Genomic DNA, 72,089 nt, shown 5'->3' on the forward strand with positions numbered 1-72,089 from the left:
AAATTGAGACACCGTAAAATTTTTTTTTGTATGACTAGGACATACAAAACATTAGATAACCGAAGCAACCTAGAATGCATAGGTAAAACACGCTGACCAATTGATGAAATCATAGCAGGCGTTCCATTACCCATTAAAAGAGAAAATGTACCTGAATACGGGACAACATCTCGCAATGCTGAAGAATCCTGATAGACATGATTACTAGCACCAGATTCAGGGTACCAAGATGTAGTGCCAACCGGCCCAGGAACAGGTGAGTCTGTGCCATCACCACTGGTCTCATGATGATGAGTAGTGCTAATAGAAGGGTCAGAGTAATCAGACGCATGGATATCACCAAGTCGAGGAAGCCCAATAAATACACGAGCCCACGGTTTAGTACACCGCGAAACTGCTACACCACCCGACGGTTGACCATGTGGCCTGAAAGTAATAGATGGATCAATCTGCAAATTATTAGAAACAAGCTCAGTGGCCATTGGAGGGGTAGACGACCTATTACCATGAGTAGGCCCAAAGCCACCATCTAGCCCACTATTAAGCACAAAACCAGACAGCCCATGATGAAGACCAAACGAGGGTGGTCCAGAACGTTGAGGCCTAGTCTTATGTGTTATCAAGGGCCCAGTTGGCCCAAGTGATGCATGCGGCCCACACCAATTGGACAACCCAACATGTGGCTGACAATACCAACCCCACTGTTGACCATCACAAAAATTTGTACCATCAGCATAACAATTTTGACTAGCCCCATAAGCATTTTGACCAGCCTCATAAGCACTTTGACCAAGATTAGAAAACCTAGGTCGTGTGTTTTGCTAGGAAGGCCAACCATGAGGGCCAGAATCATCAACAGTTGACATCAGAAATCTTGCCGGAGAAGCTTAATCACGATGGTACCGGTAGTAGCAACGCTGGGCGACATGACCGAATCTGGAACAGATCTGGCATTGGAGATGAGGCCGGAAGCTTCTACCACGACCGTGCGAACTTGAACGGCCACCATGTGTAGAGCCATCTACGGCCGACGGCGAAGAATCTTTCACCAGATTTGCGGCATACACGACCTCCCGATTTGCTTGTACCTAACGATTCTCATATTCAACCAGAGCATCCACTAGACGTTGAAAAGGTAAAGTAGTCGGAGATAACGAAGTAGCACCGCAAGCAGAGGGAAGGCTCGCAAACAGCTCCGCCGTTCGCTCCACCGTCGAGATGGAAGATCTAGATACTTCCAAGAGTGCACACATCCCTTTCAACTTCGCAACATAATCTCGGATCGACAGACTCTCTTTCTTGAGGGAATGAAATTCATGATGCAAACGTGATTGTTTCATATCTGTATCGGCTGCAAATAGTGCCAACGCCGTTGTCCACACATTAGAGGCCGATTGTACATCCGTGAAAGAAGATAAAATCGACGAGCTAATTGTAGATAAGAGCCACGATGTGAGCAGATTATCCTGCTGTTGAAATGCCGAAGCTACTAGATTAAGCATAAGAGCACCTTCAAGTGACTGCAAAAACCTCGGCGGAGCAGAAAGAGAACCGTCAACAAAGCCAAACAAATCATAACCATTGAAAATAAAACGAACCTGTTGTTTCCATTGAACAAAGGTTCCCTCATCGAGCTTTACAACATCATGTCGAGGAAAGGAATTGACGATGTGATCCGCAGCAAAAACCAATCCATGCGGTTCAACAGAGTCAGAGGCAACAGAATCCGTAGTAGCCATGATCAAGGATCACCGAGCGATTGATACCATGAAGAAATACAGGTATGAAGAATTACAGATGAAATTGAGAATCTAAGAATGAAAGTAATCTGGAACTAAAAATGAAACTTCACTTTTATTAATTATGAATTTAGACTACTTAACTCCCAGATGCACTACCAAGACTGTATATATATATATAGACTTTGAGATAACTACTCTTCTTAACATCTAGCTAACAATTTTAGCTAACTCTAACTACCTCCCTAACCGACTCATTATATCTTTAACACTCAGAATGTCACATGTCAAGTCCAAGTGAAGGTATGACGTTAACCTTTTAAAATTCAATGATCAAAATGTAATTTAATATATCGATAATAGAATATGTGAAGATTATGATCATCCATTGTAGCTCCCATAGCCTCTCTCAAAATGAATTGGAACTTAATTTGCCAATCATGGAATCTCATCTTGGCCACTGCCTGCGCCCAAGAAAAGGTTATGGACGTTGCATCCGAGCTAACCACAATCCAATTATCACTTCCACCATAATTCGCCTTAAAATCCTAAAGCCATATGCAATTTTGAGACCTTCCAATACTGCCCACAGCTTCGCCTGGATGACTATAGAGTACCCAACCTACCAGTCACCTCCCCAAGGAGCCACGGGTAACACCACCAACACTCCTAATGCCCAGAGTAAACAATCCCTATCCCTTGGCTTTTCCCATTGAATATGAGCAACCCTCCTCTACCAATTTATCGGAACAACCTTATTGCACCCTCCATATATCGCATCTCATGCCCACGCTAATATTATCTAATTTAAAATTTGTAGGATAAATATAAATAAGTTAGGTTTTTAAAATTTAAAACACATGTAAAAACTAAAAAAAAAAGTAGTCAAACTTTTTTGTAAATATTTTAAATAAATAAGAGTCAAACTAAAAGAAAATAAATTTCAAACTTTTAAAATATTTTGGTTTCAAATAAAATCAAAATAACAAATTTTTGAGATTTTGAAATATAACATTTTTTTTTTGAGATTTTACAATATTGTATTTTGATAATTGATAATTGTTATAAAATAAAAAAGGAAGAAAAGTAAAAAAGGGATATCTACAATATAAGTCTATATTTATAGATATAAGAAGTATAAATAATATAAAATTTTATTTCTAATCGACATTAGTGTTTTAAAGTACATCAAACTTTCTATTCTAATAGACATTCATTTTTATAATAATAAAATATTTATAACAATAATATATATTTTTAATTAAGCATTTATTGTATTTGCAATTTGCTATCAAGTTCATCTAATATAAGTAGAAATCTAATATTTTATGACAATAAAAAATGATAATTACAATTTCTATAAATTAAAATAAATTAATAATTTATGTTATGAGTATTATTATTATTGTTGTTGTTTTTAAAATTATATTTAATTTAAGTTTGGATCACTTTAGATTACTTGTTCGAGTCATTTTTAATTTGAGTCTATTTCATATATGGGTTAATTTTTTATTTAACCTATTTTTCATGATTAAATCAAAGTAAATTGAATAGAAATATGAGTTAATGGGAAAGGACTCAAGGAGGAGCGTTGAAGGTTCCCAATTTTTGAAGGACAACAAAAATCAGGTGGTCCTCACTATTTAACACTTGACGTCTCCATGACTGCTCCATTGCTTTCATTACTTTCTTCTTTGTAAAGCCTTTCCCTCTGCTATTTATAGTACCTACCTGCCTTCTTTTACTTTTGTTTCTTTACTGCTTTTTTATTTCAATCTTTATTTGTTTCTACATAGCTTTACAGAGGGTTGTGAGGGAGGATTTAGACAATGGGCTCATCTAAGTTTAGGGTTTATTTATCAACCACTTAAACAATCATATAATTCTATTCCAAAGATATATCAATATTTTAAGTAAAATAATTAAATAAAATATTTTTATATTTCAATGGGTTTGTTTCGATTCGAATTAAAATTTTAATATTAAAATTAATATTTGATTTTTACTTAAGGGTAAATTATACTAACAGTCACTCAACTTTGGAGTAATTGACAAAATAGTCATATAGGTTTCATTTTAGTCATTCAACTTTAAAAAAATTACAAAACAATCCTTTTAACCATTTTTCGTTACAGACGTAACGGCAAAGTGACATGACAGATGACAGATTGCTTGGTGTCATTAACCGTCTAGTTGGCCGGTTAGCACCAATTTAAACAACCCCTTTAGCACCAATTTAGGGTTTAAGCAATAGAAGAAGAGAAGAAGAAGAAGGAGAAGAGAAAAATAGAGATGTTGGTTGTGATTCCGGTGTACTATTGTGGAAACCCAGTCAAATTAAACATGTCTTGGTCCAATGACAACCCAAGTAGGAGGTTTTTTTGGATGTAAGAAGTTTGGGAGTGGGTTTCAAAAACCATGTCGTTTTTTTCACTTGGTTTGATGCACCATTGACGCCTCGTTCACAAATTGTGTTGTTAGGTCTTTTAAAAAAAGTGAGGACATTGGAGAATGCAAGGAGGAGGGAGAGAAAAACATGGTTTTTGGTGCTTGTATTTGTAATATTATTGCTATTTTTTAAACCCTAAACCAGCTTATGTTGTTGTTAACACCGAAAACCAGCTTATGTGGCTGTTGGTATACTGTTTTGTTATTCATTCATGGTGAGTTGGGTCCTAAATGTAATGGCATATAAAGGGTAGAAGTTTGCTAATTTTAATGGGAGAATATTTGGTTATTGTAATGGTATGGTATTCTTATACATTTGTATTTCATTTCATTTGAATTTCTGAATGTTTAATCTTCTTTTAAAATTTGAAAGAGTATTTGATTTTTGTTTTTTATTTTCTTACATTGCATGGTTCAATGCTCATATGTTAGAAGAAATAAAATAGATGAAAAACAAAAATAGAAACATATTGTAAGGGCAAACTATTGCCAAATTTCATGGATTAATGCTCATATATTAAGACCAATCTGTTTACAAAAGGAAGGGCAAACTATTGCCAAATGTGCCTACAACTCAATACAATTGAACAAATATGAATTATATGCAAATTTACAAAAAATAATCTACCTAAGTTAATAAATCAGTAGCAGGTATAGGCAAATATACACAAGTTCAAAAAGTTAACAAAATAAAGTCTTGTTTACAATGTCATCATTGGTCTGTCACAAATGACTTTTGAGTAGAAGACATTCATCTAACAATGGTTGGTTTCCTCTTGAATGGAAGCTTTTCTCTTGGGCAGCATCTTGTTGGTGATTTGGGGCTAATTGTTGAGGAGTTAGGGAAGTTTGTAATTGAGTTGGGTAGTCTTTTGCTGATTTGAGGTAGATTGTTGCTGAGTTAGGGCAACCACTTGGTTGTGAACGCCAACTTTGTGTCTTTTGACCTATAGGAACAAGTGAAATCCATGAAACAAATTCATAACTTAAGTAATATAATTAAGCAAAGGCAGATGACTTACTGGAATATTTTTGCCAACTTCCCTTTTGCAACTCTTCTTATTGTGGCCTATTTTGTTGCATTTACTGCACCTCATTTCCTCCCCTCTCTTGCTCAACATTTCTGTTGTTTGTGGTTTATTAGGTTCTTTCCTTCTCACTTTAGTAGGTCTGCCAGGTGGCCTTCTTAGTGTAGGAGGCAGTATTGACAGCATGTTTGGCACAGACAACCATTCCTAAGGACCTCTTACTAGCCTTATGAAGTTGGAGTAAATGGCAAGCTAGGTTTACTTGGTGTACCAGGTTTGTACATAAGTTTCTAGAAACTCATCTTTTAGATGAACGACAGCCACTGCATGTATTCAAGGGATGGCAGTGAGATCCTAATTCCTGCAGGAGCAGGAATTCTCAACTAGGTCCACCACATGCTGACTGCCTGGACCACATTCAACCTGATAGTTGTCCTCATTAGTATATGATGGAACACACCTAAAAAGCAGACACTAAAGCAATATTAAAAATAACATGTGATCAGCCCCACCAATAATTATACATAAGGTATAAGTATATTTAAAAAATGGCAGAATGAAGACATACATGTATTGGTCCAACAACATGTGATCAGCCCCATTAGCAATTATATACAAGGCAGAATAAATGCATCAATATACTAAAAAGGGTAAATTTACCTCAGTGAATCTTTGATATTGACATCTAGCTTTTTCTTGATCTTTGGACATAAGATTCTTTTAATTTTCTCAGCTTCTTCCTTCTTCTTAACAATCAGCAACATTATATTGGTCCTAATTGTTTCCATCATTGTCAGAATAGGTTTCCCTCTTTCTTCCAATGTCACCTACTAGTAAGCAACATAAAGGATTAGTGAACTGCATGTACTTAATGATTAGTAAGTAACATAAAAAAATAGGGGTTTACCTTGTTAAAGCATTCAAAAAAATTATTCACCAACATGTCAAATTGACTCCTAATTGAGAAGTGGGACCTTGACTAGTGAGCAGGGTTATTTTCCTTCAATCAATCATAAGCATGCTAATTGGTATTTTTCAGTTTAGCCATGACATCCTCAAAATCCCTTTGAGTGCTTGCTCTGGCAGTTTTCCAAAGCAAATATTTCAATTCTTTTATTCGGAAACCAACTTTCTTGAAATTGGCATGTAGGTGTCTAACACAGTATCTTGTTTCTACATTAGGAAACAATATATATTGCTTTCAGAAGTCCCTGCAAATAGAACAAATATAGTTTAATTCTTTGACATGCCATAAACCCTAAACAAAAGCAACATAAAACAAAGTAGACAAATGGAGTTTTACCTTTTGTTTGTCAGACATGAAAAATATTTGGTATGAGCTCACAATTTTCCAAGTCTAGTACGACCAAATCCAAGAACTAGAGCCATGATGCTTGGTTTTCACTTTCAACAGCAGCATATGCAATAGGATAGATGTCATTATTTGCATCTATCCTAATAACTGCCAATAGGTAGCCACCAAAGTATCCTTTCAAGAAACATTTATTTAAACCTATTATCCTCCTACAACCAACCCTACAGTCATTTTTGCATGCCTACAGACAGACATATCCTTTGAAACAACATATTATCCAGATAACAGATTGTTGTTGTCCCCTCATTTTGGGTCCTAACCTCCAACAAATACTCATAAATCTTATCATATTGAACCTTATGAGCTCCTTCAATTAATTTCAATGCCCTAAGTTTAGCCTTCCTGCATTTGGTTAGTGAGATAAGGCAAAAGAAATCAATTTATCATCTTGTTACAATGATGTCAAAGAATAGTCAAGATCAATAATGAGGTTTTCTTTATAATGTTGACCTATCCAAGATGAGGTTACATTCTTATTTCTATAGACTTTAGAGCAAGAATGGTTAGAGTTTGAACTCCTAATTTTCCAAGTTTGGTCAGTAGGGTCATTAGGGTTTAGTCTAGAGGCCCATATGAACCAAGAACATTTTTCATTGCAGACTGCCTTTAACCTCTTTAGATCATTTTTGGAGAACTTAATAAAATAACTATTCAACCTACCATACTGATTGGGAGCTTCTTTTAGATTGTCTTTGGACTTAAAGAACATTCCAATATGAAGTTTAGGATTACTCATGTCATTGTCTAGGTTGCACTCAGGCCAATTTTGGCCATTTGAGTCAGATTCATGTGCACTATCTAACCTCTCAGAATCATCACTATCACACAGTTCACCTATTTCTATATCATCCATGTTTAAACCATCTAGATTAACCGTTATCATATTAAACACATCACTATCAGATATATCATTAACAAACCCATCACTATCAGACACATCAAAATCAACCATTTCTTCTTCACTCTCATTAAAATTATCATTAATTAAACCTGCCAAATAAATTTACAGTCAATAAAGGCAGACAACAACCAAACAATTTAATACAACATAAGCAATGACCAAACAATTTAATACAACATAAGCAATGACCAAACAATTTAATACAACATGACAGACAATAACCAATACAAAAATAATTTAACACAAACACAACCATTTTTTTCATGCACATGGCAGGCAATAACCAAACACTTTAACCCTAAACCTAAGCAATGGCAGACAATAACCAATACAATATAGAAGCTAAAGAAAAAATTTAATCCAATTGATATTTGAAACTAGGAGCAGATTTGTCTTTTAATAACAAAACAATAACCAAACTTGATATTGTTTGATACAAACTGTAATACCCAATTTGCCCGGCCCACAATAAAAACCAAATAAATAAAAAAATTAAAACCAAATAGTTCACAGTCCATGTCCAGTTACAGTAGCCCAATTACAATAAAAAACTAAGCCCAATAAAACCCAAATGTCATTAGCCCAAATAACCTAAACCCTAACCCAATAAGCAACCCAATACACTCAACATTTTCAACAAAAAAAACCCTAGGCAGGACCTAACTGTCGCTGCTGTCGCCGCCTCTTGCGCGCCGCACCTCCACGTGTGCTGCCACGTCTATACCTGCAAAACGAACTAGAAGAGTCCTAAAGTAAAAAACAGTGTAAAAAATAGAAAAAATAGAAAAATAAGTGGTATTTTCGGGCTATAAAAAGGGCTCCAATTTTGTATTTTTTTAACTTAAGAATGAATCAAAGACAGGGAAAAAATCAACACAAAAGAAAAATTCAAAGGTAGTTCTACTGTTTTTTATTTTCTTTATTTTCTTTATTCGCTTGTTTTCTTAAAAAAGGAAAATAAAATAAAAAAGGAGAGGAAAACGTACCATTTGAGGTCGGGAAGTCGAAAAGCACCAAAAAATGGGCTCTATTTCGGTTTTTCAACCACCGCGGACGGCGACGCCGTCGCCGGTGACTGATGGCTGCCGCAGTGGTTCGGCACCGGAGTTCCACCGAATTTTGGAAAGAGAGGAAGAACTTTGAGAGGTTTTTGAAGGGTTTTTTTTTTGAAGAAAGGAATAAAATGAATTTTTGATAAAAAGTTGATTTATAAAGCTTTTCAAAATGGAGTCATTTTGGTTTAAAACACCAGGCGCAAAACGGTGCTGTTTTAGGCCCTTGACCCGCGCGGTGACCCGAACCAGGGGAAGGATCCGCGTGTTTTTGCTTTAGCGGGATATTTGTGCAAATGGTCCCTCCACTTTTTATACTTGCTTTAATTAGATACTTTTTGTTTATTTTTATTTCTTTTAATTAAGCCTGTTAATTTTGTTTCATCGCATTTTAATCCCAAATGAAGTGACGCGTTTTGGAGGAAGGGAAAATTACCCTTTTAGTCCCTCATTGTTATTCGCGCGTTCAGAAGGGTCATCCCTTTTTCATTTACTTTTGATTTGCCTTAGATTTTTTTAAAAGCTCAATTTAGTCCTTTTTTGTTATTTTTGCTATTTTATTATTAATTTAATTAATTTAATATTATTATGTTATTATTTTACCTTTATTATTCATATATTTATTTTTATCATAACTATATCATTAAATCAATTTGTTTTTACGTTATTATTTCCATTATATTTCTTATTTACTTATTTAAACACTTTAAGTGCACTTTTTTTATGTAATTTCAAAACTTTAAACTATTTATTAATATTATTATTTTTATAACCCTAATTTCACCTTTTTTTAATAATCATTTTAATATTTCCTAGATTAAGTTCCTCAACGCTATTTTGTGTATTTATTTATTAATTTCTTTTAATTTTAATATTGTTTTGTTATATTTTTTATACTATTTCTTATACCTTCATTATTCATTATTATTGTTGATTTTATTGTTTTTAATATTAAAGTGATGTATATTATGTGATCATTGTTATTTTACATTCGTATTCTCGTTATTCATTTTTTTAATATTTTATTCGTGTAACATTTCAAGTATCGCATCAATTTCGACCCAAATGCATATTTAAAAATAAAAATAAAAATACTTCGTATTTTGGAATTCGAAAAGATCGTATCCTAACTTACGGAGTCTCGATTTTTTTGATAATTCTAAATATACGACCCCTTTTAAAAAAACATGTTTTAAAAAAATTGTCTTGGGAATGAGAAAAGGAACGTGTTCCAACTTACGAGATATGATTTCTTCTCCAAAGCCGAGATGATCAAAATTTCTAAAAATAAATAAATTTTTGGTGTTTATTCTCGTGTTGGGATTAGAGATATTGTGTCCTAACTCACGGGATACAATTTTTTTCTCGATTAATGTGAAATACACCCTTCTTTTTTAATAAGAGGATCATATTTTTAAATTTCTTTGCGAATTTTTAATTTTCCAACATTAGGACATTAATTAATCAATTAGGTACCAATTTTTTGGGCGTTACGAGGGTGCTAATCCTTCCTCGTGCGTAACCGACTTCCGAGCCCGTTTTCTCGAATTTTTTAGACCAAAATCATTATTTTAATAAATCAAAATGTTTTATTAAAATGATTAATTTCAAGGTGACCCGATCACACCTCGAAAAAGATTGGTGGCGACTCCTGTTTTCTCATTTTTATTTTCAAAATAAAAGTCGACCCCTTATTGTTTTAAAAAATGGTTTCGAAACAAACAATAAACATGATATACACAACATCATGCACTTGCAAATGACATACACAACATTAGTTTGATACAAACAATAAACTTGACATACACAACATCAGTTTGATACAAACAATAAACATGACATACACAATTTCATGCACATGGCATACCATACATAGTATCTACCATTCACTTTAATAAGCAGACCCTAAACCCCATATGAATAACAAATAAAACCAAAATCAAAATAACCCTAAATCTAAAAAATCAAAAACTAAATATAGAAACTTACCCGTTACAGTGGATGTAACAACATTGGTAGCTTCTCTTCTATTGACCATTGTTGTTAAGAATCAAAAACATTGATAGGTTTCTCGTTTTGTCTTCTTTTCTCCCCAAACAAAAAATATAAATCGGTTTCTAAACCTAGACCCTGTTAATCGATTACCAAATTAATTTTCTAACCCTAAACCAACCTTGTTAATCGATTCCTGAATCATTTTCTAACCCAAAGTTGTGGACTCAAATTCGGATAATTAAAAAAAATGTTGATATCCAACCCAAAACTTCTCGATCGAGCCTATTGGTCTATTTGTGTGAAATAATGGGCGAAGTTTAGGAGAGAAAGTAGAGGTGTTCATGAGTCGGGTCGAGTTTAGGTTGGGCCTAGACATGTTATTAACATACAACTTTATGTTTGTCCAAGCCCAATCCGACCCAAAATATGGGTCTAAATTTTTTCTCAAACCTGTAAATAACTAACCCAAGCCTATTTTAGGCCTATCTATATTACTTTTTTTTTTTTAAAAATATGTTATTTTATTTTAATATTTAATAAATTTATATTTTTAATTATTAAAATTTTATTTATAGTCATATTATTAATTTTTGTAATGTTCACATTATAGTGGTTGTTAACTAATAAGGTGAACAAGGAAAGAAGATAAATGTAGAATAAAGGAGAGAAGGATGAAAGTCAGGAAGAGATTTATGTTTTCCTAGGAGAGAGTTTGGAGATTTAGGATAAGAAAAAGTCCCACGTGAGCTATTTGTATGACCATTTTATAGTGGGGGTGCAAACTTAGTTACGTGTTCTAAGATTATTGATGTGAAAGTCTGATTTGATACCCTTAACAGTGACGGTAACGATAACGTGATGTCTCAGGATAAGACATATTAGAGCGACTAGCAATCAATTACTCTAAGTCTCCACGTGACCCTCACATAGTCTTAGCGGAGCTATCCCTTTCCAAAGTTTGTCAAGTTAGGGTTCACGAACTAGCCTAGATTCTCAATGTGATTGGTTTCATTGGGAGGCATGTGTTCAGCTCTCTATAGATACATGGTCAGGTTCGCGAGGTATGTTATAAGGTTCACGAAGCCCATTACATAAGGTATAACAAGAATATTATATACTACTTTAATTTTTGTATTATAAATTACATAATATATAAAAATAACATATATATAACATTACAAACTTAAAGAAAACATGTCGGATTGGGTTGGACTCGTGCCATGAATATTCAAACCCGATCTCATCTATATTTTAAACGAATCTAATTATTTTGCCAAGCCCATGTTTCAGGTCTAACATTTTTACTTAGATCCTTTTAATTTTAGGCAGACACTCCGACTTGGATATGTAAACTTTCCATGAAGTAGCTGGGAAACGGATTTAAATTGAGGCAAAGGTCGCATCAAACGCGGTGTTTATTACTTAAGCTGATAATCCTCTATGTTATACCAAATGGAGATTATAAACATTCAAAGATACTTCCAATATATTTTTAAAAGATGAAATATATTGGACTGAATACATACTGCTACCTAACCTTTACATATTGAATTCGAATGACACATAGTTTACATGTGAAACCCAAAAGTAAGATCCTTTAACCATTCAAAGCGTTCAATGACGTGAAAACGCTTGCTTTACTTTTCTCTCTCTTTCTCTTTCATCTTTTTCATCTTCAATTCATGCTGCAGTTTCTTCTCTTCCATGGCAGAAACCAATATTGCGTTCTTTTTCTCACCCTTTTTGTTACGTTTGATGAAAACTACGTTGTTCAACGGAACTGTTTCAACTACATTAGCTGAGCATTTACATCCACTATACATCCCCATTATTCTCTTCTCTATGAAACCCTTGTTTAAATCTTGTAGCTTCTTTGAAACTTGGCCAACTTTCTTGTTTTTAACAACCTTACTGTTTCGGCTCACTGTATTTCTACGAACTTTCAAGTCTTGCAATTCTAGTACGGGTGCTCGAACCACACCTATCCTGAAAAACCCCCACATTGACCATGTCTGGTTTCGAATTCCGACATTGACTGGTCGAGTTTTCGACAGGCTTACCTGCGGTTTGGGACTTGGATCTGTGCTGAGTTTGTTTCTGAAATTTATAGACTTGGAGTTGGAATTTGAAACTGCGATGGAATCAGTAGTATTATTACTGCTGCTAACACTTGTGAAGCCACTTAATGAACCATGGTCCATGGACTCTGACCACCGGCACCCACTGTCAGACCAAACCAAGTCCCACAGGGGCAATATCTGGCCTTTAAAGAAGACCTGATCAGCTGAACACATTTGTGGGTCTGTTAATGAGCCAAAGTTGAAATCTTCATCAGATTTAAATGCTTGGGGTTCACCATTTTCTTCATTCCTTGGTTGAACTTGGTTCTCCAATGGCAGATCAGATAGTGACAGTGCGTCTTCTTCATCACTGCTAATTGCAGTGCTTTCCATGGCTTCCAAAGTTGAAACAAACTGATACTTGTTGTAATTCAAGCAAGAAATGGTGCAGAAAGTGGGATTTTATAGGCAAATTTTGAATTGCAGAGAGAATCATAGGGTGGGGATTGAAATAGGAAGATAAATAGAATATGAAGAAACAAGGGGAAAATGCAGAATTGCAGTGCATTAGCCTAGCTAGTATTCATGCTTTGATTCTCTGCAATATTCAAAGATGGATACTGAGCATATGATTTCCAAATAATTGAATATATATAAATATATATATATACCTACATCAATTTATGCACTCACATTCATTTTCTTCAATATTATTGTCGACTGTGGAGGAAAGTGTGGGGGCGGTTAGATTTTATACTCTTGTGGGGCTAAAAGCTTAAACACAAAACGTATGTTATGAAAAACCCAATGAGGTGTTGGTTGTGCTGGTAAAAAGCGAGACACTGTAATTTGTGAACATTAAGTGCAGGTTACATAGGTGAGTTTAGTAAGTAAATTATTTCGTTCAGATTAGTTAATTATAACTTTTTTAAAAGGTAATACCAAAATAATGAAATCTGGGAAGGAAAAAGTAAACAATGGAATGGGAAGTTTATGTTAAGTCACTGGGTCGTCGTCTGACAGCAGAAACAAGTTCAGGGATTCCATCTTATGAAAGGAATATATAATTGGGTATTTTAACCCGTCGGCAATGGCATATACATCGTTGAGTGGAAATTTAAGTTGAAGTTTTCCAAGAATAGAAGACTTTTAACCCATATTCAAATATATAAATAAATACTTTTTTTTAAATATTTATAGATCGAATCATAGATGACTTGTTTTCAAGTCTTCAATTAAATTTCCACGATTTCTATTTCTTACCCTTCAATACAAATTTTAATCATATAAATAGACTAATCAAGATTAAAGAAGGGTGGGTGGTTGGTGTTGTTTTTATTATGTAATTAATAAAAGAAAATTCGGGTGTTAAATTTTATAGGGTCGGTGGCCTTGGCATTGGTTAAAGGGAAGTTTTATGTGGTGCAAAACAGGAGCTTTAAATTTTTTGAATGATTATGGCGAAGGAGAGACCTTTCAATTTAATAGATTGAATGCGACACTTTATTCTTTTACTCTGCTCTAGAGGCCCATCTACCAGGATAGAATTGACTTGTATTACATTATGGTTTTTTCTTTACCGGCTTTAGGAAAAAAAGATTCAAGATCATGGATCATTTAAATTTTCATTTACTTTGAAAATTCGAATGAACTGATGATAAGAATTCTTAACCTCGTAATATTGTCCAGGTACCTATGTTGTTGATTGAAAGATCCTAACTCCATGAAGTATTTTATATATAAAAAGTGAGTATATACATATTAGCTACATACCTATGTTAGGCAGTCCTATACCATGCAGGTCCATCTCTGGTTTATGTTTTTCCTATGCATACAATTTGTAGAATAGCCATTAAATTTCTTACTCGTATAAACACTGTAGTTATCAACTATGGGTTATGATACTTGAATATAAAGAAAATTGCATGAAAAAAACTGTAAGGTCTGTATTCTTAGATAAAAAGTTACTCCGGGCAAATGGCTAATAATGATGGTAAATCACCTTTCCTAAAACTGACGATGGCAGTCATTAGAATTATGTAGCTTTTATGTAACATTTAAACACAACATATCTGTCCAAAAGTCTGGATTGATTTACAAAGGAACCCAGAGTGTACCCGGTTACTGAGTTCGCATCCTGCTGCTTTCTGCTGCCCTGACTTGAGAGAAGTAAGGATGGGCCTGCAACAGCAAAAACAAATATATCATGCCAATATATGGGGATTCATTATTATGTTACACAAACTTGGGTTTTGAGTTCAACATGCGTATGTATCTGGCACAGACATGATCAGATTTTATTTCTATGTATTTGGAGAATATTTGAAAATCATCTCTCTATCCAAATGTCAGACGTGGGTATATGCTGGATGATAAATGATTTAAGAAAAATGAAGTGGCCAGATGATATGACTACCCAAGATCCACTTCATATTTTTATTGAGGACAATAACATGTTTCCAAGGAGCATGAAGAAAATGCTCATTAATAGGTTGCTCTGACTCTACATTTTTCTTGAAATACACATATCACAAACATACCATTACACCTGAATCCAATTAACTTAGGTTCATTTCATATTTTACAAGTCATACATTAAGATTTAATAAAAGAAAAGAGCATAGAGAAATGGTAGTAGCATTCATAAAGTTTATTGTAGACCTACCATGGCTTCTCTTGCAGTTAGCCTGTCTTGATGATCGTACCGCAGCAACTTATCAAGAAAATCAATTGCCTGAAAGCCGAAGAGCTCAAAGAATGAATATTATTTATTAAGACATTTAGTGCACTGTAACTGAGCTTATAGTATTCAACTTCCTAGATGTTTGCCTCAAGAAGAAAAATGACCTCTGGAGAAACAAGATGCTGATTATCCGCATTAATGAATTTGGACCAAGGTTTACGGCTGTGCCTGAAAAATAATATAGCAAATGCGTAATGGAGAACAAGTTAACCATTCCCCTATTAACATGTCTACCCATCAGTGTGTCAGCACCACAAGGTGCTTTGTGATGGTTTAATGTTAACTAGTGCTTTTGTTTACAATTAAGTTCAAAAGCATGCACTATGCTGTGCTTCAGCTCTTCATTTAAAAAAAAATGACAAATTCCACACTATTAACATGTCTACCCATCAGTGTGTCAGCACCACAAGGTGCTTTGTGATGGTTTAATGTTAACTAGTGCTTTTGTTTACAATTAAGTTCAAAAGCATGCACTATGCTGTGCTTCAGGTCTTCATTTAAAAAAAAAAAGACCAATATCCAGCACACATTTGGACATGGAACAGGGATAGTGCCCCTCCAGGGACTCTCCAAATATATATATGTATGGAGAGAGAGAAAGAGAGAGAGTTTAAAAAAACCTTAAAAACAATTAAACATGCCATGTCAGGGACATACCCATATCCAACACTCACATTGGAGTCTAAGTAACATGGACCCAACATATTGGATATATATTAATTCTTCACATACCTTCCAACAAGTGCATCAAGTTGAGGATCCAACTCTAAATGGTACTTGTTTAAATATGCATTTAACTCATCAGTCCCTAGTACCTGAAGGTGCATTAATAGCAGTCAAAAGTTGTGTAGCATTGACACAAAACTGGCAATACTTGTTAGGAAAAACCGGGAAAGAAAGTGAATAGAACTTCTTGTTTGACAGTGCACGTAAATTATGCCCCTTCTACATATCCCCTCTCCAGCTATGACAATAAAGTGGGAATATATATTTAAATTGAAATCTGCAAGGATAAAATTGCATCTACAAAGAGTTGCTAATAAACAGCACTAGCAGCAGCAGCAGCAGATGCTTGAAAAGGTTATCCAGATGTAGATTGTAAAAGCAAGGAGGACAATATGAGATCGACAAGGGACAATACCACTATATAGGCTAATATGTTACAGGTAACAGTAAAAAGAAAACATCTATAATACCAACCAGAATGTTAATTTAACAAGACAAATGATAAATAAATCTTGGGCAACAATATTGAAACATCTGGCAATCTGCAATCTGAAGAAGTATATTACCTTGGCGATTTTAACTAGTTGATCATAGTTATCATGGCCATAGAAGAATGGTTCCTTCCGGAATATCTACACAATAAAACATCATAAGTCATAACTACTCTATTATGCACCCAAAGTTGGAAAGTTTTGAATGAAAGTTTAATGCATTTAAACTAGAATAATGGAATTCCTCACCATTCCTGCAAACATACAACCAAGGCTCCACATGTCCAAGGAATAATCGTAGTCCTGCAAATCTACCAGAAGCTCGGGCCCTTTAAAGTACCTGAGATGTACGGAATGTTCTTATATTTTTTTGACAAGTACTAATATCTAATGCCAGTCTGTTTCAAGGTCTCAAGGGAAAAAGCAATCTTGAAAATATAAAAAGGTATATTTGGGGGTTAAGCTGGTCATTCGATTCATGATGTTTTCAAAGCATTACCGAGAAGCCACACGAACATTATACTCTTTGCCAGGATGGTAAAATTCAGCAAGTCCCCAATCTATCAAGCGAAGTTTGCGCAGCTCATGATCTATCATGACATTGTGAGGCTTGACATCTCTATGCATTATTCCTTGTGAATGGCAATAATCTAATGCCTACAAAGCAAAGAAAAAATTCCTATCATCCTATACTGCAAACATGCAAATCATGAACCCTCTTAAAACTTCAAAAAGCCAGTCAGCTTTTGGAACCCAATCAAGTGTAGAATAGAACTACAAATAATAAGTTAAAAAAAAAAAAACAATCACCAAATGAATACCATGATGGAGCAAAGTTCAATACATCAAAAGTTTGAGTGAGGAACATGATATTACCTTGAGAAGTTCATATATATAGTAGCGAATGTCATAGTCAGTCAAAGTTGGGTAGAGAACTTTGAAATCTGTACTGTTGACATACTCAAATATCAAGCTTGGTGTTTTTGAGTGCTGATCTCTTACAACATCGAGAAGTTTAACAATATTCGGGCCACCACATAGATTCTGAAGGATTTTAATCTCCCTCTTAATCTGCCAATAATAACAATAATAATAGAGATTATTTCTATAATCTATAGCCAATGATTCTCCGACACAGTTTTTCTTGAAATACCCACATCTAACATATATTCGGGCAAAGGTAACCCTCCAAGTACATAGAAAAAATTTTAAACAAATCTACCGTACTCAGGTCAAATACACACCCCTGTCCAACAGTTACACCCAAGTCCGAGTAACATAGTATAATTGCAATTATGCTTTAAAGATTTTCTCATATAAATCTACTCCAAAATTAATCAAATCTGACAGAAAAAAAATAAGTACTAACCTTTTTTTTCTTGACAGGCTTGAGGATCTTTATTATACAACGCTCATTGTTGTTGACATTTATGCCCTCGAAAACCTCACTGTATTTTCCCCTTCCAACTTTTCGAACAACCTCATAATCATCTTGATCACTAAAACGGATCAAGGTAAAACGAGAACACGAAGAAAGAACAAAGAATTTACATCAATCACGAACTGAATCGAACAGTTAGCTTAAAACATTCGGTCATATGTCCAAAAAGTTACAAAAATGATTGAGGTAAGGGCAGTAAGATTTAAAGATCTCGTTAACCTAATTCCACAATCGTGAATTGGCATTACTTGATGCAACCTAGCGTAACTTTCAATTAAATAAACCAATGACAAATCTGATCAAGGATCAAGGAAAGTATTGAGGAATTAAATAAAAAATTACCCCCATTGAACAGCGAGAGACTCGTAATCCCAGTACTCCTTGGGACGAAGAACGTTGACGTCAGTATAAACGCGAGATTTGGACATGATTCGCCGGCGACTGGAACAGGAGATCTCGTCGATCTTACTGTAACCGGCACCGGCGTGGGCGAGGGAGGGCGGGAGGCGACGATGGCGCAAATTAGCAATAAGCAGAGTAAAAGTGGAGGGTTGGCGCTTCGCGTTTCATTCATTCAAGCCAGCCCATTTATTTTCCTTCCTAGATGGTTATTGGCTAAGCTTAGTAGGTTCGTCAGGCTTTGGTTTTAAGGGAGGACTACTCCAAACACCAAAATTGTTCCGAAAATTTTAAATTTTGGATAAAAATAATGTACCTCAAAAATGAGTTTAAATAAAAAATATAATAGTCGCTTAAAATCTGCGTTAAATTCAAATTTTAATATTCAAAATTCGAGTTCAATGGTCAATTCATTTCAAGTTTATGTTATTTATACAATTTATATCTTATATAATTAAATATATTGTTGTTGATACGAAATACAATAAAGAGGAGATTGTACTAATTTGAAGGAAATCGATTCACCTTGATAAGCAAAGAATTGGAAAAAGACAAGGGGAGAGGAAGAAGGTCGTAGGAGCTAAGGAGGCTTGATTGTAGAGAATAAGTGCTCAATGATTTTTAAAAGGGAGAAAATATACCTTTTACCATCATTTGGAAGGGTATATACAAAAGAGGTCCTCTTGTCCGCTTATATATGTGGTAAGGTGGTTATTGTCGTATACAATGAGGTTCATTCTATTATTCCTCTAAGCAGTACGAGATTGTTACGCTTAAGTGGGTCCTAATGATCTCTGAAGAGAGTATTCGCACTTAGAAGAATTTTTACATTAAAAAGCAAATGGTTGAATAGAATGAGTGTTATAACGGATGGGAGGTACAAGTTACTCACAGGTGTCCACATGGAGCCATTTGAGTGTGTCACGTGTCTAGCCCGAATGGCGGTATAACAATTATATTGTAATGTAAATATTAAAAAATATGTTAAATTGAAATTTAAAAAAATATATAATGGTAATAAACTTATATATAATTATTAAATATAAAATAAAAATCCTATTTTAAAAAAAAACTTAAACAAAAACTTAGTTAATCATGTATAAATATAAACCTTATATCTAAAATCGGGCGGAGCTTAAACAACTGTATCTTATAAAACACATGTAATTCCCATGGAAATTTTTTAAGTTTAAAATTAAATTATATATACTCTAAAAAGATAAATGAAGTGATGCGGTCCCTAAGGCTAGGCTGAGATGGATGTGGAGCTTTGTTTGTTCCAAGCTCTGAAAGTATTAAAAATCAAATTAGATAGTATAAACTTTTTAAATATTTGAATTTGTATGAATGAAAAGGTTGGATTTTTATTTGAATTATATTTTTATTTTAAGAGGGTAACCATAAATGGAAATATAAATTTTGTGTTTGAACGCACTAACTTGAGTTTCACACAAAAGAAAAAAATTTTAAGTTTTAAATCCTTCTGAATTAAATTAATAAAAAGGAAACATTCCCAATTCAAAACAAACATTAACCTCTTGGTGTTGAGAGCTGACACCACCAGTTTTTTCTCGGTTCGGTCCCTGCATATAAGATAGAATTGTTCTTCTAGTGTACAATAGGAAACAACTAAAACACTATGGTGCACTAACATTACATGGTAAGCATTTTGCAGGTTCATCCACCCTGGTTTGAACTTTGATGGCAATTTGGCAAACATGAGGGAAATCATGTATGAAATAATGGAACTTTGTTTCCAAATAGGCAGCAACCCCATGTGACATTGGCCCGCTTGGTCTCCTTTGCTAAGATTCGGACCGCACCAGTTCATAGGGTTAATGTTAAAAACTCGCTTGGTCTTAATGGGATGTAGAGTTACATCAGCCAAGTCGGTACCCTTGGCAACCAAATTATTTTACGTAATGGGCAACAATCGCCAGGCCTCACTAACGTACCATACGAATGCATAGCATGTGGAGCTGTTTTGGTTTACCTTGTTAAGGATAGGTGTTGAGTCTTTGTTAACAAGGTGTTGAGTCTTTTTCATGACTTGCATGTAACATCTCGCTTAACTTGTATCCGACACATCATCATCTATTTAGAAGTAATTATGCCCCTGAAGTGCCAAAAAGTGGTGGTGGACTAGATGGCAAAACTTAGGGTGATGCAGGAGCATTCACCGAGCTTCCAACTACTTGGGTCCAAATTGAAGAAGATGAAGCTAGACAAATTTTGGGTTTTGAAAGCCTAATGTGATGCAACATGAAGAGCCTAATTTAGATGGAAGAATCTTAGTAGATTTTTTCTATGCATTCATTAAATAAATAGGATGTGTTGACACCATTTTTTTATGGAAAAACGGGGTCGACTTGGGTTTTGAAAAATGAAACGGGAGTCGCCATCAATCCTTTTTTATGAGGTGTGATTGGATCACCTCAAAAAGTGGTTATTTTTAATAAACAGTTTGATTTTATTAAAACAACAAGTTTGGTCCACGAAATTCAGAAAAACGGGTTCGGAAGTCGGTTACGCACGAGGAAGGATTAGCACCCTCGATACGCCCAAAATTGGTACCTAGTTGATTACTTAATGTCTTAGTTCAAAAAACTGAAAACTTTAAAGAAATTTAAAAAAAAACGATCCTTGTATTAAAACGTTAAATTTTTTTCAAGAAAAGGGGCATATTTCGCGTTATTCGAGAAAGAAAATTATATCCAGTAAGTTGGGACACAATGTCTGGAATTCCCGATACGCGAATGAAAAATACTTATTTAAAAGATATTTAACTATCTTAGATTAAAAAAGGGATCACAACCAGTGAGTTAGGACATGATCCTTTTTTAATTCTCGATATCGTTTAAAACTTAAGTTGGAAAAGATTCGTGTAATAAAGTTTAAAAGAATATTCAATTGTTTAAATCAAATGAAGAAATCGCAACCCAATACGTTAAGGCACAATTTCTCAAAATATTAAACATTGAATATTACATTTCTTTCGAAAAATCCTCGCCTCGAGAAAACAACGTGTCACGTCCAATGCGTTAGGACACAACGTATTGAATTATTGATAACGAGCTTTTATCATTTTAAAAAAAAATAATCTTGATTATTTAGATTCAACGAAGAAAATCGGAACCCAATACGTTAGGGCTCGATTCTCTCGAGGATCCCAAATACCGAGTATTACTTCTATTTTTTTAAAATTTTCCTTTTCAAGAATCTAAGTAAAAATGTATGTAGTGGATAAATAAATAAATAAATGAATAAATAAATCAAACAAATGAAATTATAAAAAATGCAAGAAATGTATGGATGTACACATGTATGTATGTACATATAAATTATAAAAGGTATAAAAGTATATTTTAGACACATGTATTTTTAAAGAAGAAAATAAGTATACGTATAGACATATATATATGAATATACATACATAAGTTACAAACTATATAAATATGCACGCAGATATATAAAAAAATATAACATACAAATATATATAAGTATATGAGTTATAAAAACAAAAAGATATCTACAAGTGAATATATATTTTTAAAGCATAAAAAATATATATAAATGTATATACTCATGGAAATGGGACATGGATATAGCTATATAGATGTATAAAATATAAAATATAAAAACATATGCAAGCATATACACGTATACAAACGCATAATGGAAGTATGTGCATGTATGTATAATCGTATGTGATATAGCAAATTTAAAAGCTTGAAAATGCAAATAAAACTTAATAATTTCAACAAGTAAACGAAATAATGGACAGGACTAAATCGAAAATTAAAACAAATATCAGGGTTAAAATCTGTAAATAAACAAAAGGATGGCTCAGGACCAAAATGGTACACTCTGAAAAGGGGGAAGGGTTGATCAGGAAATATTCCCCTCCCCAGCATGCAGTGTTTCAATATGGACTAAAATGAAACACGCGAAAAACCAGGAGGCTAAATTAAAAAAAACAAATGGGACCAAATTGCACTCAAACGCAAAAGGAGAAGGACCACACGCGCAGATAGCCCACATCACGAAAACATGCGAATCCCCCCTGGGCCGGGTCGGATCACGCGCGGGTCATGGGGCTTAAACGGCGCCGTTTTGTTATCTCATTAAAACTAATTTTTTTTACAAAAATTCATTTTTTTCATTTGGAAATAAAAAATTTTCAAAACATTTTTTTTCTCTCTATTTTCTTTCAAGAAAGACGACCCCTCCCCTCCCATCTCTCAAATCTCCGGCCATTTAGGCCTTTTCGGCCTCCGGCGCACCGCCATCGTGGCCCTAGGCCGACGGCGAGGGAAAAGGGCTACTCAGGTATATTTCTTTTCCTTCCCCCTTTTCTTTGTTTTCGTATATACAAGAATAAAAATAAAATAACAATAATAAGAGATTGAAATCTAGAAAAATAAGATGAAATCACCTTGAAACTAGTTTCTCTGTTTTTATATTTTTTGAATCTCTGTTTCAATCCGTTTCTTGTTACAAAAAGTCCCCTTTTTTATCAAAAATAAAGATCGGTTCCCCCCCTTTTACAAACATGAAGATCCGCCACCATTACATTTAGTTTCATGGCCTTTATAGCCGGTTCACATTTTTACTTTCTTCTACTGTTTCAACTGCTCGTTTGGTTTCTGTCTTTTCTTTCTTTTCATTGCAGGTGGTGATGGTGATTGTGGGGTGGCAGAGAGCAGGTGGTAGAGGAGTGGTGGCAGCAGCGGCAAGTGGTTTGGGGGCTAGGGTTTCTGTTAGGTGTTTAGGTTTTGGGTTTTGGGCTGAGGTATTGGGTTGAAATGGAATTTGGGTCTGTTGTTGAATGTAATTGGATTGTTAATTAATTTTGGTTTGGTTGTATTTGGGCTTGTTGGGCCCCGGGTCAAAAATTGGGCCCTACAGGATGCAAATGCATGCAGGAATATATGTTCATTAAACACATGTATTTAGTTTATTTAAGATAAATCTCATAATTGTGCATGTATATAGGATTAGATGCATGTATTTGATCATTAATGTAAGTATTAATGTATGCACTTAGCTTTTAAGTTTCCTATGTTGGGGAATGTCCCAAATAGCTTATATAAAGGTAAACAATATAAATGAGAAGAGATAGATGAGAATTTAATTCTAAACTCTTTCAGCAACTTTCCTTTGTTTATTTGTTCTTGGTGGATTCCAACGAAAATTAAACGACCTTAAACATTTTCTCTTCATGTAAGGTAATTGAGAGTGGTGATATTTTGTATCTCTTAATCTCCAATCACATGTGTTAGTGTTGACCTCATCACTTTAAGTTTAGAAGGTTCTTGGAGTGTGGTGATTCTTCAAAATCTTCCCCAATCAAACTATGCTAATTGAGTCTATCATTGGATTCTTTAGTACCCAGATTTGATTCCCTGGACGTTACCTTCTTCTTTCACTATATACATATATTCTTTCACTATATAGATATATAGTATAGTAATGGGGTTCTACATTGTAATTGCAACATAGTATTCCAATGTTATGATTGTTATTTAAGGTTTTGAAAATGAGATTAGAATCATGATTTAATTTAGACTCACCCATTTTGCTAAAAGAACCATTAGAAGAAACTAAAACTTCCACACCAACATACAAATCAAAGAAAATTGGTCGATAAGAAGCAGTCTAAAATATGTAATCATATCTACATCGGGAGGTATATATTTTCTTGTCATAGACTCATATTCATAGTTAGAACTTGGAGAATCCAAGGAGGCTGATCTGATCCCTCCTTTCTCAATTGTTCTTCTAGATCGTTAGTGCTTTTACTTCCATGTCGATACCCCATTGTCACATGACAGGATTCAGAGGAAGACGATGAGAAGCACGGTCCGAAATCCCATGTTCGAGGGAGAGTTGTCCCTTGTCGTTCCTTCATCGGCAGCCCTAACGTCAGCTCAATCTCGCTCTCATCGATGACTTCTGACGTTTCGTCGTTATGATGGTGCACCGAATGTTCCAAGTCGAGTCGCCTTCTTGAAGTCTGATTCTTTAAGCTGAAGCTTCCATTAGTCCTGCTGTTTTCAAAACTTTTCATCAATGTCTTCTGGATTCGATATAGACGATGGAGCTCATACACCTGAAACATTGCTTCAAGCTTAACAGAGATAAACATAAACAATATATGCATACATAAGAAATATATATATACCTGTTGTTTGAATGTTTCTTCATGTTTTAACATTGCCATCCTCACAAACTCCTTATCATACGGTCTAAGAAGTTTGTCCATTGGAGTTGAATGTAGTTGCTTGTCAAATATGCTATAATTCCACCTGGAATTTTGTAAAATTGGCAAAAGAAATTCCTTTTGGGTGATGGAATGTTTTTATTCACAATGCAAAACGGAGAGGGCATTAATATTTCTAACTCTAATATATCAAATTATGATTACTATTAGTTCCAACGATATGATCACTTAAAATTAATACATCTTCATATGAATACATAATTTCTTTATATGATAAAAATTATCTTCTTTTTTTTTTCTTTCATTTTGGTTATTTTATTTATTCATATGTTTTTATTCAAGCTTTATTAACTTTATTCTGAATTTTTATTGTATTTTTTTTCCTTTTTCAATTTTATTGAATTGATTATACTGTAATATTTATGTTAGAGGGGTGACTGTATGATTTAAAGTGTAATTTTATTTTCTTTTGGCATGCAAGTGATGTATCACCCAATAATCAACAAACAACAATTGTTTTTAGTTTTGGTGTAATTCTTACGACTAAGAAGTAATATGTTTTAAAAGTTTTGGTCTCAATTTTAGTTTCATTGTTCAGGATTTGCTAAGTTTATAAGTTGATATCAAGTTTCAATGAAATTCCTCCATAGGTTAAGTATTGCACTTCTATTGCTTTTTATTTATTTATTTATTTATCTTATGTTCATGAATCATGAGTGAGGACCATAGCCATGTTATTTGGTTCTATTTTTTTTTCACGTGCAATAATAGTTGTTAGACTTATAAAAACAAGCTAAAAGTATTTTTCTTTTAGTTTTAAATCAAAATTTAACAATATTTTCATGAATTTGAGTTGCATTTTATTATTTTCCTTTATTAATTTAAATATGTTTAATTCACGATTTGGCTTTTAAAGTATACTTATTTTTTCACTTCAATACCTAAGCTTTTTTTTATTCCAATTTAATACCTAAAGTACACTCAAATTTTTAATCGGTACCTATAATATGCATTTGTTATATTTTTTTAGTTTATTTTCTGATAGATGTTAAAAAAAATTTATAGCCAATCACTAAATGTCATGTGGCATCTTTATGTAAAAAAATATTTCCTTTTATTAAATGTATATATACATTAAAAATATAAAAAATTTCAGAAACATATATAATCTAGAAAAAAAATATAAATCATAAAAAATTTATAAAAATAAAATTTACAAAAAAAAAGATAATTGAAAATAATAATATTATTACAAAAATGTAAAATAATTGTAAAAATTATAAAAAAAAGTTTAAACATATTTTTTTATAAAATTCTAAAATAATTATAAAATTCTAAAAAGTTTTTAAATTACTTGAAATTTAAATACTTTTTTTAATTTTTATAAAAAATTTCAATTCTTATATATTATTTTGAACTTTTAAAATTTATAATTATATATTTTAGAATTCTATAAAAAAATATATGTTATATATGATTTTTTTTACATTTTTAATCAATATAATATATATAATACTAAACAAATTTTTAAAAAAAGGACACATGGTATGTTCTAATAGCGTCACGTGACCGGTCAACACTAGTCAACACCAGCCAATGATCGGTCAAAGTCAAAAGCATTTTTTAATATTTAAATATTTAATACTATAATTTTTAATTTAATGTTTTTTTATTTTAAATAAAACTAGTTGTCACATGACATTTTTGTCATTAGCCAAAACATGTGACATTTTTTCATGGGCCAAAGTTACTTAATAGTTTTTTTTTTAATTTCCATTACAAAATTAACAAAAAATAGAGGAAATTGAAACTTTAGGTACCAAATTGAGACAAAAAAGTTTAAGTATCAAAGTGAAAAAATCTCTATGCTTCAGGGACTAAAAAATAAATTAAGCCATTTAAATAGTACATTTTTATTTGGATAATATATATTGGAGTTTACCTTTAATTGAAATTTCTGTTATTGAGGTTTATGCTATTGAATTGTACACTTCAATTTAATTATTTATGTTTCCATTTTCTATTGAATTGTTTTTATTGTATTTTATTTTTTTCGAAATTTAATGTTTGTGTCTCTCATTTCATTTTTATATGTTATCAATAATCCAATAAAGCGAGTAAAACCCTAGCAATAACAATCCCCTCCCCTAAAACTTGCCATGTACAAAGAATTTTTTTAAATATACACTTTAATTTAATTAATTTTGTTTTAATGTTGTTTCATTGCTTATTAATATAAATATTACATACTTTCTTTATCGATCCTGCATCTCGAGTTTATTCCTAGTACATAATTAATAAAAGTGGAGCATTAAGAAGGGATGTAATTTATTATAGAAAAGTCCAATGCGTTGTATGACCAATTTATTGCCAAATTTCAATTAAAAGAGAGCAAAAGTAGTTACATCCTTCAACTCACTTTTTTTCAAAATTATGTATCTTATGGATAATTATATAAAGACGTCTATTATCATTTGCAAATTCAAAGTAAAATGGTGAGATAAATTTAGTGATGAAAAATATTATTCTTAGTATCTCATTGAGTTTTTCAATAAAAATATAAAACTATGTAAATTTGCACCTTCAAACAAAGACGTCCAAATTTCTAAAAGTTGTTGTGCTCATTGAATTTCATTACCTTATGTTTGTATGATTAAGTTGTTGTGGTAATGTCTAAAAGTTGTCATAAGTAGGTTAATAATGATTGAATAAATAAAGGATACATATATTGGTTAGCAACTTAAATAGGTTTGTTTGGTGGAAATTGATATGTGTATTAAAATTTTGTTGCACTTAATGAATAAGTGGGTAAGTCATGATTTGGTCAAGAAGTGTATATGTATACATTGAGATATTAATGTGATAATTTATAAACATTGGTAAATCACATATGAATTATAAAGTTTAAAAGATGAATGGTTAGTATTTGGAAATGCTATGAATTTGGCTAAATGGTAAGTTGAGCTAATAATATGATATTAGGTAAGTCAATAAATAGCATAAGTGTTTTTTTTTGTGTGTGTGTGCATTATTCTGCTTATGATGTAAAGTTTTAAAGAGGTGATTAAAAGGTAAGCATGATATGGTTTAGTACATGTTTTAAATAAATGTGATGACTGTGCTTATTATGAAATATGAACTTGTATATCAATAAAGGAAATTATAAGAGTTAATGGTTAAAGAGATGAACTATGGTATTGAATTACATGTATGAAAAGAATAAGATGGTTTATGCAATGATTAAATGAGAAAGTGAATATGAACTTATAATGTGAATGGAAATAAGAAATGATATTAATGCCTTAGTAAACTTGGTAAGAATCGAATTGGATACATCTGGCATGCCAATAGGAATTGTTAGTAGTTCTCCGTGGAGATAATTTGGTATGGGATAAATGTTATGCACTGTGTGCACTATCGGTGTGTTGGAGGGTCTATTTGACTCATTATATATTAATGGTGTGTTGGTTGGAACACTTATGTGCTAATGGTGTGTTGGTTAGATAATTCTTTGTACCTAGTTTCAGATTACGCCTATGTATACTAAAGGCTACGAATGAATTCTTCATAGGAATCATAATGGAATTTGTAATTGAAAGTGTAAAGGAAACTATAAATGGAATTAGAATTAAATTTGTAAATAACACTAATGTTATGTAAATCTTATATGCAAAATGAATTGTAACTTGAGTTAAGGAATGATGAAAATGTGATTGACTAAGATAACATTATATGGATAAATTAATTAATATGATTGTATTGAAGATAGTAAGTTAAAATGGTTGTAAAACAAGTGTATTGCTAAGATTTGTAAAAGGAATTTAACTACCACTATGTTATACAATAGTAGGAATTGGTAATGACTTAATAACTTGCATTATGACTTATTTTTCTTATTAGTAAAACAACACTTGATATGAATCGAATTTGAAATGGTAGGAGGAAAAGAATAAATGGTAATAGATGGGCTAAAGTGTTGTATCATCTTGAAATTAAAGTGATTAGTAAGGTAACTTTGAGAGTGGTTTGATTGAATAGGTTTATGGCAAATAGAATGGCATGGTTGTGGTATGTATTAATACTTTGTGCTTGAAATTGATATTGATTGAGAATAATTAAAGTATGGAAGGACACAAGCTTAGAGTGTTTTAGTTGAATTTTTAGTTTGTCCTGCATTTAGGTACCAATACCTAGCTCCGGGTTATTGATACCCTTGAAGTCAAAATTCAAATAGCAAGTCCAGAGCGATGTTGTATTGATACCGAACATTTTGGTATCTATACCACAAGGTATCAATATCAATAGCACAACCCATAATGTAATAATATTGAAGTTGATTAGTCAAAGGATAGGTTTGAATGTTAGATATTAGTATTAAACGTAAAAACATGATTATCACATTAGTTGGCATTGATTGATAGTATGCTTAAAGAAAATAAGTTTGAGATTGAAATATGATTATTGAGTAATTGCTAAAAAGGTTGGTAGATGAACCTTAGAATTGATAAGAATGAATTATGATATTTTGAATTATCTGTGTGCCTGATAAAATACAAATTGGGTCATAAACTTATAATTGAGTTGTAAACAAATGATGTGATGAAATGTCGTGGAAAGTAAGATATAATGAAATAGAATGAAAGATCAATAAGTGTGCATTGATATAAAAATGGCAAAGGTATAAGAATATATGAGTAAGAATTGTAAAAGAATTGATAAGACAGAAATGAATATAGGAATTTGAATTGAATTGAATCATGTGTGATATACTGTAACTAATGCCATATGGTGTAAGTTTAAAATTTATAAGTTGTTTGCATTGTAATGAAAGTAATATGTAATTGATTAATTATGATAAGATGCTAATAATGTAATTATATGTTTGGGAAATGTTGGCCTATTGTTAGTTTGTTTATGTTTTGTTTAGTAGTCTTAAATCCTTGTCAGAGGTATGCTTAGTGTATTGGATTGTTTTTCATACATAGGTCAGAGACAAGATTTGAGAAGACAATAGTCGAGTACTACATCAAACCTGATTCATATCGCCATTGAAGTGTGATCCTATTTTTTAGTCAGTTTGGTTATGTATATAGTAGTCACACTAGCTTGGCATGTATGTGAAGTATATTTGTATAAAGTGGCCTTAGTAAACCTTTTTCATATGTTTATAATAGTAGCTTATAAGCTAACTGGTGGTATTTTGGCTTATGGTTGAATTTTATACTGTCAAATATACAACCAATAAAGTGTATGAGGCAACCATAGATGCCTCTCGACATTGAATGTGACATCACTTATATGGGATTGTCAACGGTCTGAGTGAGAAGTATTAAATTGACTTACATAGAAAGAGCTAGGAGTGAATGATGAATTTGAGGATGGAATTGATAATAAAACGGGATGATGAAGAAAAAGGAGAAATTGTTTTTTTTTTGGGTGATTTTGGTAGCGAAATGAAAGCTCTTATGATTTGTTGAAAATTTAGTTCCTTTTAAATTTAAAAAATATCATAATTAAAAATTTGAGATTCTTGAGCAAAATTATGAAAAAGTTCACGGGCAAAGAAGAACATGAAGGTGAGCAAATTTACAAGGTATGTGAAACAACTCTAAAGTGAACTAATTTTTCATTGATAAGATCTTGCATTTTTTTAACAACATTTTTTGATTTATTTTTATTCATTTGAATTAGCCTTATGTTTATAAGGGATTTGTCTTTCATCGAAATTTCTTTCATGTAATGATAGAGTCACTAAATGTTTTTTTTCTTATCCCATAAAGCATTAAGGATATGAGAATAAATAGTTTATTCAATTTTCTTTTTTATTTAATTTATTTTACACTGAACATCTCTTTTTTTTCTTTAATCGTTGGATTAATTTTTTGAAAGCTTTTTTTTTTGCATGAAAGAAATGTGTTTTTCTTATGATTGATTAAGCTATCGAGTTATACATTCAGGATAGACAAAGAATTTAACAAGTTAGGGTTAGGTTTCTCAGCAAATGGAAATTTTGATATTTAATACTTACGTACAATTGCATAGTTCATCATTTTGTATGGTTTGAGTAATGATATAAAAGGTGTGCCAAATATGTCATTTTGCATAAAATAGTGTAAACTATACAAATAGTCATCAAACTATGATTTTGGTCATCTCATTTTAAAATTTTTCAATTTAGGTACTAACGTTTAAATTCATTCCTATTTTGGTCACCCACAGTTAAATTGATAATAAAAAGCTTTTTTTTAACAGATAAAATAACACATTTAGTCCTCAATACTTACATATTGTATCAATTTTATCCTAAATCTAAATAATTCAATAATTTAACCCTTCACATTTACAAATTTTATCAATTTAATCCTCAAACTTCCTAATCAAAGTTTTCAACTTTTAAGATAGAGGCATTCCACATCTATAAATTTGTAAAAAAAGACAAAAAAAAAAAACCTTCTCTCTACTAATGAGTTGTTTTTTGAGCAAATTCCTGATACAAATAAGTTTATCTTGAAACTTTATGTCCTTTTCTTTTTTTCATTAGCTTTCTTCTAAATATAATATTTTATAGCCCTTTGATTGATAAAATTTTGGCTAAAGGGATTGAAAAACCTTAAAATAATTAAGATAGTTCTTTCAAGGTACATAGAAATAGTCCTCGAAGTTGGACCATAAAATTGAAAATTGAATCCGGAGTTAGAAATGTGGTTTTGAAAAATCCAGTCGTTCAATCAATAATTATATAAGAAAAAATTATTAACATCTATTTTTTTCATAAGAAAAAAAGTGAAAGAATTAATTGAATTTTATTTTGTTACATTGATAATGATTTTTTTAATCTTATAAACTGATTAAAAAATTATTATGTGTTCTATTTATTTCTAATTATTATTTTTTTAATTTTTAAATCCACAATAAGCAATATGTATCACTAATAATATGATTTATTGTCAAACCATTTTCCAAATTAATTAAAAAAAATTATGCTAGCCAAGTGAATTTTTTTACAAATATTAAATTATTTATATAATTTTATTATAAGTTATATTTTTAAACTTTGTATTTTCTATTATTTTTAATGGTGTTTAGTTAATTTCTAGCACTAACTTCTTAAAAATATAAACAAAAAGGGTTATGTATTGAACTGGATAATTTCGACCATAAAAAAAAAAGAAAAACAATGAATAGATGTGAAATGCCTCTATTTTAAAAGTTGAAAGCTTTGGTTATGAAGTTTGAGTATCATATTGATAGAATTTGTAAATGTGAAGGGTTAAATTTACTGAATTATTTAAAATTAGGATCAAATTGATAGAATAAGAAAGTATTGAGAACTAAATGTGTTATTATACCAATTAAAATCCGTTATCAATTTAATGGCGGGTCATAGCTAAAACAGGAACGAATTCAAACGCTAATGCCTGAATTAAAATTTTTTAGAATTAAGTGACCATTTATATAATTGACCCTAAAAATTATTGCAAACTTCAATATTTGATCTAATTTTTGAGTTTTGTAGCAGTAGTATTTGGTTAGGATGATACTTGTGTAAAACAATTTTGGTTTGCTCTTGTATCACCAAAGGTTATTATTTCTTATTGGAATTAATTGTTTATATTTTAATTAAATATCCTTATATAAAGATTTCAATAAAAACCGTCATATATTTTCTTCAAAGTAAAAAGGTTTTAATTATGGGATTTTTTATGCTTCTTCATTTCTTGTTATTAGTAAAATTCAATTTTCATTATTTTGATTTTGTTGATTTAAATTTACCAAATATTCCTTCAATTTTTATTTATTTAATACCCAACTGCAGTTTAGAAAGTCATTTGTTTTGTATACAAGTTTACAAATTGAGTGAAAACTCAATATTACTTAACCAGGACAAAAATCAAGCACACTAGTACTATAGGATCATTATCATACATTTTGAATATATATATTCAAAATCTAATAAATTCATGCATGAGAAAAGGATGCTATTCTGACCTGTTACAGATTCACAATTTCAAATTGAAGGTATCAAGATATCACCATCCAGCTTTACCCAGATCATGCCAAGACGTCTTTGACATATATATATATATTCAGAGGAACAGTGGGTTTGCTAACCATAGCTTGGTTTGCGAGAAAAAAGAAATTCCGTTTGCCCTTACATTGGCCATTATGATCAAGTTTTGAAAGAAAACTATATTTATAAGCCAAAGCTCAAAAGATCGAAGAATTTAAGATTGTATCTCACAAAACCAATGCCAACACTGGTCAATAAATGTGATTTATATCCACTTTGCTATATATATTCTGTACTAATGGGTATATTTGACAAAACTAACTCATATTTATCACAAGACTACCCAACCTGGCCCCTCCACGTATTGTTTCTCAATCCTCAAATTCGAATATATATATATAACGATGTTTAAAAACCTATTTTTAATGAGTATATAAAACGTTGGATTTATCGCAATCAGTATCTCGGGAAAACCAAAAAACTATTTTATAATTTATAAACTTTTAAAATTAGTATTATAAGAGTTGTTTTAATTCTATAATTTAAGAATTTGGCATATATTAATATATTATATTTACAAAAAATGAAATTTAATTTAATTAATATTTCAGATTTTTAATTATATTTTTAGATTTAAAAAATGCTACCATATTAATCTTTATTTTGATATATTTATATAATTATATACTAAATATGTGACATTTATCTGTGAATGAAAAAAATTATATATTACAGAGCAAAAATTAAACTCGCATCCAAAACATCTTAATTTCTTAATTTAATCATTTTTATTTTTAATATTTTGTCTATGATATTTAGTTTTTTTTTTTAAATTATAAAATGGATGAAAGATATAAATATTTTTATAATAAAATTATTATTTTTAATATGTTCATTTAAGTTGTTGTCTAATTAATTTAAATCATATTTTTAATCATCATTCAACAAGAAAAAGGGATCATTGGATAAGAGTTATCAGATTCTTTTTCAGCACAACACTGAAGAGGACCCAACACAATGATTATAGGCCGTTAATTGCCCATGTGAAGACGGTTGTTGAAAAATCAATCAAACACCAAACGGTCCAGATAAGTGGACCCCTTAATTTTCTCCTTTAAAAGAATTAAAATATGAAAGACACATTATTTAAGGGAAATTATTCCATATATCATTTTTGGTGTTGTTTTAGACTTTACAAACAATAAAAAATTTAAATGTATAAATTATTATAATACTTATTACAATTTTAATTCGCTTGTAGATTCTAAAATATTTTACAAATAATATATCGAATAATTACTCATTACTTAATACATTTTGTATAAATAAATTGATATTTTTATAACATTTGTAGGATTTTTTCTTTTAAAAAGGAAGTGGTCACCATTAACCCAAGTTAAGATATTATCTATACAATTTGTAGGATTAAACATTGTTGAAAGCTAACTATATATTGATTATCTTTTGTTATTATTGTCATCGAAATGCGACAAATTGGAAGTGGATACATTTAAGTAACGTTTGGTGAATTTTTATGTTATGATTTCAATGGAATATGATTGTCAGAAAAGTTATTTTACAATATTTGGTATAAATTGAAAGGTATTGATTAAAGTTTCAAAAAAATTACATTATGATGTTTGATTTATTTAGTACTTTATTAGAAATATAATGATAATTTACGAATTTACCTTTATTAAATAAAAGATAATATTCATATATTTAAAATTTATAAAGAAATTTTTTGTTAACAAATATTTGGATTAATTATTTAATAGTAAATTTTAATTGATATTTTATTTTTTTAAATTTATAATGTTAATTGAAAGCAAAATTGTTTCAAATTTGTCCTACATATATTTTCTAAATATAATGATGCAAATATAAAATCATGTATATATACAACTTATTTTAGAATAAATTAAAAATGTTATGTATATATAATACTTGCGAATAATCCGTTAAAGGAATAGAGAAAATCAAATAGTATGACAAAGGAAGAAGGTACTAGCTTCTTCTTTTTTATGTTTATTAATAGACTAATACCTTGAACCAATAAATAATAGGGTTAATTTTATTTTAAATATTTTTTTAATTCTCAATCTACATGGAAAAGTAACTTTCTCACCTTTTATCATGATCATGGGAATCACATTGTTATGTTCATAGAAAAATAACTTCCAAGAGAAACTTAGATTCCAAAAAAAGTAAATAAAATTTGATATACTGATTAACTTCCAAGTAAAGTGACTATTTTCCATCATACCAAACGCTATCTTAGAGTAAACATGTTTAAAGGTCGAATTATTCGTTCAAGTTTAAAGGTTCTTTAAAAAATTTACAAGTATTTGGATCAAAACATTATGTTCAAAAAATTAGGTTCATTTAAAATATTTATTGGGTTTGAGCTCAAGCATTCAATCTTCAAAGTCTGAGCTTAACTTGACTCAACCTTTTTCAAAGTCTGTAATTATTATATTATGTTATTTTTATATATGATGTAATTTATAGCACAAATTAAATTTATAGTAATATATAATAGTATATGCAAACATTGAAAAATGTTAGGTTCCTATGTATGAAATTTCAATAAATGAAAAATTATAAAATTATAAAAAATATAAAATTTTCAAAAACTTAAGAAAATAATATAGGCATGTCTAAAAAAGCTTGAGTTAGTTATTTGCAAATATGAGTAGGCTTGAGCAAAATTTCGGACTCATATTTCGGGTAAGCTATGCTTGGGCAAGCATAAAGTGTGAAATCATGCTTAATCTTAGGCCGAGCAGCTCACGTTCAATCGACCTGATCAACTTTGGGCCAGACTTGAGTTCATATTTTTCAACCTCGTGTCAACTCGACTCAGTTTATTTTATTGTTTATAGATAAAAAAAATATAAAATCATTTTATATTAATATTTATATATTTTATAATTAAATTTAAATAAAATATTTTTTTTAGTAAAATAGCCTTTTTGGGTGCACTTGGGTGAGCTAGGCTTCAAATATTTTTGGAATTAAGTCTCAGCTAGCTTGGCCTATGAACATTTCTATTTAAGACCATACAAATGAAGATTAATGAATTTGATTCTTAGTATATCGTTTGGTTTTTGAAAAAAATATTTTTTTTATTTTAAAAATATTTTTATATTTATTTTCATTTTAAAAAACAGTTTTGTTGCACAACCGAATTGTTAAATTTTTCACAAACTCGAACCTTGATTGTGATATCTATAGCAATAAATTCACCAAAATTAATATCTATGTTTTTGAGCTATGGAGAAATGTCAAATTTTGGATTTAGCATCTAAATCATTCTAGTTTTTATCAGAATGATCTTCTTTGCTATTCTCGAATCCTTGGATGCTTAGATGGTGGACTCTATTTAAAAAATCTGACACAACCGAGACTGTTTAGTGGGGAAAGTCGACTTTCTATAGGGAATCCAAAATTGAAAATTTCAATCTTACAAGTTTGAATTATAATTGCCAAGGATAGTGCAATTATAATCTCACAAATTTGTCCTACAAATACTTACAAAAAGTAAATTTTTTTTATTTAAAGGAAATAAACCAAATAAATTGTTTACTAAAATTGATAGAATATCGTCATATGCACGTGTGTATATTTCGACAACCTCTAGTCCCTATATATAGGAGAAAATGATAATAGTTCTATGTAACCTCTCAAACCCAGCCTAGACCATTATGATCAGATTGAGAAGGCTTCATTAGCCACCGAAATGGCTAAACTAACCTATGACACTTTTAAATACCTTAAATTGACTTATTTTAGGAAAACTGCGGTTGTACCTTGAAGTAAATAAAGAAAAGTCATTTATTAGACCATCTACACTTAAGGTTTGTTTTATCATTGGTAGTGATGCATTTAAAAAAAAACGTTTGTTCGTCACTTTGCTTTATAAAAATTTTGTTGACACCTTTTTTTTTGAGGAAAACGGGGTCGATTTGAGTTTTGAAAATGAAAACGAAAAAACGGGAGTCGCCACCAATCCTTTTTTATCTAGGTGTGATCGGATCACCTCATCATTTTAATAAAATTTAAATTTACTAAAACGATAATTTTTGGTCTACAAAATCCAAAAAATGAGTTCGGAAGTCGGTTACGCACGAGGAAGGATTAGCACCCTCGATACACCCAAAATTGGTACCTAGTTGATTAATTAGTGTCTTAATGTCGAAGATTGAAAACTTTGAAGAGTTTTAAAAATACGATCCTTAAAAGAAACTCTGATAACATGAATTGAAATATAAGATCCTCTTGTTCCGAAGGAATATCACATCCAGCACGTTAGGACACGATACTTTAAACCATCGAAACCAAGATCACCTTATAGTTTAACGAAACCATACTTTGAAGTTTTAAGAGAATATTTGGCTATTTAGTCGAACGAGAAATCGAAACCCATCACGTTAGGGCACGTTTTCTCGAATTTCCAAACGCGAAATATTACCTCATTTAGAAAATATTTTCTTTTGATGTATGGTAAAATATGTATAGCAAAACAATAATGAATATGATGGCGTAAAAATAACACGAGTAATAGCAACGAAAATAAGATAATAAAAGGGACCAATCAATAACATACAAAGTGGCAAGTACATAGGCAAATAAAAGTTGAATTCTTCTTTCTAAATAATAATGAAAGTGTAAATAAATAAATAACGAATAAATTTAAAAAACGTATATACATGAATGTACACAAAATTATGAAAATATGAAAAATCTATGTACGTATACATATTGTGAGATTATTAAATATAAAAATATATGTAAGTATGTATATACATGTATAGGTATATGAATTAAAATATGTAAATATATAAGTATATATATGCATGTAGAAAACATGAAATATAAAAAATATATATTTAAAATAAATAAAGAATATGTACATATATATATAAATTATAAGATATAGTAAGAAATGTATATGAGTATGTATATATATAAATTATAGAAAAAATATGTACGTGTATGTGTATTTAAAAAACATGTATGTATATATAATGACTTAAATCAAGTAATACAAATAATAAGAAAAATATTAGCTAAATAAAATATAAATATATATACATATATATATATAACTTAAAATAAATATTAAAGGAACTCCCCTTTTCCTTTTTTTTTTAAAAATAAATTAAATGAACTAAAGGATGAAAATAAAATCAAACCAAAATCCGGGGGTCCAAACTGTAAATAAATAAAAAGATCGCCAGGGACCAAAATAGGATGCGTTGGGAAGAAAGAAGGACTGGATCTAACTTTTGGATTTTAATTGTGTTATTAATTTATTATTTTAAATTCTAAATTTAAATTCATTAATTTTTATATTTATATTTAGTTTTAAAGTTAAAAATTTTGTAGAAAATTTAATTTAAATAATATTTTTATTTATCCTTAAAACATAATATAATATTTATTATAGAAATAAATATTATTTGAAAAAAAATTATTATTTTTAAATATATATTTTTAGCGGTGTTTTTCTAAAAAACGCCGCTAAAGGTCTATTCTATAGCGGTGTTTGAGGGAAAAACGCCGCTAATGGTCATAGTCTTTAGCGGCATTTGTGGGGAAAGCGCAGCTAAAGGTCTTGGTCTTTAGTGGCGTTTGTGGGGAAAGCGTCGCTAAAGGTCTTGGTATTTAGCGGCGTTTGTGGGGAAAGCGCCGCTAAAGTTAGCGACGCTGTCATTAGCGACGTTTTTGGCTGCGCTTCTCAAAGCGCCACCCGTCCCTTATGCGCTTCGTTTTGACATGGGCCAGAACGAAATAAGAAACAAATTATGCAGATAAATTAAAAAGGAAAGAAAGTAAGAAAAATGGACTGGATTAAAAGAACAAAAAATGAAGAGGGACTATCTACACAAATAACCCCAAAGAACCAAACATGCAGATTCCCCCCAAAAAAACGACGTCGTTTTGCGTCTAGGGTGGGTTCCAACACACTGCCGTTTCAGCTCTCCATTTAAACCCTCATTTTATTTTTTTTGTTCATTTATTCCCCCCTATTAAGAAAAATCTGCAGAAACCTCTCAAAGCCTCCCCATGCCTTCCGACGGTTGGGTTTCACACCGCCGTTTATCCGTCCATCGCACCACCACTATACCGGCGGCCGACGAAGTGACGAAGGGGCTTTTAGAGCCTAGCCTTCGGGCAATTTGAAAAGCCAAGTCTTTGAACCCCCATGAGCACCGAGACTGAGGCTCGTAGCTCTCCCCCTTTCAGATCCGGGCCAACGACGGAGAACCACACACCGACAGCGCGGTCGCGAGGTATCTCCGGTGCGCCCCATTTCTTTACTTTGTTTTCGTTAATATATATATATATAATAGAGTAAAACAAAATAAAATAACAGGTCTGGAGAAGAAAAAAAACTTAGTTTTCTTTTTATTTCTAAAGTTTGTGAAATTGCTAGAAGAAAACATTACAATGCTTTTGTTCAGCCTATATAGCAAACTTTTACAACCCCTAAACTTCTATTTTTGTTGTTTTGTGCTTTGGATCCTTGTACTATTGCGTGCGGATTCGTTTTGCAGGTGTCAGACGCGTGGACACGCGAAGCCGGCGATTGGCGAGCAGCGGCGGTGGGCGTGCGCAGGAAGTGGCAGCAACAACATACGGCTGGGGTTTCTTTTTGTGTTTGAAAGCTGGTGTAGTTTTGGGCCATTCGGGCCTCTAGGGTTTTTATTAATATTGGGAATTTGGGCTTGTAGTTTTTGGGTTTAAATTGGCTGAAAATGGGCTGCTTTTGTTTTTATTATTTGGGTCTATTTTATTGGTATTGGCCCGGGCAAAAATGGCATATTACAGCTGCCCCTCTTTGCTCATTGTCGTGTAACGAGAATAGAGCAAAGACTTCAAAATGGCCAATTTTGACCGATCTTGCCTAGTCTTGACTTCTTCGGTGCTTCTCTTCAAGTATCTTCATTTCAATCTACTGTGTCTTGTCGCTTTGATCCACTTCACAGCATCTTCAGAGAGATATGACTTCAATCTACTCTGCTGCATGAGGATGAGATTTGTGGTTCTTTCGTCTGCTCTTCAATCTATTCCACTGTTGTCCAGGGAAGTAGAACTACTGGCTTTAATGTACTTTATTGTAATCTCAGAGAGGTAAAATCTGTCATCTTCGATCTGCTCCACTATTGCTTAGGGAGATAAGATCTGTAATCTTCAATCTATTCCACTGTTGCCCAGGAAAGTAGAATTTCTGGCTTCAATGTACTCCACTGTAACCATAGGGAGGTAAAATCCGCCATCTTCGATCTGCTCCACTACTGCTTAGGGAGATAAGATCTGTGGTTTTAATCTATTCCACTGCTACCCAGGGAGATAGAACTACTGGCTTCAATGTACTCCACTGTAATATTAGGGAGGTAAAATCTGCCATCTTCGATCTGCTCCACTACTGCTTAGGGAGATAAGATCTGTAATCTTCAATCTATTCCACTGATGCCTAGGGAGATAGAACTACCGGCTTCAATGTACTCCACTGTAATCTTAGGGAGGTAAAATCCGCCATCTTCAATCTTCAATCTATTCCACTGTCAACCCAGAGAGATAGAATTATCGGCTTCAATGTACTCCACTGTAGTCTCAGGGAGGTAAAATCTACCATATTTGATCTGCCCCGCTGTCGATGCAGGAGGGTAAGATCTGCTATCTTTAGTCTGCTCCACTGTTAGTACAGGAAGGCAAGACTGGCTTCTTCGATCTGCTTCACCGTCAGTACAGGAAGGCAAGATCTGCTATCTTTAACCAGCTCCACTGCAACCGATGGAGGCAAGGTTTTGTTTTCGATCTGCTTCGCTATTAATGCAGGAAGGCAAGATCTGCTATCTTTAACCAGCTCCACTGCAACCGATGAAGGTAAGGTTTTGTTTTTGATCTGCTTTGCTGTTAATGCAGGAAGGCAAGATCTACTATTTTTAACCAGCTCCACTATAACCGAGAGAGGCAAGGTTTGTGTTTTCGACCTGCTTCGCTGTCAATACAGGAAGGCAAGATCTATTGTCTTTAACCAGCTCCACTACAAACGAGGGAGGCAAGGTTTGTGTCTTCAATCTGCTTCGCTGTCAATGCAGGAAGGCAAGATCTGTTGTCTTCAACCAGCTCCACTACAACTGATGGAGGCAAGGTTTTGTTTTCGATCTGCTTCGCTGTTAATGTAGGAAGGCAAGATCTGCTATCTTTGACCAGCTCCACTGCAACCGATAGAGGCAAGGTTTTGTTTTCGATCTGCTTCGCTGTTAATGCAGGAAGGCAAGATCTGCTATCTTTGACCAGCTCCACTGCAACCGATGGAGGCAATGTTTTGTTTTCGATCTGCTTCACTATTAATGCAGGAAGGCAAGATCTGCTATCTTTAACCAGCTCCATTGCAGCCGATGGAGGCAAGGTTTTGTTTTTGATTTGCTTCACTGTTAATGCAGGAAGGCAATATCTGCTATCTTTAACCAGCTCCACTGCAGTCGATGGAGGCAAGGTTTTGTTTTCGATCTGCTTCGCTGTTAATGCAGGAAGGCAAGATCTGCTATCTTTAACCAGCTCCACTGCAGCCGATGGAGGCAAGGTTTTGTTTTCGATCTGCTTCGCTGTTAATGCAGGAAGGTAAGATCTACTATCTTTGACCAGCTCCACTGCAACTGATGGAGGCAATGATCTGTTTCTTTGATCTGTTCTCTGGGGAACATGACTTGTAGAATCCATTTTATAGACCTATTTATGCTTAGTGTTTAGGATGACATGATCAGAATAAATCAAATGCTCCTAACTAGATGTGTATGAATGGTATTTGCATGAATGTAGAATGTCATGAGAATGATCCCTTTTTAATGTTTGGGTTGACGTTCCTCGTTGTTCGTCAAGGTTCTATCACTAATGTTTTCTCGTTCAGCAAGTATCTTTGATAAAAGATTCAAAGAAATAGTTTCAATTTAAACTATCCTTTCTCAAATGTTTCCAACCCTTAGGTTTGGTTAGTTCTAAACAATAGTCCTGTTTCAGGTCCTCGTATTATTTAGAAACTTCCAGAGTAATATGCATAACTCCTTCTGCATGAGTATTGTCAGTCCATTAATTGTTATTTCAATGAAAAATGCTTGAAAAAGATTATCAAAATGGACAAAATGAAATTTTGTTGAGAGCAAAGCTCTAAACAAACAAATCAATCAAGATAGCAAATTTTGCTGAGATACGAGATGTATAAGATGAAAAAGATTATCACAATGGATAAGATGAAAATTTATTGAGAGCAAAGCTCTAAATGAACAAATTAATCAAGATAACAAATTTTGCTAGAATACAAAATGAGAATAAATTAATCAAGATGGCGTATTTTGTTAAAAATACAAAAATGAATAAAATTGAAATAGGTGCCCCAGATATCATAGCACGAGCTTCTCTGCCCCAAACTTCTTGAGGGCCCTTTTAAACTTGATATGTGTCTCGAAGTCTTAGAAGACTTTGTTGACGCCCCAAGATGTAGCATCTCTCCTTCTTATTAATTCAGAGAGGACAAGACTACCACATGCCCCAACTTTGATCAAATTTTGAACTGCCCATTCCTGGGTTTTCAATTCAAAACCCTTTGGTCTTAAGGCGCCCTTTGCGGGTTTTCACCTTGGCCTCTCTTTTTTCTCTTTTCTTTTTCATTTTTCTTTTCCTTTTTTCTTTTTGTTTCTTTTTTTTTTCAAGTGAAGTTTTTATTGCTTGCATCAAAATTATCAAGATTAGGCAAGTTCTTGCCATCTATCTTGGTCAATACCGACGTTCTCCTAGATAAGGCCTTCCACATAAGGTCCTTCTCGATTTGGCATACACTTTCTTTTGAAGTCCTTTTGTATGGAAAGGATCTTATTCGATATCAGGTTCCCCTCATGGAATTCTCTGGGGCGAACCTTTTCTTTGGTAAGCTCGCATCATTTGTTTTTGGTGTATTTGACCATGACGGATAGCTTTCGACCTTTCTCTTTAATCAAATTTTAACTGATCATATCGGGCCTAGATTCATTCAGCTTCATCCAACTTCAGCTCTGACAAGACTCGAAGGGAAAGAATATCGACTTTGATGGGTAAAATTGCCTCTATTCCATATACCAATGAGAAATGAGTTGCCCCGGTAGAGGTTTTTTTCTTTTATTTTTTTTTCTTTTATTTTTGTTTTTTTGTTGTTTTTTTGTTGTTTTTTTGCCTCCACTGAATCATTCATTTTGGGGCGACATGGTGTTAATCTTGAACAGACTGCAAACTTCTGATATCGCACTGTTGTTTAAATTTAGTGCATTATCTAATATGAGCCCTTTGGCATTCCATACCGACATGTGATTTCTTTTTCATGAATTTGCTATCTGTCCATTTCGACACCGGCATATGAAGCAGCTTTCACACATTTAGTGAAGTAATCGATGACCACAAAGATGACTCGATGACCACTAGAAGCTTTCGGTGCAATCAATTCGATGACATCCATGCCCCTCATAGAGTAAGGTCATGGAAGAGTCATAACATGAAGAGATGAAGAAAGCACTTAAGTCTTGTCTCCGTAAATTTGACACTTGGTGCAACTGATGCAATCCCCTTCCATGGTGGACCAGCAGTAACCATATCTCATGATTTTCTTGGCCATTACAAAATCAATGCATGTGCTCCTCAAACACCCTTTTTTTTAGCCTCAACAGTGTCCACGCGTCTTCGTAGCTCAGTTATATATTGATGCGAAAACATGACGTCTCGCTTTATCTCTACAGTGATACAGGATCTGATCTTCAGCTCTTTCTCTTCTCTTAAGCTCACAATTTTTACTGATTCTTTGTAAAGCAAGATCTGTTTCTCGACTTGTTCTACCATCCTTAACAATCAGGAGATAAGCTACAGTCTTGGTCATCTTCAAAGTCTTGAGGTTCCTCTGGATACATATCTTGCTCAAAAGAAAGTTCCGAGTCAATAGCAGTGTCGCTCATATCATTGATATCTAGAGACCTATTATAGGAACGAAAGAAGACTCAAAGAACAAATGAATCAAAGGGTAATTATTTTTGTGGTATGAGTATGAATGAACTGGAAAGAACAAAAGAATATTTGCCAAAACAAGACACAAAGATGCATTTTGTTGAAATAAAGAATAGTGGACATGTGCCTTTTCCACAAAAGGATTTTCTATTGCTCTTAGGCTTAGAGCAATAAGAGCGTTCCGAATGTTACTCTGAAATGGTCCTAAAAAAATTACAAGAATCTCCTCCATAGTCTCATTGTTCAGAACGCCTCTAGGGATGTAGAAACAAATTCCTAATGATTCTTTTGTTTTTGTTTGTTTTTCGGTTTCTTCTTTAAAGGTACAAACATCTTTACCTCATAAACCATCGATATCTTCAAAGAATTCTAATTCTCTATCATCCATCTGGCTCTGTACTAGAATTCTGAACTCAATGCCCTTTTGGATTTTAGGAAATTTATTGTATGCAATGAAATGCAATGTTAATGAATGAAAAGATGCATGCAATGAAATGTAATGGAGATGCATGAATGCAAAAAGAGACGTTGATTCTTGATTCAATTCTATTAGAATAACTTTACTAGAAAACAAATCTCTTTTCATAAAATGGATATTTACATATACGATATCGTCCTAACTCTCGAAGTAGAGACATCAATCATTTTCTTCAAATCCATATATTAAGATTGAATCTCGAAAACTCTTCAAAAGGGGCACCTCATTTATCTCCTTTGCTTGATTTGAGTTGCGACCCATTGTTCGTCCATCTTCGTGATGCTTGCTAGCTTCTTTAAAAGGTCAAGACGTTGACGACTCTCGAATGATCTTTGTCGACTTGAATCTTCAGGCAACAAAGCAAAGTCGTATAGTCCTCCATTGAACTATCATCATTCTTTTGTTATATCTTCTCGGACCGTATTAGGATGGCCGTATTGTTTTTCACTTTATCAAGAAACTCATTTTCTTATGACAAGCTCTCTATTTAGATACTTGAACGTGAATCAACACCTCTTTTCTATTTGATGAAAAATACAATGCAATGCAATGCAATCATAACCAAAACAAAATGAAACGGGTTAGTACACAAGCAAGCAAGAAAGAAACAAATTGAGCACCTACTCTGGAGATCACTAGAGTTTGGTGTAATTATTCCTAATGCGGGCAACTAAGGCTTACTATACGCAGTTGGGCTCTAAAATAAGGGTACCCAAACCGACAGATTCCTCAATCCTCACCCATTATAAGCTTATACAGACTGAGTTCAGTTTAGGGGAATACATTTCCCTATGGCTGCACGGAGATGAAAATCTCACGAAGACATAGGTACGGATGTATCCCGAAAGCGATCCGCTATCCTGCACGGAGGTGAAGACCTCACGAAGGAAAGCTTCTCACTCCCACTTAAAAGGATATAATCGAACGATTATGCAATGCAATATGCAGAAACATATCAAAAATATTCAAACCAATAGAGTAATTACAAACCGAAGTAATGATAATCGTAGCAAAAACGGAAAAAATACAACAAAATAATCATAGATTTGAACCAAGTTTTCGGGTGACCTCTAGGCATTCGGTGTGGTTCTACCTAGGGTAAGCTCTTAAGGCTCATAATATGCGGTTCGGTTCTAAAGAAAGGGTACCCGAACTAGCAGATTCCTCGATCCTCACCCATTACGGGTTCATAGGGACCGAGTTCAGTTCAGGGGAATACATTTTCCTATGGCTATGCGGATATGAAAATCTCACGAAGACATGGGTACGGATGTATCCCAGAAGCGATTCACTATCCCATGCGGAGGTGAAAACCTCACGAAGGCGTAGTTTCTCACTCCCACTTAAAAGGGTGTAACCGAGCGGTTATGCAATGTAATGTGCAGAAAGATACCAAAACTTATACTAACACAGCAATCATAAACCACAATGGTAAAAACAAATGAAATACAATGAAAGGATCATATATTTAAACCCAACTTTCAGTTTTTGACAAAAAGATAAAAAATAATCAACATGTGGCTTGACTCTCTTATTTTTTCCCCAGTGGAGTCGCCAAGCTGTTGACACCTTTTTTTTGAGGAAAACGGGGTCGATTTGAGTTTTGAAAATAAAAACGAAAAAACCAAAGTCGCCACCAATCCTTTTTTATCTAAGTGTGATCGGATCACCTCATCATTTTAATAAAATTTAAATTTACTAAAACGATAATTTTTGGTCTACAAAATCCAGAAAATGAGTTCGGGAGTCAGTTACGCACGAGGAAGGATTAGCACCCTCGATACGCCCAAAATTGGTACCTAGTTGATTAATTAGTGTCTTAATGTCGAAGATTGAAAACTTTGAAGAGTTTTAAAAATACGATCCTTAAAAGAAACTCTAATAACATGAATTGAAATATAAAATCCTCTTGTTCTGAAGGAATATCACATCCAGCACGTTAGGACACGATACTTTAAACCATCGAAACCAAGATCACCTTATAGTTTAACAAAACCATACTTTGAAGTTTTAAGAGAATATTTGGCTATTTAGTAGAACGAGAAATCGAAACCTAGCACGTTAGGGCACGTTTTCTCGAATTTCCAAACGCGAAATATTACCTCATTTAGAAAATCTTTTCTTTTGATGTATGGTAAAATATGTATAGCAAAACAATAATGAATATGATGGGGTAAAAATAACACGAGTAATAGCAACGAAAATAAGATAATAAAAAGGACCAATCAATAACATACAAAGTGGCAAGTACATAGGCAAATAAAAGTTGAATTCTTCTTTCTAAATAATAATGAAAGTGTAAATAAATAAATAAATAACGAATAAATGTAAAAAACGTATATACATGAATGTACACAAAATTATGAAAATATGAAAAATCTATGTACGTATACATATTGTGAGATTATTAAATATAAAAATATTTGTAAGTATGTATATACATGTATAGGTATATGAATTAAAATATGTAAATATATAAGTATATATATGCATGTAGAAAACATGAAATATAAAAAACATATATTTAAAATAAATAAAGAATATGTACATATATATAAATTATAAGATATAGTAAGAAATGTATATGAGTATGTATATATATAAATTATAGAAAAAATATGTACGTGTATGTGTATTTAAAAAACATGTATGTATATATAATGACTTAAATCAAGTAATACAAATAATAAGAAAAATATTAGGTAAATAAAATATACATATATATAACTTAAAATAAATATTAAAGGAACTCTCCGTTTCCTTTTTTAAAAAAAAAATAAATTAAATGAACTAAAGGATGAAAATAAAATCAAACCAAAATCCGGGGGTCCAAACTGTAAATAAATAAAAAGATCGCCAGGGACTAAAATAGGATGCGTTGGGAAGAAAGAAGGACTGACTGCGCAATATCTCCGTCCCTTATGCGCTTCGTTTTGACATGGGCCAGAACGAAATAAGAAACAAATTATGCAGATAAATTAAAAAGGAAAGAAAGTAAGAAAAATGGACTGGATTAAAAGAACAAAAAATGAAGAGGGACTATCTACACAAATAACCCCAAATAACCAAACATGCAGATTCCCCCCCAAAAACGACGTCGTTTTGCGTCTAGGGTGGGTTCCAACACACTGCCGTTTCAACTCTCCATTTAAACCCTCCTTTTATTTTTTTTTGTTCATTTATTCCCCCATATTAAGAAAAATCTGCAAAAACCTCTCAAAGCCTCCCCATGCCTTCCGACGGTTGGGTTTCACATTGCCGTTTATCCGTCCATCGCACCGCCACTATACCGGCGGCCGACGAAGCGACGAAGGGGTTTTAGAGCCTAGCTTTCGGGTGATTTGAAAAGCCAAGTCTTTGAACCCCTATGAGCGCCGAGACTGAGGCTCGTAGCTCCCCCTTTTTAGATCCGGGCCAATGACGGAGAACCACACACCGACGGCGCGGTCGCGAGGTATCTCCGGTGAGCCCCATTTCTTTACTTTGTTTTCGTTAAAAATATATATATATAAAATAGAGTAAAACAAAATAAAATAACAGGTCTGGAGAAGAAGAAAAAACTTAGTTTTCTTTTTATTTCTAAAGTTTGTGAAATTGCCAGAAGAAAACATTACAATGCTTTTGTTCAGCCTATATAGCAAACTTTTACAACCCCTAAACTTCTATTTTTGTCGTTTTGTGCTTTGGATCCTTGTACTGTTGCGTGCGGCTTCGTTTTGCAGGTGTCAGACGCGTGGACACTCGAAGCCGGCGATTGGCGAGTAGCGGCAGTGGGCGTGCGCAAGAAGTGGCAGCAACAACATGCGGCTGGGGTTTCTTTTTATGTTTGAAAGCTGGTGTAGTTTTGGGCCATTCGGGCCTCTAGGGTTTTTATTAATATTGGGCATTTGGGCTTGTAGTTTTTGGGTTTAAATTGGCTGAAAATGGGCTGTTTTTGTTTTTATTATTTGGGTCTATTTTGCTGGTATGGGCCCGGGCAAAAATGGCCTATTACAAATTTGATGTCAACTAATGCAGCAGAAGTTGATTAACAATGTCAGATTTTACTTAGGCCAATTATCATGCTTTTACCGATTATTACGTTTCAATAATCCTTGCCTGTAAAAATCCCCAAATGGAAGTTACTAAGCCACAGACCAGAAATACATAAAATTACATATCGAACCAATACAAACTTATTAAAACACTTTATCTAAAACAGTCTAATGTCCAAGGTGTTGCTCTGAATGTCGAGTCCAATCCTATTCTCAAGGGTTACTTGAAAGGTTCAACACTGTGGGGGAGTGAGCTTGTGAAAGCTCAGAGCGAATCGAATAATTATTTAAACAGACATAAATATCAAATTCAGTGAAGCATAATAACATTAATAGAAGAACACAGAGCCATTATTGAAATTTCATATAATTACATAGTCATTATCAAATCGATGTCAAATGGTATATGAGCATGGGGTGATGCAAATGAAGCAATGCAAAAGTTCTTACCCAACCATTTGCTACACACCATGATTTTCCCATAACCCGTCTATCGAACTCCAAACAATGTGAGCCAAAGCTCGATGTGGATAAACCACTAGTATGGTAATGCAAATAATCTGCCAAAATATACGCAGATAAGCTGTCAGTAACGATAATGCAGATAAACTGTCAATATATGCAGACAAGCTGCCAGAAAAAAATGCGATAAATCACTCAATCTCTTCAAATCTCCAGTGCAATGTCACATCCCAGAAAATGTGTTAGTAGGAATTGGGTTAGTTAACCAAGAGTGGACACACCTTATTTTAAAAAAGTGTAGTAGGAGTTGTGTCAAGTAAGTTAATATGTTCTAGTGGATAGGTGTCCTAGTTATGTGCTTGAGGTTTTGTGTTTGATTCTTTTTCCTTGAATTTTGAGTATTTTTATTCCTATACCTAACCTATCACATTTAGATTATCTTTAATTTTTAATGAGTTGTTAGTAAGAATGAACTTACTAACTTACTAATTCAGTGGTTAAGATTAACCTTCCTTATAATTCCAAGTTTGAATCTTGTTGGCCCAAAACTGAATTAATTTTTGTTCTTTCCTTATTGTGCTGCCCAAGTTGTCAGGAACTGCATCAAACTCAAATTCTTAGCAATAATGGTTAAATCTGATAGTTCAGGATAATGTTGTAAATATTTTATTTTTTTGTTTTAAACTTTTTAAGTATTATTCCTCGAAATTTTCTCTCTTCTGTCGTCTAATTCCTCCAAATTTCACTCTAATGTCGTTCCCCTCTTCCCATGCTCTCCATTTTCTATTTTTTTTCCATTTTGTTTTTGGGATTTCCTCTCTGACTTTTTTCTCCTTTCTTTTTGGTTTTTTCGCTTTTCTTTCAATTTTATCATATTCCTCTATTACAAACCTTAGCGATTTTTCTTTCCTTGATCCTTTCTCTGTTGCCGCCCCCTTCTTCCATTTTGATCTTGTTTTGTTTGGTGTCGTTGTCCACTCTGATCTATTTTGACCGTACGTGGTAGGAATTCCGGTATAGTATTCGTACTCTTTCCGTAGGTGATATCTATTCTTTTCTTAGAAGTGTTAGTTGTCTATTTAATTTGGTGTTGTTCTGGTTGTTTCTGTAATCTTCGTTAGGTGAGGAACGTGAGTTACTTAATCCTCCGGTGAATTAGGTGCTATCAAAACTGATGTGTTTCTAAGTAAGTGATCGAATGCCAAGTTTAGGGGCTAGTTTTGTTAAGCAAACAAGTGTCAAATGTCTAGAATCAGTTTTTAGTGTTTCTTTCTAAGTGGTTTTGTTGTGGTACTCGTGAGTGAAGATCTGCAATGGCCCACTCATCATTGAGTTCTTTATCTTCTAGCGTGGAAGCATTAAACCTTTTTAATGCATTCCTATAAAATTTCCTCGTGGTTTTACTTGAAAGTTTTTAAACTAGTAAATGTACTTGATTTGGTTTCGTAGCTACATAATTGTGCTAGAAAATTGTGACTAAGTTGGTCAAAGTTAGCTACAGATACTAGTGTCAGAGAGTACCTCCAAGTTCTCATATGTCTTTTAAGAGTGGTAGGAAAGACATGGCATTGCGTTAAAAATACTTCCAAATTATGAAATGTTCAAAAATGATTCAGATGGTTCAGGAGATCTATTGTTCTGTCATACGTGTCCGCGGACAACTTGATTTGGAGCGGTACTTCTACATGGTGGATTAACAATGAAAGAGGGTTGCGTTCTGTGTCTAGCGTACTCATCCTTGTCATGATAAGATTTCTTGAGGTTTTGTAGTTGTTGTTCGAAAGTAGCTACTTGTTTAACTAGATCAGGGTCAAGGTATGAGTATTGGACTTGTTGATGTGCTATGGGTATAGTTGTGTCATATCGATGTTAACTAGATTCATGATCAACATACGAGTGGTGAGCTAGTTGATTTTGTTGTTGTGATCCTTTATTTTCTACTCTCACTTTTATGTCATATAGGTTAACATTTAGCTTAGGTTATCTTAGGGCTTGCCTTTCATGGTTTGTCTTTTCATGTTATGCCTTAGCGCTAAAACTCTAGGGTGGTCCTTTGGGACACATCGTGGCTAGCCCTGGTTACAAACTAATCCCTTGACTTTGCTTTAGATGGTTAAAGGTTTCTTATTTGGTTATTAGGGTGGAGAAAGAAGTTGCAGCTAGATCGGATATTGGGGATAGTAGCCCAACTATTAATGAAGGAAAATAAATGGGAAAGTAGCGTAAGTATAAGATGGATGGTGGGTGGTATAAGGGTGACTGAACATGTATGGCATGCTAACATTAACTTTAACGCGATTAAATTGCATTGTAGTTCTTACCCCGAACGACCGATGGGTGGTGGGAGTTTGAGTTGTCGAACATATGTTTTGTAGGACTAAAGGTTTAGTGATAGTGGTAGCCTAAATTGGGATAGATGAGACTTCAAAAGGTAATATTACAAGTATGGAGGTTGTTAGAGTTGTGTGACCCGAATCATTGTTAAAGAAAATACAGTGGTAAGATAAGGGGATCTGTGTAAGACTTAAGGTCGAGGTTAGAATAAGGACCATGCGGCACAAGTAGAATCAGTATAGAACTACACTTCTTCTATTTGGAATTGATTAGAATAATGTTTTTCAATCTTTAAATAGATGTAGTCGAAACTTTTCTTGTATCATTCGTTTTTCAACATTGATGAATTTCTTCTCCTCTGTCCGTGGTTTTTTCCCAAAAGAATTTTCACTTCTTATTTTTCCTTATTTTGCGACCATTCTATCGCCATTACCGGCATCTATTATAATAGAGGTAGAATACCTCGGGTGATAGTACACATAGGGTGTGAGATTATGGAATTTGATAGCCGAAATAATGGGTAGAGGCAAAGACTTGGTTTGCTCTGATGGTTAAGGAGGTCATGGATGAAGATTTGAGCCAACCAGGGTTTAAGCTCGTAGATAAGTTGGGAATGTTAGGACCTACACTAGAGGTCTATGATGGGGGTAGTACAACTATTTGCAATAATGTTACCAGTAAGGGCAATAAGCAAGAGGTTTTCAATATTTCAAGTGTTTTCTAAGGGATGAGATGGATTCATATTAGTTGGAAGGCTAGATTTGTTGTTAATAGGGTTAGGCTGAATTCCGATGAAGTTAGCTTCAACAGTGGGATCCATGAATTCTTGCTCAAGTTTCTCAGGTGAGCTATGGGGATGCCAAAGCTTGCTCAAGTCAAATGAAGGGCGCATAAAGGAAATATCAATGCGAAGTATGGATAATAAGTGGGCTAATACATAAGAGTGAATAAAATCAAGCTCTTTTATATTGAGGGTGTCATATTTATTTAGAGTGATGTACATGAGAGTGTATGAGGGTGAATCTAGAATTTTTTTTAGGAGGGACTAGAATTGAATTATAAATTTTTCAGAAATCAGAATATAATTTTATTATGTATTAATTTATGATTTCATTATTTTCTGAGGGGATTTAATAATTTTTCTAGGAGACTAAAATACAATTTAGTTATATATTAATTTATAATTTTAATATTTCTTAAAAAACTTGGTTATCAATTTTTCATTTTAAAAGTACCAAGTCCTGCGTGCCCATCTAAATTCTTATCATGGTAAGCGGAAAAATATCGCATCATCACATGCATGCTGGAATATGATAACGAATTAACTGGCCAAAAATTAAATGAATTACGCATTAGAAAGTCTGGTTTTTATTTTTGAAAGAATAAAAAGAAAAAGAAATGGGGATATTGACATGAAAGCACGCGCTGCCGGTGGAGGGAGGTGCAACCGTGTGGGGCGAGGGATCCAATGGGGTTGCTGAAGCAGAGGCTGAAGCCTTGTGTTGCCATTTTTTGTCCCACCTTGAAAAGCAAATTTGGGAACCATTATTTATTACTCTGTCTCTCTCTCCATTTAAGAAAGAGAAGGAAAAGGCAAACAAAACAAAAGAATGGTTAAACTTTTCAGGATATCTCGAACGAAACTCTAGAATTTACAACCTAATTTTGAACAGGATTTCAATACATGACTCTTTCAGGAATCTAGTTGTTGCCATTATCTGCTTTCCCAATGTAGGACTCCCTGCATATATATACTCTCAATTCTCAATTTCTTTCCTTAGGGCAAAAGATAAATCCCAATATGCTGATTGAATTTCACCATTCCAACCGAAAGTTTTTGAAGTTGCATGCATTCGCCTTTTTTTTGGTTCATAAATTATAATTATTTGAATTATCTTTTTTTAAATATTTTATGTATTTTTTTCAATTTTAATGACAATAAATCAATCTAAACTCAGAGTATTTGATAAGGTTTTGGTGTTTTAAAAAATCATGATACTGCACAGTAATCATTTTTTTCAATTGAACCAAACCTATTTAGTTTAAAGTTTATAGTTTTTTTCTGGAACCTGTTTTTTTTTTTTTATCTTGTTTTGCCCAATGATAGTATTAGTTTTTGGATTTATTATCGTCCACCTTTATTTTTTCATCAATAATTTTTTTCTTTTCATTTACTTAACAAATTGTGATGATTAACAATGTTTGTCACCGTTGAAACCACACCGTCTACCAGCAGTTTTTCTTAAGAAGTAGATGGCTCTTCGTTAGCTTATTGATTTGTTTATGTTTTGAGAGTATTTTAAATGATTTCATGAGTCGATTTGGACTCGTGTTATATTGAGTTTTCTATGTTTTTTTTTCTGTTGCTTAATAAGTCTTTACTTTTAGAAATTTTTATCTGCTTTTGTAGTATATTTTTAGTCTTGTTTATGCATATAATCTTACTTTTGTAAGTGATTTTAGAGATAGTTTTGTTGCCTTCCTCTCTAGATATTGATGGATGCTCGGTTCTTTTGACGATTTTACCTGCCCATCGCTTTGGATCATCTAGGATTGATTTCCTCATTCTAATAATTATTTACCATCAATCTAAATATGTTGTGCTTGAGTTAATGATAAAATCAGTTGTGAACATGTTAATAATGTTGTGTTTGATACTAAGGTTGTAACTTTGTGGTATTGATGCGATTGACAAATCTTGCACCTAACAGATAAAAAGCATATGCTTTTTAAGAAACGCCTAAGGCATGTAATCACATAATTAATTAAGAAAACATTTCAACTTTTATAATTTTTAACATTTTTTTTATGAAAATGTAAATTATTGACTGACTAATAAAATAATATCAGCTTGATCCGAGAAATCATTCACAACCAATAAGGAGGAAGAAAAGATTTTAGATTTTTTAATTTTTTTGAATTTTTTATATATTTGATTATTCATATATGTATTAAGAGTTCATATATGAATTTATAACTTATTTTTATTTTTAAAATTTTTAAATAATTTTTACAATTTTTATAAATTTTTATAAGTTTTATAAGTTTTAAAAGTTTTTCTAATATTTTTTTATAAAAATATCATTAATGTCAACTAATTTCTTTTCATTTATATAATTTTGTAATTTTTATAATTTATATATTTATTTCTATTTTTATATATTTTTAATATTTATATACATTTGATAAAAGAAAATACTTATTTTTTTAATAAAAATAAAAAGGTCACATGGCGCTATGTGTGTCACACCCCAAAATATAGGGAGTTAGTTGTAATAAATAAATAAGAAATAAGTTTTAGGCTTAATGTTTAAGAAGCTTGTACATCTTTAATGGTCCTAGGTTCAAATCACACCTCTCTCATTTCTTCTTTTTATTTTCAGCAACCTAAGATGAAAAATCTCATTAGAACAAATATTATTTAGAGTAAAAATTAAATAAGAATGGGCAACAACCCAAATGGTTAAGCATGTTTGTTTCCCCTTCCTTACCTAAGTTTGAATCACCTTATTTCTAAAGTCTCTTTCATTTTAAATTTCAACCACAATTAGGGTAATTTACTATGCAACCCTTAAATTTTGATAAACCAAAGTATTTAGTCCTTTTTTTTTTCCTAATTACCTTAGGATTTTAATTTCTTTTATATTTCAACTTGAATTCTCTCCCTTTTCCCTTTAAATTCTTCTCTTTCTTTCTTTTTTCTCTTTTTTTATTCATCAAATTGGTCATTCCATTACTAAAATTATTTTTGCTCTGGATATCAAATCAATCACCGATAAATCGATTCTTTATTTATTATTGAATTCATCGTTGATAGCCTCCGTAATTCCATCAAGTTCAATAAATGCATCTCGATCTAAAGTTTAAGACCCCAAATTTCGTAAAATTTCTATTCGATATTGATCTTTCAAATTAATTAGTCGATCTTTTACGATTTTTGAAGAAACTTTCGTTAATATCATTGAATCTTAATAAATCTTAGAAAATAAACTCTAACTCGTGTACAAATATCGTTTGAAGGACCCGTTACAGGTGCATCGGACCATATTTGAATGTGAGGGATGTGGCTCGAGACTTTGATGACAGGTGTGTATTCTTTTACAAGTAAATCAGGGTAAATCGTGCCTCGGAATAGGATCGCACGACCAACCACATGGGCCTATAGACCACCTGTGGGGATCACACGGCCCCTCACATGGCCATGTCCCCCTAAAACCTTAGGTTTTTTTATTCTCACGCAGCTTAAAACCCTCTACACGGCCTGCCACATGGTTGTCTCCCTTGTAGGTTGATTTTGCAAATACCACACGGCCGTGTATCCCCTCCACACTGTCTAGCGCTTCCCACATGGTCCAGTCACACGATCGAGTGTCCTTTTCTTTACAAATTTTACAATTTTGCCTAGAATTTTATGATTTGTTCAGTTTAATCCTTAATTAATTTTTGAACTATTTTTGTGTATTATATTATTCAAATAAGCCCCTAATATTATGAATGTTAGAATCCATGAATTGACTGACCGTATTAACAGAATGATTATATATTTGCATGGATTGTGAACAATACGTATGACTATTGTTTCGGTGTTTGTGATTGTACGTATAGTATGCTTTATGACACTATTAAATCGAACACTTAATAAGCATGACTTTTACTATTGAAGTTGATATGTTATAAGAATATTAATTGCTATTGTATCGAACTGTCATAAACATATTGATTGCTACTGTAACATCCCAAACCCGACCCAATTGTTATTGCCGAATTTGGAAAGCTACATTGGCCACCGGAATGACCTAGAAAAACTTTCTTGGTTTTCAAACATACTTTCTAAACCATTTGTGTAAATCATTCAAAACTAGGGAAATCAAATATTTAACTTAATCTCGCAAAAATATGAGAATTATAGAAATCAATGATTTCGGTATTTCTAAAATTTTAATCGCTATTCAAAACTTTTATAATTTCAATCATATTTCAAAATCATCCGTTTATTTATTCAAAACTAAAAAACTTGATTATTCACCGCTATTTAGGAAAAACATGTTAACTTCAAAAATCAAATGTCTTAAGAAATCTCATTTGTAAACATTAGTAATTTTGAAAGTTAAGTCTAATTTTATTGAAAACTCGTTTCTCAAAATTGCAGCGGAAAAATGTAACATTGACATATTTTTATAAGAATCACAACGATAAATTTTACTAAAACCATATTTTGTTAAAAATCAATATTTCTTGTAAATTCGATAAAACATCAATAGACAATTTAAAACCCCAAAAATCAAGTTGTATTTTTGTCTACAACTCATTTTCATTGTCGAAGCAGAAAATAGCGATTTTCTCAAGTTTTAATAAAAACCAAGTTTCATGTGTATTCTTATCAAATACTAATTTATTCAGTTTTTAAAACTTAATGACATGCAATCAACTAATGCATATCAGGATGAAAAATCCCCAAAGTAAAGTCTCATGCCACAGTCCATATTCAAACTTATTACAATACCAAAATAATAAAATATTAAGATAAACTTTGATTAGTTTAATTTAAAAAGAATTTCAAGAAACTCCTCCAAATGTCATCATCGAATCCTAACCTCGGGGTTATCTGTAAAATAAAAAAAACTAAAGGGGTGAGCTATAAAGCTCAGTGTGAATCTTGACTCAAGTATTAAGCAGGAATTCAGTATACAAAACAAATAACAATAAGCACATACTCATTATTCAAAATATCCAATATTCATGCACATGATCATGACAATGCAATTTTTTTAAAACAATTATGCAAATCTTTTTAAAACATCCTACCCATCACCGCTACACTCAAAAATCGAGTTCCCCAGAACTCGTTCATCCAGACACTCCAAATTTACAGACAAGCTACCATGTAGGTTGTGGATAAACTACCAATATTCGTAGGCAAGCTATCATGTAGGTTATGGACGAAACCACCAATATTCGCAGACAAGTTGCCATGTAGGTTGTGGACGAAACCACCAATTCTTCTCATTATAGTGTCTCACCCTATGCATGTGATATGACCACAACAAACATATATATATATATATGCACATTTTTCATTTCAAGATATCATTTGTTACATTGGGCATGTTGAAACATGCAAATCAAATTTCTCAAATATAATATCATGTAGGGTATGTTTAACATGCGTTTCACTTATTGTTTTAAGATATCGAAATATCACAATTTATTTGTCATGTAAAATCGACTATGCCATAATATCACATAACATAAGAATGAGAATAACTTACTTTTCAAATAATAAAAATCATAACCACACAACATACTTTTTATAAGCTAGTTGGTTTGGGTCACTTACTTAGTATAATACACATCGATGGGTTTAATCTCCCTTTTTCGAATACTTTATGTATTCGCATAAAAAATATAAATAATAATTATTTAAATACTAGAATTAATGTGTATCAATTTTTATTTTAGATTAGACCCACACCTGATAGTAGATCCAAAACGAATCACCTCTCTAAAGAATGCCCACACTTGGATCTAATCGATAGGTCACCTACTTATCAACAAACGTGATTTCTCATTAGGGAGGTTGTTTTTAATGCTTTATGAAATAAGTCAATTTAATAAAACTCTCATCAGCAATTACTCTTATAAAAATCAATCGAAATGTGATCTCATTCCCAACGTTAGTGACTTTTCGAGTTGGTATCGATCGGCCCTTTAACATAAAGTAGAATATGATATGTTAATATTTGAAAGAAAAATACATTATTACACATTCGACCTAAAAGAAACGAAGCGAGGAAAGATTGGTTTTTCATTTTACCACTAAACTTTTTATTTATTGAAACGAGAGGGTCAGAGGATCCCTGTGATCTTGTACCGGAGAGGGATGTGAAACTAGAAAAATGATCACTTGAAAAGTGAGTCACTAAATACAACATTTGGAAGTAAATTAAAAACTAATTGAAATAGATGATATAGGATTTTTGGTTACGAAAGAGAATGATAGAAATAAAAAAAATGATGAAGAAAAGAGAAAGAATCACCAAAATTAGTGGAGGCATGACAATGCGGTGACAGTATAGGTGGTCCAACAAGAACCCAATAAAGGAGGAGGAAAAGATAAGTAGAATTTCAATACTAAAGAAAGGGAGGAGAGAAAAATAAAGAAGAAAGAAAAAGGAGAATGGTGGTCACAGGTGGTGGTGCGGTTAATTAATGGTGGTGGACTAAAAAAATGAATGAAAAATGAAGTAAAAGATGGAGGAGAACACCCAAATAAAGGGTGGCACAAGGTGGTTCAAAGGAGGAGAAATTGAGGATTTTTGTAAAAATGAAAAACAAAAATGTGTGCATGGCCTTCAAGGATTAGACAACTACCTAGTCAACACTATACTTGGAAAGAGAATGAGACAAAGAGAGTAGAAAGGGAAATGGAAAAAAAGAAAGAAAAAAAAAAGAAATGAAATGAATGTGGATGGTTTCATGTGCTAGGGGTGGCATACATTAGTTCAAAGGAAAATGAGGAAAATAGGGAGAAGAAAAGGAAAGAGGGGAACACATGAAGTGAAAAATGGGACAAAAGATGGTAGGTTGACTAGTTAAAAGAGGAAAAAATCTTTCTTTGTATGGTAACTAGGAGTGGACGGTTATGGAAGCTTTGACCAAAGTTTTATGAGCTAAAAATTAAATAAAAAATATGATAATGTGGGGAATTGATCATAAGACCTTTAGGAAATTAACTAAGCACTTAACCATTTAACTATTCACTAGCTTGTTATAATTCCTACAACATTTATTTTAAAAACATAGTGTGACATTTGCTAAGGTTTGAAGAAAAATTGCACCACATAGAAAATAATTTGAGGGAAGAGATTCGAACACAGATCATCAAGGACAGCTCCACCACTACTCAACCATTATACTTGATACTTATTTATTATCAAATGAGTAAAAGATCATCTAAAAAAATTCAGACGTGACCACTCTCGATTCATTAACCCAATTTCTACTAACTCGATTTTTGGGATGTGACAGCTACCGTATTAATCGGTTTTGAGCATGCCATATTACTTTACATGGGGTTAGACGGTATGAATGGAGGAAGTGTTTGTAGCTTGCCTGCATCGATTAGTGGTTTATTCACACCGTACTAGCAGCTTGTCTGCAAAAACTTTTTTTATCAAAAATACTTCGGTGGTTCATCCACCCTTTTATTACAAATGATTCATCCATACTGCATTAGCAGCTTTTAGCTACATCGAATAGTGGTTTATCCACACCGTATTAGCATTTCATCTGCAACATTTAGTAGTTCATCCATACCGTGGTGTAAAGGAAGAGGAGTTCTGGGGAACTTCTATTATGTTGTGTAGCGGTGGGGTAGGAACTTTTTCTAATAAATTGAAATTGCATTGTATTCATAAGACATACACATGACTATGAACACTGAGATGTTATGTTGATTAGTTTATCTAAATTATTGATATTCTGTGTTGCTAATTAATTGTGATTTATTCTATAAGTTGATTATTCTACTTGATTGATCTACTATTTCTAGTGGTTTTCTTGTGACTGAACTCACACTGAGCTTTATAGCTCACTCCCATTTTATTTTCCATCTTTACAGATAACCCACTAGGTTAGGACGTAGACTCGGCATACAAAGGACTTGGATCAATTTCTATTAAGAAGTATTTTTAAGATTTTTTATTTGAAATTTCAATTATTTGGAGAATTGTATCGCTTTATTTGAATTGTGGCATGAGACTTCTATTTTGGGTTTAGTTAAGCATGCATGATATTTAATTTGAACTTAGGATAATGAAACATGAATTAAGAATTAATTTAGCTTAAACCTATTCTATTTTCACTTAACTAAAGCTAAAGTCAATTATCATTTTTCCGTTGCAAAATTATAAGTAAAATCTTGAGTAATAAATAAATTAGCAATAAACGAGTTTTCAAAGGAAAACTTATGTACATAAGTTTGCGGATTTAAATGGTTTTTTGGATATATACTAAGTTTTTTTCACTAAAAATAAACAATGGCATGTTTATTTGGGAGGAATAGAAATATGTTGTAGCCCAATTCAATGCCCCACCACCAAACTAATGTTTGTAGAGAGAGAGAAAGGCCTGTGTTTGGTATAGTATGTCTGCTGTTATGATCCATTAATCTGTGATATCCCGGCTTCTTACTCCTATGTCCGTCTTGGTATCAGAGCTAGCAACTCCCAGATTTTCTTTTATGAGAGAACCTAAATTCAGAAAGGAAGAGAATTTTAAAAACATGAACTCCCCTCGTATGTCTACAACAAAAGTACCTCTCTCTTTACCAGAATTTCCTTTCTGTTCCCATTCTGCTAGAAAAATTTCTTCTCTGTATGAAGTAGAATATTTTACTGAAAAAGAAAAGGTTCAAGCTACCAACCTTCCTTTAGTAAATCCATATTCCGCCTACCAAAAACCCTCTTTTTCTCCTGTTAAAAGTATTAAGTCCCTGATAACTACCAGAAGAAAAGCCGTGAAGGAATATGTCCAGTCCTCTAAGTTCGACAAACATCTTATCTATGGAGGACAAGAAGAACAGTTTGTTACACTAGAAATTCCTTCCCAATTTCCACAAGAATGGTGCTAACATGGATATTCTCATATCCATTTCGGAGCAGTACGCCTAGCACTAAACTATCATGGAACTTCAGGGAAACCTGTTGTCTCCAGGATCGCTCTTTTAGATTCCAGATACAAGCGGTACCAAGATGCTTGTATAAGAACGGTTGAAGCAACTTTAAGTTCAGGCATGGCCATGGTGATTTTATTTCCAAATTTCACAATGTCTCTTCAAGATCCCAACCTGTTAGATGCTCTCAAAGTCCAGATATAGATTATAGGAGCTGAGATGGTTGAATCCGCAGTCACTGTAACCCTACACTACCAAATAGTGTATTGGGTTCAAGATCATGCATTCAAGTTGACAAATCAAGGATTTGAAGACTCTCTTCTTATCTCAGTAAATACAAGAGAGGAACCTCATTATATCCATATGCCAAAGCAAATACCTAAACAAGAGCTTTTAAAGCTTCTACCTGAGAAATGGGTAACCAATTATGAACAGATTCATCAACACAATTAGCCAATTCGATCTACAAAAAGCCAGATCACTATAAAAGCTGACGGAACTAACGAAATCAGATTTGATCATAGTCACTTGAAGCAACTTCCGACTCCTCCTGTTTTTACAACCCAAATGATGTTACAGCCAATAACACCAGAAGCAGCAGTACCTGGTCCAGAATCATCCTTGATACAAAGCTTTCAGACAGATGGAAAGCCTTTGTATTTTTTCAAAGATTCCACAGGACATTGTCCTTGGGATATTAATTGTTCATGTGAAGGCTGCAGAAATGATGTTTTTGAAGAAATCGATGAAGATGTTCGACGATCACGAAAGAAGAAAACCAATAAAAAATCAACACAGGCAGATTTTTATGAAAGATGGATGAATGGAGATCCAGACATTGGTCCATTAGGGGAAGATAATGGCAAGTTTGTGTATCTTGTAGATTATTCTGCAAAGAAGCCAAAATCCCCTACAACTCAGGGTCAATCTCAAGCACCTCCACCATTACCAAAAACAGACCCTGATAAAAAATGGCTTGCCAAGCTGTTGAAACAGCCCTGCTACAGAAAGATCAACAAATGGGTCTAGAAAAATAATCAGTTCATGCCATGCAGCCAAGAAGAACAAAAAACTGTAGCTCCTGTTCAGGCAATTTCAAAAGTTCACATGTATGAAGCAACCTCTTCTTATGATCAAGAATTTTCGCCCCTTGAAGAATTTTCAAAAAATGAATACCTTCATGTGCCAAAAATCTCTTCAAGACTTCAAGCAGATGCAGAAGGCAAACAAGTCAAAATAGCAGCAGCAGAAGCCACCTTAAACTGGCAAACGGAGAATGTTGTGTCTCAGAATTCTGCAATCAAGAAGATTGGCCAAAAGGTCAATCAGATTGATACAAAAGTTTCGAAGATAGAGAAAACCACAGATGAAAATTCTGAAATGATCAAGAATCTTATTAAGCTTTTTCAAAAAAGGCTTAAAGAAGTTGCCACTGAACCAGCAGCCCCAGGACAAGATTTTTTCTCTCATCTTGCTCAGAGAGAAAAAGAAATCTAGAATCTTAAAGATCAGATCAAGTATCTGAAAGAAAATGGGAAGCTGCCACCACCACAACCTGTAAAAAATGGGATAGAACTTTTCCCATCCGTAAGACAGTCTGGCAAACCAAGACCATTTGCGACACAACCACTCATCTTTCCTCCACCAGAAGAAAAGAAAAAGCCAACCATCCATGATTTGTATCTGCAAATCAAAACACAAAAGGAGGAAGAAAAAAGAAGAGCCAAAGAAGAAAAAATACGAAAAGAGAAGGCACTTGGAAAAAGACCAATGGAGAAACAACAAGATGAAGAGGAAAGCCAATTCTCCTCACCATTGGAATCTCTACCAAAACAGATATCGAAATCTCTAATGATGAGAAATGAAGAAAATCCTTCTAATCCTTTAACAATGTTTTTGAAGGATTACAGTCATGAGATTTTTCCAAAAATATTTGTTCTTCATGAATCAGAGACAGCTCTAGTACCAGACTTTCCACCACAATCATCAGAACAATCATCAGAAACTCCCTCAGAAGATTTAGAGACATCTAATGAAATATCTGATGAATCAAATGACCCTACAAAAGAAATTACTGGCGAAGAAGAAAGTCTTCCAGACATAATGGCCACTCCTGGTGTTAAAGTTGAAGAAATGTCAGAAGAAGAAATGACTGAGGCAGGAGAACCATCAACTACAAGATCAACACCCCATATTTCTACGGGGAAAATAGTTTTCACCTTAGATGATATTCCGATAACCAGATGGCCAGAAAGATTACAAGAATTCCATTCATGGCTTGACACAAGAAAGCTGACAGAAGAAAGCCATTATAATGTCCTGGTTGAATTCGTGTCAAGATTCACAGGAATGTTGAAAGATTGGTGGAATTCAGTTGACCAAGGGAACCAATTGCAGTTTTTGGTGTTAACAGACTTTGCTCAAGCAATAAGGATTCTCCATAATTATTTCATTGGAAATCCTAATGATCAATTGACACTCAAGAGAAGAGAATTCTTCAAGCGAAAATGTTGTTCTTACAAAAAGAAAGATTTATCAAAGCATTTTTATGCAATGGTGAAACTCTTCTACGCCCTTGGGTCAGAACCAAGTTTAAAACAAGCTGTTGTCACTTCCAAATTCCCTACAAGTAGCGATAAATCAAAATCTTTACAGGTAAAATAAAAACATTCTCAACTTAACCATGGGAGAAATCCAACAAGAGACGTTTATTGCTCTTGAAGATATATGCAACAGAAGAAAAGTTTTTAAAGATTATCTCCATGGTGATAGAAGGATAGACAAAGCCTGTACTGATTTACATCTCAAAATCAAATGTAGCAAGAGACAAATCATGCTACTGCCCAACAAAGAAGAAAAGGCATTTTCGTAAAGAAAAAAAGATTTTCCCGAGTGATTCCCAAAAAGAAATATCGATAGAGGTACCTCAAGAAAAAGAAATTCTCCAAGAAGAACAAATCCACGAGATGCTATATTTGTAACCAAAAAGGTCACTTTGCAAAAGAATGTCCAAAGAACAAGAAAGGTGCAAAAATGATCAAACAGATCCAGCAAAAAGTGGGAATCAAGATATCAGAAGAAGATGATATTGAGTAATTATTCTCTATTGACGATGAACCCAATGATAAGTCAATATGTGCAATCCAAAGTTTTGATTACAGTGACTCAGAATCAACTTCAAGTGAATCATTGATGATCCAGACTCTGATGAATTACAAATCTTCAACTCAAGATGTTTCTTCACCAACCTGTTCTGCTACAGAAATTCTGGCTCCTCACATTCCAGTTTTCATTTACCTGGAAAAATATAGTAGACCCATCACTGTGATTGCTTTTATTGAGACTAGAGCCACAGAATCCATCATGAATCTAGACATTTTACTAGAAAAATGGTGGAAGCCTCACACCAAGTATTTCAGCTTAGCATCAAGGGAATTTTTTACCACAGATTTAAGAAGTAAGCCCATTAAGATCCAATTTTTCCCTACTTGCTCCATCACTACTACCGTATTGGGCTAAAAACTCCCAGGAAAAGATCTTATTGTTGGTTTTAACTTATATATCAAAGCCAAACAATTAAGAATCTTACCAGAAGGGATAAGGTTCAAACAAATGTTCAAGCCTTACGTACCTATCCCCAGATTATTCCTTATAGACGCTGACAAGATCCAACAAATTGTTGAAGAGCTGAAACAGAAAGCATGTGTAGAATCTCATTCAGAATTTCTGCAAAAATGCAATCATCCTTTATGGAAAAATCCAAGCTTTTTTATCAAGCTTCCATTCAAGAAAAATGAAGATATCAATCCGACCAAAGCTAGTCATGTGGGAATGAATCCAGTCCATCTCAAACTAGCTGAAGAAGAATGTCAAAAATTACAAGAACAATGATTGATTGAACCTTCAGACTCACAATGGGCATGTGAAGCATTCTATGTAAATAAAAGATCAGAGCAAGCTCGAGGAAAATTAAGATTGGTAATCAATTACCAACCTCTTAATTATTTTCTACAAGATGATAAATTCCCTTTGCCTAACAAAAACTGCATGTTCTCAAGTCTTGCAAATGCCCGCATCTTCTCCAAATTTGACTTGAAGGCAAGATTTTGGCAACTGGGTATAAGCTCTGAAGACAGGCCCAAAACAGGATTTTGTATCCCAAACAAGCACTTCAAATGGACAGTTATGCCTTTTGGGCTAAAGACAGCTCCATCACTGTTTCAAAAGGCGATGATACGAATTTTTTAGCCTATCATGGATCAAGCCTTAATTTATATTGATGATATTCTACTCTACAGCCCAGATCAAGAAGATCATGCAATTCTCCTTGATAAATTCAAGAAAATTATTCTTGATAAAGGAATAATGCTTTCTAAAAGGAAAATACATGTCAGCAAAGAAAAAATAGAGTTTCTCGGAATGATCATCACAAAGGGATCATATCAGCCAAATCCAAATATTGCTGAAGAACTCAAAAAATTTCCAGATAATAATCTTTCCGAGAAGCAAATCCAACAGTTTCTAGGAATTGTTAATTATCTTAGAGATTTTATCACTAAGATTGCAAAATTAACAAATCCTTTGAGAAAGATGCTGAAAAGAATCCATCACCCTGGAAATCTAAACAAACCAACGCAGTTAGACAGCTGAAGTAGAAAACATCTCATTTACCACCATTGCAGATCCCATCCACAGAAAAAAGAATTTTACAGACAGATACAAGTGACAAATATTGGGGAGCAGTTTTATTTGAAGAAGACAATGGAAAAAGAAGGCTCTGTGGATACAAAAGTGGCAGATTCTCTGATGCAGAAATCCATTATCATTCCACTTTCAAAGAAATCCTTGCAGTAAAATATGGAATTACTAAGTTCCAATTTCATCTGACAGGATATCAATTCCTTGTTGAAATGGATATGTCATCCTTTCCAAAGATGCTGCAATTCAAACAGAAGGAAGTACCGCATCTTCAACTCCTCAGATGGGCAGAATGGTTTTCTAGGTTTTCCTTTGATGTTGTTCATATTAAAGGAAAAGCCAATGTCCTTCCAGATATTTTAACCAAATTACTAGAATCAAAACCACTTGATACCTTTGTTCCTAAACCAGTTAAAGTTTTCATGTTCCAACCTACCTCCTCCAAAGGAAAAGGAAAAAAGAAACAATCTCAACAACCACCTTCACCATTTTCTCTCCCATGCAACCCAAATTCCCATCCTGATCACCCTCCAGAAGTTTTAAGCTTAATCTTAGAAAAAATATTTCACAAAGAAGCCATGAACATGATGCTCTCTTATCAGATAGATGTTTTTAGGAATTTTGGAGGACTATTCCTTAAACCTTTAGGACTTCACCCTGATTATCCATTCATAAACCCAATTAAGTTCCAGTTTGGTGAATTCCTTGAAGAATTAAAATGGATGTTCTGGTACCTAACTCAGCTTTTTCGCATAGGAATTGAGTTCTTTATGCCTGATTTCCAGCATTTCTTGACAATGGCAATCCACAATGAAGAAGCTCCTGAAATGAAAAATTTAGCCACATTTTTAAAATGGTTTTATCCTTTAGAACACTGGGTTTATATGCTCATGTTTAAGTTCCTCAAAAACACACGTGTTCAATGGATAGTAATCATTTTCTATAAACCTCAATATTTTATGCAGCATGGACCAGCTACACAGTTAGCCGCTCTTCCCAGTTCCTGGATTCATAAAACATATTTTAAAGTGGTTTATGAAAATCCTTTTGATCTCAAGAATTTGTAGAAATATTTGTGTCAGATCAACAAAATCATTCCTTCAGAAATATGGCCCTCAGGAAAATCACAGGCACCATGGGATGTTCAAAAGAATCCGCCGACGCCTTATCAGAAACAGTTGAAAGAAGCATTGGATGAATATTGAACCAACATACCAGATCTAAAAGAATGGTCTCAAGAGTATCCTATGCATTGTAGTCAAGTAGACACACCAGCTTGGAAGGATATACATGAAGAAGGATCTAGTGTTCCACTATTTACCAGACACAATAATGATGTGATACCACCTGATGATCTTGAAAGAAGAATTGAACAGCTGGAGCTCAAATGTTACAGGGCACGTGAAGAAAAGAAACGAAAAGCAGAGGAATTAAATATTACCTCTGACATCGACACTGATTATGACACAGATGAAGCTAAGTCACTAGGATAAAAGCAAGAAAAGTAGATTTCTTCTTATCTGCTTATCCCTATGTAAATTATTGTCTTTTAACTTTTGCAAAAATATGCTGAGTCATGTCCTTTATCTTAATGAGTGATTGTAAAAGCAGATTCCTTCTTATCTACTTACCTTAGCTCTCCTTCTCTATATAAAGATGGGGAAGCTCAGTTGTAAATCAGAACCAGTTGAAAAGTAAAAAATAGTAGTGTGTTTGTATAAACCATGTCTTTCTAAATCCCTTCATCTCTTCTAGCCTGAATATAGAGTATCCATAAAAGAAAATCTCTCGTGAGTTTAAGAGTATGCTCTATGTTTGCCATTTCTATGGATCCTGCACATCAAAAATTAAACTTTAGAAAAGATATCATTAAGTTCAGATGAGTTTGAAGCAGTAGTACGGATTAATTGAGATTAACAGCTAAAAGGTAGTGTCTGGTTGATGGCCAAAAGAGAGAGAAAAGTATGTGTTTGGCATAGCATATCAGCTGTTATGATCTATTAATCTGTGATATCCCAACTTCTTACTCCTCTGTCCATCTTGGTGATTCCGTTCCTATTAAGGGAAGAGGCTGCATAACCATTCCCTTCCCTCACCACTGAATAGGTATTGAATATGATTTTTTTTCCTTTTCAATTTTTTCCCTCATCTTTACCCCCTCCTTCAACAATAGTTCTTTTCATTCAGCAGTCATCCTTTCTTCTTCTTTTTCTTTTTCTTTTCCTTCTTCCTTCTTCTTTTTTTTCTTCTTTCAATAATTCACTACTTTTAGTTGGGATCCAAGTTTGTTGTTGTTGATATCTTATCAATACCATCCTGCTCGGCAACGGTGGAGTTTACTGCTTCTACTTATCTGTGCTTCTTCTCTTGGGTCTCGCTCGCAGATCCACCACCACAACCAAAATCAATTTCCTAGCTTCCGATTCTCTTCTTAATGGATCCCACTTTTTGCCCCACTGTCGTGATCAACAACGGCACTAGGTATTGTTTATCTTCTTATTTTTGTAACTGAATATTACCCTAAAATAAGTGCTCACTACCTATTTGGTGAAATGTTATGAGCTCGATTGTTAAGAGGAAAAGACTTAAATAAAATAAGCCAAAATTAATTGAAACGGAGAGTTTTGGGGGTATTAGTGAAACGGGGCATTTTGGTTGTAACCGAATTATGTCCACGTCTTTTGTTTATTTTTCCCTTTAAAATATGCATGTATTGCATGGCAGAGGTTATCGAAAATACTGAAGAAATTTTCAACAGAATTCTCTTATCTTTTCTTTTCTCCTTCTTCCCAAATTCTCTACTCGATTTTCTATTCCTTATCAAAGCTATCAGAGCTTACGATCTTGTTCATGGCGGGCGACGGAGTTTCTACGAGGATGCAAAAGGAGCTTGCTAACGTTCAGCAGGACGTGTCCAAGTTGCAAGCCGAACTGGGGCGTTTAGAAGCTAAATTGGAGACTCAGATGGACACAAAGTTTCAGGAGTTTCGCAACGAAATCCGTACTAATTTGCAGACTCTTTTGGAACAATATCTCGGCCAGCCCAAGCTTGGCCCTACGGTGTCGGTGAATGAGGACAAAGGGAAGGGAGTGTTGGGGGCACCCCCTGGGTTTCCTGCTAAAGAGTTGGGTGGAGGATCGAATCTCGTAGATGGGACTAGTTTTCATCGGGAAACTGCTTCTCACATACTGGAGAAATCAGAGATAGTTTGCCGTCATCTCGAGTGTCCCAGTTTTGATGGTTCTGATTTTCGTGGATGGCTCACTAAGCTGGAGCAATACTTTGAGGCTGAAGGAACATTGGATTTTGATAAAGTCCGCATCGTAATATTGCATCTAGAGAGCAGAGCGTTGGAATGGCACCATTTCTTTTCTCAGCGGAACGGTGGCTTGAATGTGCAGACATGGCCGTCCTATCTGAAGAGTCTACAAGATCGGTTCGGATTTGGGCAGTTCGGGAATCCAATGAGAGAGCTGGTCAATCTGAAAGCAGAAATAGGTCATTATCTAGACTTGTTTGAGCCTCTCACACTGATGGAAGCTTTTCAGTTAGCTCGAAAAATAGAGGTTATTATTGCTAATTCGAGGAAAGGGTACACTGATTTGGGGGTTAGTTCACCTAGAACTATACCTACTACTTCATTTGTTTCAAGGCACTCTTCTTCCGCTACGAGGACTCTAACGGGAACACAATCCAGCAGTAATGCTTCATCTATCAAAGGAGGATCCAAAATCATTTCTCCAGCGCTGGTGGCTGAAAGAAAACAAAAAGGCCTCCGTTTCTGGTGCGGAGCCAAATATCACATGGGCCATAAGTGTGTGAAATCTCAGCTGTATCAGTTTTTGTTGGAACCACTCTCAGAGGGTGAAGCCAATGAATTCCAGGAGTGTTCTGAGAAGCTAGAAGAGATTGGCACTGAAGAAGAGAGTCCCAAATCCCCAATCATTTCATTGCATGTCTTGAATAGACTACACGAGCATAACACAATGAGGGTGGCTACGCGTGTGGGGTCGTGTGTAGCTGCCATCTTAGTTGATTCTGGAAGCACCCATAATTTTATTAATGCACGCTTGGTTAATCTATTGTCGTTACCAGTCATTCACCAAGAGAAACTAAAAGTGTCCGTAGCAAATGGTAGTCACCTATTCACGAGGGGGTTGTGTCAAGAAGTTGCTTGGGAAGTACAAAGTCACAAGTTCGAAACAGACTTTATGATTCTATCATTAGAGGGATACGATATGGTTCTCGGGGTACAGTGGTTGCTAGCTCTGGGGGACATCATATGGAACTTTAGCTCCTTAACGATGCAATTCCAAATCAATGGTAAATCTTGCAGTATTCAAGGCATTGTTCCTGGTGCTCTGGCAACTCGAACCAATGATTCCAAGGCTTTTGCGATAACGGGGCAGTCACTAGGCCCGTATACGGCAATTCTGAGTTCACCAGCTCAAGTGCTACTTCTGTCCATGGGGGTCGACGATACGGAGGGCCAACTCCAAACATTGCTGAAGGAATTCGATGATGTCTTTCAAGTTCCTAAGCTTTTACCCCCTCGAAGGGTTCACGATCACAAAATTCCTTTAAGAGATGAGGGTGTTGTGGTCAAACTCCGGCCCTATCGTTATCCGGCTTTCCAGAAGACTGAAATGGAGAGGCTGATTCAGGAGATGCTTCAAGCAGGGATAATTCGGGACAGCACCAGCTCGTTTGCATCCTCCATTGTTATGGTGAAAAAGAAGGATGGGAGTTGGCGGCTGTGCGTTGATTATAGACAACTCAACCAACATACGATCAAGGATAAATTCCCTATTCCAGTCATTGAGGAGCTACTGGACGAGTTAGGGGAAGCTCGAGTCTTTTCTAAGTTGGATTTACGAGCTGGATATCATCAAATCCGCATGTGGGAACCCGATGTGCACAAGACGGTGTTTAGAACTCACGAGGGGCACTACGAATTTCTCGTTATGCCATTTGGCCTCACTAATGCCCCCTCAAGTTTTCAAGCTTCATGAACTCAGACTTTAAGCCATGGTTGCAAAAATTTGTGCTGGTCTTCTTCGATGACATTCTCGTCTATTCCACTTCATGGCTTGAACATATACAACACTTGAGGTCAATCCTTCTTACCCTTAGAGAAAATCAATTATATGCTAAGAGAACAAAGTGTTGTTTTGGATCACCCCAAATACAATATTTGGGACATGTTCTACACGCTGGTACTGTTGCTATGGACCCTGCTTAGATAGAATGTGTCTTTTCATGGCCCATTCCTAAATCGATTAAGGAGCTACGCAGCTTCCTAGGTCTCACTAGCTACTACAGACGGTTTATTAAGCGATATGTGGTGGTTGCAAAACCCCTAACAGATTTACTGAAGAAAAATGGTTGGTGTTGGTCCGAACAAGCTACTGAAGCTTTCATAGCACTCAAAACAGCGTTATGTTCTGCTCCAGTGTTGATGCTTCCTAATTTCCAGTTAAAATTCACTGTAGACACAGATGCTAGTGGGTTTGGGGTCGGCGCGGTTCTACAACAGCAAGGAAGACCGTTAGCTTTCTTTAGTAAGGCTCTTGGACTACGACACCAGGCCCTATCAATATATGAAAAAGAGATGCTGGCTGTTCTACTGGCCGTACGGAAGTGGCACTCTTACTTGATTGGCCGGCATTTTAAAATACGAACAGATCACTACAGCTTGAGGTTTCTATCAGATCAGGTCGCTGTTACCCCATTCCAACAACGATGGGTAGCCAAAATGTTGGGATATGATTTTGAGATTGTGTATCGACGAGGAATCAACAACAGGGTAGCTGATGCTCTCTCGCGTCAACCTCAGTTAGAATATGATCAACACTTTCAAATGTCAGCCAATACAGTTATTTCCAGTCTGTTGGAACGGGTGCAACAATCCTATGTGTTGGATGACAAATTGCAAGGGATTATTCATAATATGCAACTTCAACAGAACCAGGACCCGAGGTACTCCTGGGATGGCCGATTTCTATTTCGTAGAGGGAAGATTGTGGTGGGCAGAGTCCCACAACTACGACAAGAGTTGTTTATTCATTTTTATGCAAGTGCGATCGGGGGTCATTCGGGGGTACATGCCACTAGAAAACGACTCTCAAGTCTGCTATATTGGAACGGTTTGACCACGGATGTTAGAAAATGGATTCGCGAATGCACCATTTGTCAACAATGCAAAGGCAAAACGGTAGCTTCTCAAGGGTTATTACAGCCACTACCGATTCCTAATCGAGCTTGGTCAGTGATTAGTATGGATTTCATCGAAGGTCTACCAATGTCCAACAAAAAGAACTCTATTCTGGTGATTGTAGATCATTTCACCAAATACGGCCATTTTCTCGCCCTGTCTCATCCTTATACAACCAAGGAGGTAGCTCATGAATTCTTGACAAATGTATATAAGCTCCACGGGATGCCTGAGACCATCATCTCGGACCGTGACAAAATCCTTATCAGTAGCTTTTGGCAAGAACTCTTCCGACAGTCTAGTACTAAGCTCCTGTTATCCACAGCATACCACCCTCAGACAGATGGTCAGACTGAAGTCTTAAACAGATACCTTGAAAGCTACTTACGTTGTATGACAGGAGAAGCTTCTGCACGTTGGTTCCACTGGTTGGCCCTTGCTGAATGGTGGTATAATTCCTCTTTTCACTCTGCAATTCAACTCACGCTGTACGAGGCCTTGTATGGTCAACCTCCTCCAACTCATA

At 33.7% G+C, this 72,089-nt stretch overlaps 3 protein-coding genes and 1 long non-coding RNA gene across 4 annotated transcripts; 1 reads left to right on the forward strand and 3 right to left on the reverse strand.

Annotated features, from left to right (window-relative positions):
• Nucleotides 1–12,175: 12,175 nt before the first annotated feature.
• On the reverse strand, nucleotides 12,176–12,991 carry LOC121222030 (uncharacterized). Its single transcript, XM_041101913.1, has one exon. The coding sequence runs from the start codon at nucleotides 12,989–12,991 to the stop codon at nucleotides 12,176–12,178; it is 816 nt and encodes a 271-aa protein (XP_040957847.1).
• A 1,533-nt stretch (nucleotides 12,992–14,524) lies between these two features.
• LOC121222419 (casein kinase II subunit alpha-2) lies at nucleotides 14,525–19,000 on the reverse strand. Its single transcript, XM_041103149.1, has 10 exons — nucleotides 18,342–19,000; nucleotides 17,928–18,057; nucleotides 17,435–17,629; nucleotides 17,058–17,215; nucleotides 16,808–16,898; nucleotides 16,634–16,699; nucleotides 16,074–16,156; nucleotides 15,446–15,509; nucleotides 15,264–15,332; nucleotides 14,525–14,779 (listed from the first exon to the last, which is right to left on the reverse strand). Exons 1-10 carry the CDS (start codon nucleotides 18,425–18,427, stop codon nucleotides 14,720–14,722), a joined length of 1,002 nt encoding a protein of 333 aa, XP_040959083.1. The 5' UTR covers nucleotides 18,428–19,000; the 3' UTR covers nucleotides 14,525–14,719.
• A 3,043-nt stretch (nucleotides 19,001–22,043) lies between these two features.
• LOC107914338 (uncharacterized) lies at nucleotides 22,044–23,539 on the forward strand. Its single transcript, XR_001688790.2, has 2 exons — nucleotides 22,044–22,727; nucleotides 23,071–23,539. It is a non-coding gene; the product is annotated as an uncharacterized lncRNA (long non-coding RNA).
• Nucleotides 23,540–23,974: 435 nt separating this feature from the next.
• Nucleotides 23,975–32,866, reverse strand: LOC107914337 (uncharacterized). The gene is made up of 3 exons (XM_016843227.2): nucleotides 32,611–32,866; nucleotides 24,583–24,706; nucleotides 23,975–24,510 (listed from the first exon to the last, which is right to left on the reverse strand). The coding sequence occupies exons 2-3, from the start codon at nucleotides 24,661–24,663 to the stop codon at nucleotides 24,103–24,105; spliced, it is 489 nt and encodes a 162-aa protein (XP_016698716.1). The 5' UTR covers nucleotides 24,664–24,706; nucleotides 32,611–32,866; the 3' UTR covers nucleotides 23,975–24,102.
• Between the last annotated feature and the right edge of the window lie 39,223 nt (nucleotides 32,867–72,089).

The sequence above is a fragment of the Gossypium hirsutum genome, chromosome D10 (genome assembly GCF_007990345.1).
Source record: "Gossypium hirsutum isolate 1008001.06 chromosome D10, Gossypium_hirsutum_v2.1, whole genome shotgun sequence".
NCBI classification, from domain to species: Eukaryota; Viridiplantae; Streptophyta; class Magnoliopsida; order Malvales; family Malvaceae; genus Gossypium; species Gossypium hirsutum.

Excerpts from the sequence above, each read along its gene's own strand:
- LOC121222030 (XM_041101913.1), bottom strand. The coding sequence starts at position 12,991 with ATGGAAAGCACTGCAATTAGCAGTGATGAAGAAGACGCACTGTCACTA.
- LOC121222419 (XM_041103149.1), bottom strand. The coding sequence starts at position 18,427 with ATGTCCAAATCTCGCGTTTATACTGACGTCAACGTTCTTCGTCCCAAG. Across the intron at positions 16,899-17,057 it reads AATGTTCGTGTGGCTTCTCG|GTACTTTAAAGGGCCCGAGC; the intron begins GTAATGCTTTGA and ends CGTACATCTCAG. Across the intron at positions 14,780-15,263 it reads TAACTGCAAGAGAAGCCATG|GCCCATCCTTACTTCTCTCA; the intron begins GTAGGTCTACAA and ends TTGCTGTTGCAG.
- LOC107914337 (XM_016843227.2), bottom strand. The coding sequence starts at position 24,663 with ATGGACAAACTTCTTAGACCGTATGATAAGGAGTTTGTGAGGATGGCA. Across the intron at positions 24,511-24,582 it reads AAGAAACATTCAAACAACAG|GTGTATGAGCTCCATCGTCT; the intron begins GTATATATATAT and ends GCAATGTTTCAG.